At 41.1% G+C, this 72,089-nt stretch overlaps 1 protein-coding gene across 1 annotated transcript; it reads right to left on the bottom strand.

Annotated features, from left to right (window-relative positions):
* Positions 1-45,520: 45,520 nt before the first annotated feature.
* On the bottom strand, positions 45,521-48,085 carry LOC147882780 (pentatricopeptide repeat-containing protein DOT4, chloroplastic-like). The gene is made up of 3 exons (XM_087400502.1): positions 47,770-48,085; positions 47,625-47,685; positions 45,521-47,480 (listed from the first exon to the last, which is right to left on the bottom strand). Exon 3 carries the CDS (start codon positions 47,174-47,176, stop codon positions 45,521-45,523), a length of 1,656 nt encoding a protein of 551 aa, XP_087256628.1. The 5' UTR covers positions 47,177-47,480; positions 47,625-47,685; positions 47,770-48,085.
* Positions 48,086-72,089: the final 24,004 nt, after the last annotated feature.

Raw genomic sequence — 72,089 nt, 5'->3', positions numbered from 1 at the left:
TCTCTCTCTGCTTCACAAAGAACTTGAGCTATACGCAAATGTTAGACCTTGTTTGAGCATTCCCGGGTACAAGACTTGTTATGACAATGTGAATCTTGTCACAATTCATGAAAATACTGAGGTTGAATATAGTGGTTTTGAACATTAGGTTAGTTTAATATTTGAGTATTTATGACCTTTGCTCATGGGTGTCTACGTTGCCTCTATGCCGCAGAACCGAGTCATATGTGAACATGGCACAATCTCGATAGTTCACAATCCAAACAATCAACATTAAGAGAGAGGGATGAGAATACAAACCACTCGATCAAATCCGAACTGGCATCATATGATTTCTCTTCTGAGTTCTTGTGCACACAGTCCCCAAAGTTCTTTTCCAAATCTGCACAAATTGAAGTAAGACGAACAAAAGTAAGAAGACGAAAATCAATTTGAAATGGCTCGTGAATGCCATCGGCTCCCATAATTCTCTTACTGGAGGTATGGAAAGAATAATAATAAGAGTATTTTATCATTCTAGTCAAAACTTCCACCTCTACATCATTTAGGGTAAAGAAAGAGAGAAAGGATTTGAAAATGAGTACTTCAGCAAATGCTCTTCCCCTTGAAGTACACTCAAACTCCAATGTGACAAACAGGAAAGTTGTTGCCTAAGAATGTTTCTAATTTTTTGAGTCCTCATTTATTCCTTCCATCATGTTGGTTTAGATACTAGTATATGGTTTGGGGTTCAAAAATAATGAAGAGTGCAAATTAACAATTAACGATTAAGAAAGGTCATGAATTAAGAGCTTAACCGTTGAGAAAGTAGATTAGGAAAGGGTAGGGATCTGAAGAATTTGGAAGGTGCAAGGTGGGAGAAGAAGATATTGGAATAACTACCGCACAAGACTCACTACACAATATGCATAGTGCTTTTGTATTATTCAAAATATAGGATACAAACTTATATAGATTACCTATTAGTCCAAAGCATGAGTGTGTGTAGCCAAATTATGTGAGGTTCAAGGGATATATCGCATGTGGGTAACTTTCTTGATCCATAACTTATGCATTGTTGAATGGAATTCAACAAAGTTGGTGTATTAATTAATCTATTCATTCCAACTTGAATATGAGAAGAAGTAATTATGAAATTCCCTTCTCAATTTAGATCATTAACCAATTGAAAATTCTATTTACTATGATGTATCGTATTTGCATGTGAAGTGTGTTTACATTATGACAATTTACTCAAAAACATCAAAAACTTGTTCTACACATGCATGCAAGAAAGTGTTCATTCAAATTACTTTTAAGGTTATGATCTTGGTATTAACATTCATAATTTGTTTTAGCATGTTTGATACCATTATTAGATAGTTTCTTTTAAATTATGATTTGCTTTACATGTAATAATTTAACAATGTTTGTGATATTTAAATTTATTATGTGTTGTTTCTATGTAATTTATTCAGTTAAGTGTGTCACTACACTTTACTAATGCACGGTCATTTTAATTGTTGTTTTTGTATTTTGTGTATTTGATATTAGTTTTGTCTATTTTCAATTTACCATGTTTTATGTCTGATGTTATTGACATTTATATTTTTATTATTTGGATGATTTGGCAGACCAGGATCATTAAACAATCATGAGATATCTTGATTTTTATTTCTATTGACATCTTCCATTCTTCTTCTGAAGTATATGTGTTTTTCAATCTATAAATTTGATTGTTAGATTTTGTACACAGTTGGGATTTTATTTTGCTTGATTTGATACTTTTTGGAACATGTCACATTTGTATGTTGTTTGTTGATGTCAATGTTATGTTATATTAGATCTAAAGTATGTGAAACCATCGAGTTCCTTAGGAATAAGAAAAAGGTGGACATCCATTTTCAAATTGATGCAGAGAACGCACGTAGAAATAGCTCTCAATGGAATGAAACTCTGACTCTTGGGGGTTCAATGTTCAAGCTCACTATTGTGTTCATGTGATTGATCTCCATTGTGTCCATGCTCTCTTATACTATTGTGTTCTAGCATGCCCCTACCCTTGCACTTCCTACCCTTGTACTCCCTCCTCCTCCATCTCCTCCTCCCTCTTGCTCCACCCTCCTCCTCCCTCCTCCTCCACCCTCCTCCCTCCTCCTCCCTCCTCCTCCTCCACCTCCTCCTTCTCCCTCTCCTCCTCCCTCCTCCTCCCTCTTGCTCCACCCTCCTCCTCCCTCCTCCTCCACTATCCTCCTCCACCCTCCTCCTCCTTCCTCCTCCTCCCTCCTCCTCCCTCCTCCTTCTCCTCCTCCTCCTCCTCCTCCTTCTCCCTCTCCTCCTCCCTGCTCCTTCCTCCTCCCTCCTCCCTTCTCCTATCTCCTCCCTCCTCCTCCTCCCTCCTCTCTCCTCCCTCTTCCTCCTCCTTCCTTGACCCTCCTCCTCAACCCTCACCCCTCAAAATTCTATCAATGATAGTCTAAATCCCATCATTCCCTGACTTTGATCTTGGCAAATCAAAAATGAAGTCCATTGCAATACTTTCCCACAGTGCTTGAGGCACGGGAAGAGGCATAAGTAGGCCAGGTGCCTTCCGTCGATCATACTGCACTTTCTGACACATAAGGCATTCAGTAACAAACTGATGTATATCTTTCCGCAGCCCTGGCCAAAAGAAATACCTCTCTAGTGCTTGAGTTGCTGCTGTAATTCCTCTATGTCCAGCATAGGGAGGTGCATGGCATTTCTCCAAAATCTTTTTCCTCATCTCTTGGGTGATGAATAGGTAGTCATCTTTCATTAAATACCCATCTTTCAGGGAAAAGTGACTGGTGGACTGCCCCTCTTGCATTTGCTGTAAAATCTCACCAAAATCTGCATCATTAGCATATTGTTCCCTCATATCTTCCAGGTCCTTATGATAAGCAATAGTCACATTGTTGACCTGGGGTCTTCGAGACAAAGCATCTGCTACTCTGTTCCAAACTCCTGGAGTATGGACAATCTGAAAATGATACATTGATAACATATTTGCCCATTTCATATGCTCTCATAGGCCACTACATGACCATTTTGATGCAATGCAGCCCCAACACATTCCCCACAAGCATCACAATCCACATCAAATGGCTTATACAAATCTGGAACTATTAAGATTGGCTCTGTGGTCAGCCTCTCTTTGAGTGTGATGAAATGCTATCTTTTGAGGAATTCCCCATATGAAAGTTGTATTTTTCTTAGTAAGATCGTGGAGTGGAGCGGAGCGGCTATATCTGCGAAATGCTTGATAAATCTTCTGTAGTAAGAACACAGGCCTAGGAAACTTCGAACTTCATGGACAGTTTTCAGCTCTGGCCATTTTAAAGAGGAATATATCCTACTTAGCAAGTGATAGTGATTTAATAACTCTTTGAAATCAAGGAAAAACACATATAGAATTGTGGCTATATGGGAAGATATATCTAGTAGATATACAAAATTGTCAATTACACGGATTGAGCAATTTAATCTAGTTCCTCTGGGAGGAAGGGTGAGAATGGTTTGCTAGGATATTGTCAAAGGTTGATTGTTCATGGAGCAAGTATCCTTCACACCCAATACCAATCTTTGTTTAATGAAAGAGACAAAAGGATTCAATGTTAGAGGCTTGGAATCAACATTTTCTATCATCTATGCAAGTTACAAGTGTTCAAAAGTTGGTACTATTTGTTGTTCTACATTGGCTGGATCCGGTCTCGCAACCGGGCCTCACGTCCACCCCAGAAGGAGTGTCCCAAAGCTCGTAGGTGCTTAGGATGGTCTTCATCTTGAACTTCCAGAGTGGATAGTTAGAGCTGTCCAACTTTTCGCTTTCACTGAACGTTGGGATTCGCAGTCTTGCAGGCTGGGCCATCTCTCGCAATCTGCTCGCAAATAGAAACACACTACCAAATCTTCTTTCTAGAGTCCAGGCTCTGATACCATGTAATAAAATAATACAACGTCTATGCTCAACAGATAACAAGATCTCGTACGCAAGACAAAAAACAAGATAGTATGGAGAATCAAAAATTTGATTACTATAGAACTGATACAATAGATGGCACTGCCTCCCAACCGTGCACTCCTGTGAAAGAAGCTTCAATGGCATGCTGGAAATAGTAGAAGACGGAGGCTGGATGGTAAGGAATCAGGGTTGATGTAGCCAGTGATGAAATGGGCTTCACGGGCTTGCTCTTATATAGCCACCAGTCGTAGTCGGTTAGGCTCAATTGGGTAACTGACCCAGTCTGCCCAAAACGGTCGACTGGGGATCGGTCTCGAAATAGGCTATTGACCATACGATAGAACCGGTGCGCAAAATAGAGCAACTAACCTACGGTTGTCGTTCGGCCCAGAGCCATCTGGGATCATCTGAGGCTCCAAATATGCCCCGCAACCCGAGAGTGGTGGGCTTCCTCGAGAAATGCTCCGTCTACCCTCAGTTCGGTCAGTCAAGGGATGCCTTCCCGCACTTGCATATGGCCTAGTTGGCGGTGTGCCAACTCTATCTGAAGCCGTCCAGCCATCAGGCCACACATGGCCCCCATCTGGTGTCCAAACCAAGACCTACTGGATAACTGAGCTACTCAAATGCCTTCTCCTCATATGGGGGGCTTACAAGTAGAGTTAGCTGGTTCCCACGTAGTTACACGAGAGTGGAGCATTGATATCAAACACCCTCCTCTCTCTCTCCTTAGTATCTGCCTTCGAATAATTCAAAAACATAGCAGCTTGAAATTATAATCTCTCTCTCTCTCTCTCTCTCTCTCTCTCTCTCTCTCTCTCTATCCCTCCTATACTAGACATGAAACAAATGTCAAAATAATCTTATGGCTCTAAATATCATCAACCTTTATCTCCTTTCCCTCTCTACCTTTTGCAATAAACATATAGACTACTTCTAAGACAAAGAGACAACTTTCAAAGCAAAATAACTTCATTACCTTGAAACTATGTGTCCTTTCTTATAAAGTTGATTCTCTATACTCCAATAACACAAAGAAAGAGACAAAAATGATGGAACACCCTTTTTTCATACTCCTTCAAGAATGCCTCAAATAATTCAAAAACATAATAACTCGAAATTATAATCTCTCTCTCTCTCTCTCTCTCTCTCTCTCTCTCTCTCTCTCTCTCTCTCTCCCCTCTCTCCCTCTCTCTCTCTTTGTCCCTCCCTCTCTCTCTCTCTCTCTCTCTCTCTCTCTCTCTCTCCCCCCATGGTATCTGCCTTCAACTAATTCACAAACATAGCAGCTCGAAACTATAATCTCTCTCTCTCTCTCTCTCTCTCTCTCTCTCTCCCTCTCTCTCTCCCTCTTATACCAAAGAAGAAACAAATGTCAAAATAATCTTATGGCTCTAAATATTATCAACCTCTATCTCCTCTTCCTCTCTACCTTTTGCAACAAACACATTGATGACTTGTGAGATAAAAACATAATAAAGAGACAACTTTCAAAGAAAATCACTTCATTCCCTTGAAACTATGTGTCCTTTCTTCTGAAGTTGATTCTTTATACTCTAATAAGGCAGAGAAAGAGGCCAAAATGATAGAACACCCTTTTTTCGTACTCCTTCAAAGAAGAATTAGGTTGTACCTTTGGTTTCTAGGAAGAGAGTAGCAATGTATGAATGAATGTAAGTAATAATGAAATAGAAGAGAGGAGGGATGAATAGAGCTTGGGCAAAAGTTTTCTCTGAAAGATTTTTGCAGGTATAAGAAAAACATGAACAAAGAGGAGGGAAAGTGACCAATCAAGAGTAGATTGAAACAAGAAGCTTGGACAGAAGTTTTCTCTAAGAGATTTTTGCATGTGTAAGAAAAACATTCACAAAGAGGAGGAAAAATGACTAATCATGAGTAGAACAGAGATAGTTTGAAACAAGGTGCTACAAGATGACGAGAATGAATTTTTGGAGTACATGGAGGAGGTGAAACGTTTTGGAAGATAGAGAATAGTTAGAGAGTTGGTTTGGAAGTCAAAGTTTGTTGAACTAGAAGGAAAACTCAAAGTTCTAGTTGGGGTCTAGTTTGGATGGGAGAAAAACAAGGCTAGACTTGCCATGGGCAATATTTTATTATGAAGAACCAATGACATTTTTTGAGGTATTTTGAAAAAAATATGGAATTTCCCCTAGAATTGAGGAGCCTGTATTATAGATAAGTCCACATGGCATAATCTCCTTGATGGATTCCATATTCCCTTATCCAGGCCTTTAAGATTTTAATGATTCTCTAAAGGGCCCTTTTTTAGTCCAAATTTTTTGTAATGATTAGGTGTGTCCTTAGGTTAAGGAGAAGATCACATAGTGGCCTTTTGAATGATCACTTGGTTGCATGTATGTGCAAAGCAAAATTTGGATGTTAGTATTGAATAAATTATTGTATCCTATACTCTTCAGGATGCACGGTTCACATGCAACATAGAAATTGTAATGATTTAATAATCTTGTTCCAAATATTTATTCCATATTGCTTTGGTCTCATTTTCAAGATAGAATGTACTACAACTTGAAGACAAAGTTTGTCGAATTCCATTGAGCAATGCATAAGTTAAGTGTTAGGCTAGATACCTATATACATAAAATTCCTTGAACCACACCAGAAATGGTGACACCCAAGAAAAAATTGACACAGATATAGTCCCTTGATGAAAAGAAGAAGCCCATTGATGAAGGAATCTTCCCATCATCTTTTGGGAAATTTTGACGGTTTTATATAGTGCTTTTTGAGATATACATGTTTTATTTTACATAATTTTTAATGAAACCTCTCTATGAGAGTTCTTATATTTTAAAGATCTCATTGACCACTTTTTTGCACTTTTCTAGCACACTTTGATGAGTATTTATCACTTTTTAAGAACTATTTGACAACAATATGTCTATGATTTACTACATGAGCATAATTGCAACTTGTGTAGTGGTTTTAGGATTAGCTTAAACACTAATTTTAAACACATTGTTCCAACCACCAGGGATCTTAAATATTAATTCTAAACACATTTTTCCAACTATCGGGCTGGTTTTAAATATTAATTTTAAAGTATTACTTAAACTATTATTAGAGCTATATATAGCTCACCCTAACTCAGGCTAGTCCTCAACTATATATATGCCTATGATATATGAAAGGGATCACTTCCTCGAGAGAAACTCTTGTGTCCGTCTCTCAGCTCTTTCTCTTCCTCTCAACACAACTCTTGTGTTCATCTCTCTCCTCTTGCTCTTCCTCTTAACATGGTATCAGAGCCTAGCTACACTCTAGCGGGACTGTGAGAATAAAGTGACACTATTTTCATCAATATGACAATGCAATCATTCACAAAATGCTCTGTTTGATCATTTCAACTACTTGATCACTAGGTTTTGATGCATTGCAAATCAACGTTGTGATCATGATTGATGAAAATAGCCCACGATGCCTTGTTCAAAGTGTATGCACCGGTTATTTTGACTGGTTCGATCACTATATTCCAATTTTAGGTAAGAAACTTATGGTTATTGGATCACTATATTCCAATTTCATGTAAGAAACTAATGGTTATTTCTTTTTACTACATGTTGTCACTGGTAGAAGAGTGTTTGGACAGGAATATGAACACCCATGACTAGAGAGGACTTGATCTAGGACATCAGGATGGAAAAGATTCATACTTTTATAGAATTAACAATATTTGAAGCAAAAGCAAAAGCAATGAAAAAATAGGCTTAATGAGATAAGAAGCTTCCTGATATGGTGTCATCCTCCCACTTTCAGTCTCCACCAGTTGATCACACCATCTTGCACTAGTATTTGCTTTCACATTTCCACATGGAGCAATAAAAGGCTCAATCACATAAAGAAAACTTATTTAGCTTTATGACCACAAAAATTTAGATGAAGAGGAGACCCAACGCCCGCCAGTCACATCCATAAACACCAAGAGCACATGATCGTTGTTGCAAGCGTAGTCAATCTTTAAGGATGGAGATCTTATCTAATCGATGCCAAGTAGGCTCTCAATCTTATCGTTAAGAGTAAGGCAGTCCAACCTACATGTTTTTGCCATGATAATTATCTACATTGAATAGACTAGAAAGTTGATTGAGAAAATCACTTGGACAAAAGATTATCTACCATATGAAAGCAATTTTCACTTTCTATTAGGTCATCAGTGAAAACAAGAGTTTAGGGCTTCAGCACTTATGATTTCATGCTACTTTTGCAAAAGTAAAAGCCAATGATGCTTCACATCTATTAAGCTAGTTTTTATTTAGTGCATCCTTTACTGACCAACTTCTTATTTTGTAAATCACTTGCTGAGTCTTTGTGTAAGTGCTTTGCTACTCAACATTCAAAGAATGTCCTTCAACCAAAGAGCTCTGTCAATATCTATGCTCAGGTACCTCACAAAACTTGATTGCTTTTCAGCAACCACTATGACATACATCTACATGTTGGAGCTTTTCTTTGGTTGTTGGTATAGAGATAAACCAACTTTCTTTAGTCGTAGTTCAATACAATGCTTTGTTCTTGATATTCCACTTGTCAAAAGGTTATGTTATTTGTATTCCACTACATCAATATGCTTAGTGTTTTATTCGTAATGTTAATACATGTATTACTATGTTTTGCTAGCAAGTTTAGCTATAGCTTCACGTTTCCATTAATCTTGGTTAAAGATCTTTACTTGCCAAATACTCTATATCAAGATTTACTTTTAGCATGAACTGATTGATTCAAAGGAGCTTCCAAAATGTTTTGTATTGTTTTGAAGGCTAGATTTTCTTTGATCATCTTATCATTTACTTTTAATTTCCTAAATGTTTTGTGAAATTTTGAAGGTGAAATTTACTTTTGATTATTTTATGACTTTGAAAGCAGGTTATATTTCATCTTTTGTTAGTCAATCATGCCTATAGGCCATCCATTGTATTTTATCTGAAGTAGGGTAAAGATTTGATATTGAGATTTTCATTTATTGCGTCTTAGAGGTTCCTCATCCTAAGCATTTTCTTGTCATTTTGGGCTGACTTACTAATCATGTAGGTGTGCTTGATATGCAAAAGAAAGTGTCGATCTAATGTTTCTTTCTCTCTTATAAGCTTACATCTTGCTTGACTTGCTCATCATGTATTCAACACTAGCTTCACTTTCATAAGTTGGTCCATCCTATGGAAGAAAAGGACTTGCTGAATGTTTTGTGTTGTGTTGTTAACATGCTAACATGTTTTCTTTCAATGTTTCTTTTCTATTTAGCTTTGATATCATTACTTCTTGGATGTGTTACTTCACATATGCAAAGGTGCTTCTCACATGTTTCCTTATCATTTTCAAGGCACTCATTTCTTTCTAGGCCGAGCTCATATGTTCTCTTTCATCACACTCAATTGTGTCTCCAAGTACATGTAGGTTTGCACAGGTGCCTGAATACATTCCAATGGACTAAATGCACATTGCATACACATATCTCTTCAAGGGCGTTATGTGTGTTTGTTTGAAGAAATGGTTGACACTGACTTCTTTAAAATTGAACAAGCAATCTACGATGTTCGTGGATTACAAGGAAAAGATTGACAACAAGCTCGCTTCATCTATCATTGCCATCATCTTTACCATACTCATTGGGTAAAGACAATCATAGCACAGTATAATCTATAGACTCAACCATAACCCGAGGACGGGTAATCAAATCGGTCTAAGGGAGTTGTTAACCCTGTGGCAACAAGGGCCAGAAGTGTAGTCTAGGAGAATAACTATGTGAGCATTGTGTGTGTAGAGTAGCGGCAAAGCTCCCCTTGTATTATCTTGAGCCTAAAAGATGGTATGATAAATTTTAAAGGCTGAGGATAGCCAAAATCCTCTCTAGAAAAGATCCAATCATACTTGCAAAATCAAGATCTAGAGAGAGAAAGACTAAATCTAGAGAGAGAAAGACTAAAAGCCTACACTCTTTAAGGTCCCTCCACTTTGTGTAGAGACCCAAAAGGTCCGCCCCAAAAGTGGAAGGACTCCTTCCAAAAGGTCTCCTACAAAAGAGGTCCCACCACAGAGGTACCTACGGATTGTGTAGAGACCAACATGTATAAATATCTCTCAATGGAATGAAGCTCTGACTCTTTCGGGTTCAGTGTTCAAGCTTACTATTGTGTTCATGCGATTGATCTCCATTGCACCCATGCTCTCTTACACTATCGTGTTCTAGCATGCCCTTACCCTTGCACTCACTACCCTTGTACTCCTTCTTCCTCCTCCTTCCTCCCTCAACCTCCTCCTCCTTCCTCCCTCAACCTCCTCCTCCTCCCTCATCCTTCTCCTCCATCTCCTCCATCTCCTCCTCCCTCATCCTCCTCCCATCTCCTCCTCCTTCCTGCCTCCTCCTCCCTCCTCCTCCACTAACCTCTGTCTTCCTCCTCCTTCCTTGTCCCTCCTCCTTAAACCTTCCCCCTCAAATCCGTGAGGGAAACTAGCTCTCCACTCCTCAACCTTGGACTCCTCCTAAACCTTGTAACCCCCTCTGAACCCTGGAACTCCTAGTTAGCTCTCTCAACCCTATCCCCCTTTCAAACCCTGAAATCCCCTTCTAAACCCTTGAACTCACATGGAGGTGAGAGCCTCCATCAATCATTATGATCGAGCCCTCTTTCTCACCCACGCGTGCATGAGATCTACTTTCCATGCTTTAGCCTACACCTCTCACCAGAACATGACCCGAGGACCTATGCTACACTTGTGAACACCTATGCTACAAGTAACGACATGAGTGTAGGTGACCAATACCCTCAAAACTTGCACTTGGGAGTGTAGGTGACTAATACCCTCAAAACCTACACTGGGGAGAAACAGTGAAAACAATATCCCTCACACACTCCAAAACACACTCCAGAAAGAAGAGACAAGAGTTCAATATACTAATTGATTTTCTAATACCATATTGAAATAGATTATAGGATCTTTAGTGGAGAAACAAACAATACCAACAATATGTGTAATCAATACTACACTCTCAAAGTTAGAGAAAAGTGGTTACTAAGAGACCCAAAAGTGGTATAATAGCTAGGAACATAGCTCAAGGTCACAAGACAAAGTCTTTAAGAAGAAGTAGAGACAACCATACATTCTAGCACAAAGAGTATGCCACTAACACTATAAATTGTGATAAACTAAGTTGATTACTACTATTTATTGAAGATGGCTTATTTAATGGATACGGTCATGGATAAGTTTCTATAATTGTGTTGATTCTCTAAACTAAAACACTGAAAGAAATAGCAAATTATAATCAAAATTAATCCAAACAAATCCTTCAAAATAATGCACACTCACCAATGTCAAAGTGCATGCATATCCTCTATCAATGCATGACCTTTGTCCTCACCTTGCCAGTCTATAAATGCACACAATATATACATGTCTGTGTAAGGCTAGAGGCTTGAAGGTGGTTGGTTGTGAGATCAACTCATAAACCCGGCATGTGTCATTTCCTCGTCATTTCATGGTAGTACCTCATCACTTGCCACCCCTTGTATCTCATGCCCCCCCCCCCCCACACACACACATGGTTGTCAAGCTTGTGTCTAAGCCTCTCTTGTTACGTGTAGAGTTGTTTGAGCCTTCTTTTAGAGCCCTTACAATGTGCCACATACTTGATTGAACAGTTCACATTTAAAAACATTAAAAAAAGAATAAACCTACCCTATTGCCTTGTTTTCCTCCTCTCTCTCTCTCTCTCTCTTAATGCTTCCATATTTATTTTTGCGAGTAGGGTAGTATGTTTTCTAGAAAGGTCTCCAACAAATTTGCCTCCATAGAAACTCGGGGGGGTCACTCATCATATGTAACCCTATCACGTGAGTTCAAAAGAAGGATATTTTTTATTCCTAAAATTTACAGAAATAAATATACATAAGGGACTATTTAAAATAGTTTTGGAAAAAATTTACAGATTTGTATAGAAAAGGGGTACATTTTATTAATGAAAAAATTTACAGATAAGGGATTTTAAATATAGGCCTTGAACGCACGTGATATAGAGGGTTTATACATAGTGACCCCCCCGAGCATAGAAATGGGAACTTTTTAAAATTTTCCCTTCTTGAGATGGATATCCAAAAGTTTCACCTTCTAAGTTGAACATTGACTAAACGTGTTGGCTTCATAAAACAATTTCTTTGCATGTATGTAGATCATTGATCCATTGGCTCAATTTCTTTGCATGTATGTAGATCATTGACCCATTGGCTCAATATTGCAAAGACAATAATAGACTCTTCATAAGCTTTTCCAATATAGGATTCAACCTATCACATTTTCACATATAAACATAAAACCTTGATTTAGATGTGTTGTCTACACACATGATTTGTTTTATTATGATTGCTTGATTTTCCATAATTTCTACATGCAAGCACACACATATATACGTATGAACGTACGTATGTCTGTGCGCGCATATGTATGTACATTGTGTATGTGTGTGTGTATGGATTAAAAAGTCCCATCAATAATTGAGCCATACAATTAATTCCATCAATTGGATAAAAAGTAAAAAAAGGGGAACATATAAGGAAAAAACGTTTGAGACATCTAAAATGAAAAATGAAATAGCTAGAGTTTGCAAAAATTTCCACCAAAATTAAGAACAGGGTTACCTAAGACCATCCAAACAAAATAGGTGTTAGAACACCATAGTAACATTTGGGTACATAGGTAATGCATGTTTTTCCAAGCTTGCTATCGATTTGCCTAGGAATATAGAAAACCATATGTATTCCCTATGGATTCTTGGATAATTTATATATTTTTTAAAAAGTTTAAGTCAGAAGTGAAGTTTTTAGTCACAAGTGGAGTAAGGAGCAAATGAGTACTCGCATGAATTGAGAAGGGATTAGTGGGGATTAATGTGCTTGGTGTGTGGGGTGGTTAAAAAGAGAGCATAAATGGAAGATTTTACGAGGGGTACATAAAAGAATAATTCAAAATTGGGAAAGCATACGTGTGTGTGTGTAAAGAAATAAGTGTTTGTGTGTGAGATACATTTACTAATCAAAATTATTTTATGTGTGTGTGTGTGTAAAGAAATAAGTGTCTGTGTGTGAGATACATTTACTAATCAAAATTATTATGTGTGTGTGTGTGTGTGCCCCACACCCAACGCATACGGTAAGACCACATGGTGGGGAGTAAGCCCACCATGTGGAACTTACTCCCCACCTACTGATAATAAGTGAAAAAAAGTGGATCTATATGATAAGTGTCAAAATGAAAAAATGATGCCAATATTAAATACGTACAACACTTCTGCAAAATCGATATAACGGTTAGTAAAAAATACGGCAAATCATAAAATGACTACGGCTTATTCATGCTAAAGAATTATGGCCAATGGATGTGAATTAACTGTATGGCACTAGCCAGACCAAAGGCTAGTTGGAAATCAAAGTGTGTGTTTAGATTAAAAATCCCCATTAATATTTAAGCCATACAATCAATTCCATCAATCATGGATAAAAAGTAAAAAAAGGGGAACATATAAGGAAAAAATATTTGAGACATCTAAGTTGAAAAATGCAACAACTAGAGTTTGCAAAAATTTCCACCAAAATTAAGAAATTTTAATAATATTTAGTTTGACAAACACAATATTGACAAAAGATGTCGAATCCTCAGGCAGTCCAAGTTCCCAGGTCACGGTCCACTTACCTGCCACCATCCAAACAAACTAGGTGTTAGAACATCATGGTTACGTTTAGGTAGACAGATAATGCCTGTTTTCCCTGACTTGTTGTCCCTTTACCTAGGAATATAGACAACCATATAGATTCTTAGATTTTTTCTATTTATAAAAAAAAGTTTAAGTCAAAAGTATAGTTTAAGTCACAAGTGGACTAAGGAGCAAATGAGTGCATGAGTTGAGAAGGGATTAGTGGAGGTATGGGAGGATTAGTGTGCTTGGTGTGTGGGGTGGTTAAAAAGAGAGTGTGAAGGGGAGATTTCGCGAGGGTACATAAAAGAATAATTCATAGTTGGGAAAGTATACGTGTGTGTGTGTGTGTTTGGAGTTTTTTGGTTATCTGCATTCCCTAGTGACTTGTAAACATTTTCACTTTTCTAGTTTTTAGCTACCCTCCTGGCTTTTCCTAGGGGCCTACTTGTAATGTTTTTACTTTTGTACTTCATGGTGGGTTTTCACCTCTTCTGAGGTTTCCCACAGAGAAATATAAGCTTTCACTTAAAAAAAGTGTGTGTGTGTGTAAATAAGTGTCTATGTGTGTGAGATACATTTACCAATCAATTTTTTATTTTTATTTTTATTTTGTGTGTGTGTGTGTGTGTGTGTGTACATGTATACATACACACATATATATATATACATTTACACATGTGTATATATATATGTGTGTGTGTGTGTGTGTGTATGTGTGTGTGTGTGTGTGCATATATTATATGTGTTTGTATATATATATAAATACATACATATATAGATAGAGAGAGAGAGAGAAGGTTTAAAAAAGGCATAATTGTAAGGAAAGTCAAAATAAGGGGGTATTGTTTGTGTGTGTGAGAGAGAGAGAACAATAAGAAGCCAAATGTGAAGGGGCTCTATGTGAAGCTTCTCTTGCAAGGTGTGTGGGCATGAAGTTCTTTAGGTATATAAATAGGTAGATGTAACATGCCGATAAATAATTAGGAATTTAGCGGGTGTAGAGAGAAGTGGAGGGGGATAATGTCAAATGTAAAAGAATTTCTAATGTGTAACTAATTAGTGCAAATGTCTCATTAAAATGTGTGTGTGTGTGTGTGTCTGTAAAAGCATAACATGTGTGTGTGACTCTCTCTCTCTCTCTCTCTCTCTCTCTCTCTCTACACACACACACACACATATATGTATATATGTATGTATGTATGTATGTATGCATGCATGCATGTATGTATGTATGTATGTATACATACATACATACCTGTCCTTCGATTTGTTGCATTACACACACTATTTTCCCACCCATGCTCCTTTACTAAATTAGACGATTCTTACACACCCACTTGCAAAATACATACCTACTTAGCCCCCCCTAACCCCTACTTAACCAACCGTCTTTACTTACACTCTTGCTCCTTCCACTACCATGCACATCGTCCTGGCCATTATGGCACCCTCTTTATTAATCTGCTTATCTTCACTCTTCTTCACTTCATTCACAGCTCATCTTTTTGTGCTCCATGATTGGCCAAAGATGGTTGGCGTGATTCCCTTGCCTTTACAAGCTTCCAGCTTTTGTCTTGCTCTATTCGGCTGACCTCTCTTCTGAGCCATTGTTGTGTCGCCTCGCTTGGCAATGGCTACCCTTCTCGTTTAGGTGCACAAAACACTTCATCTTTCTTGACTTTGTTGCATGCCCACTCTTAGGACTCCCCTCTGTACTTCATTGGCAACTCCTCTTTGTGTCCTTTGTGTTGTTGTTCCTTGCCCATTTGACTACTCCTCTTGCTTGGGTGCTCTCGCTCATTGTCTTGCTTGTAATGACTATAGCAACCTTTGCTGCAAGCTTTTGTCCTTCCTCAATCATGTCGTCAATGCTCCTATTGGCTACTCAAGTGTCCCTTTGCACTCTAGCCTCTCCAGCTCGTTGCCCACTCCCTATTTCTTCCTCTCAGGCTATTGCTACACTCTTTTGGTGATCATGCTCTACTTTTCTTTTACAGGTACTCATGCGATTCATTTCGGGTCTTTCTATCTCACCACTTGCTAGTTTTTCTCATATCACGACCCTCTTTCTAGTTTTTCTCTTGTTACGATTGCTTAGGACGTGCCTCTCTAGATCGTGGGCTCTTCGTCAACTCCCACTTTGTCTACTCTACAACTTTCTTTCTCTACAAGCTTGATCACCACCTCAAAGGCTCTACTTATTTGCTCAACACTTCGTTCCTAGCTTTGCTTTTTGGCTCATGGCCACCATTCTCTCTCATTGATTGCCACCTCACATGTTCCATTTATTGCGATGCCTTACGTTCTTATCACAAGAACACTTCACGCTCAAATGCTCCTTGCATTGGTTGCCTAAAGATTCACTAAAGTTTATGCCTCCCTTTTGCTTACTTTTGATGTACCTCTTCTCCTTCCCTACGTTCCCCTCCCCTTGTGTTTGTCGACTGTCGGGCTCAAGTGCTCAGTGTTTCATCCCTTCACGTGAGAGAGAGAGGGAGAGAGAGAGAGAGAGAGAGGCGCTAAAAATGTGGAGGATTTCTAGAAGCAAAATAGCAAGTGGATCAATAAAAAATCACGATTTTTTGGTGGATCAATAAAAAATCAAGAATTTTTGGAAATAAAAAATGTCGATGTTCGCTTCTTATGGATCGCCTTCATGTAGACCTACCTATGGAAGGCCAAAAATGTCTACTAGAGCCATTGGTTCTCTAGACATTTCTTGTATACCCGAATTGGCCGAGGAAGGACTTTTTGGGAAGGAAAGTGTCCAAAATTTTTTAGGCTACTAGCAGTATTTCGAGCACTTTTCGACTTGGAAAGTCGCACCATGCCCCATTCCCTCACACGAAGGGCCAAAGGGAAGGGTTAAATGGTTAACCTTAGCTCAAAAACTTGATTGTGGGCAGTGACTTAAGAGGTCATGTGTCACTTCAATTAATTGTGGGCATGATCAACCCTGGACCTTTGCAATTATTATCAGACTCCACGAGCACTTAGGACGGTTCTCACCTCCCTAGTGCGCGTAGCCTCTACATAAAGGTCTAGGCTTGGCTAAGATTAGACCTCAACTGTTTGATCGTGCCATTTTCAAAATGGGAATCTCCCCCATTCGTATCAAATGCCCCATTTGAAGCGTCGTCCTAGCCTCCATGCAATTCGAAACCCACTAGTCCTATTGCGCCATGTGGTAATTATTTGCGCCGCATCATCAATGTTGTGCCATGTCGTCTACTGCTTGCCGTGCTCCGACCCCCCACGTGGGGAGTTGGTTCCGGGCTGGAAAGGGAATCCGACGAGCGATCATAGGAAATGGGCATTGAGCAAGCATTCCCACAATTGGAGGGAATTTGGTGTCAAGATCCCTGGAATCAGACTTGTGAGATACGATTCCGAGCTGGCAAGTGGCCGGATCTCGAAGAGCGAAGAAGTATCGGACGAGCGACTTGGGGCAAGCTCGTTGGATTTTGAGCCGCTTGTTAGATACCGGGCACTTATCGGCCAGTGGTCAGATTCCAGGCCACTCGCTAAGTGCAGGGCACGCAAACCGGATTACAAACAGGAATCCCATCTAGCGAGCTCGGAATTCCGTCCCGAAATGCCCCACCCGGCATTCCGTCCCGAGAACATTCCGAGTAGGCCAATTCGATGTGTGTGAAATCAATTCCTTGTGGGAATGGTTGCCCTGGCGTCCTTTTCCTAGTTACGCAAGCTGATAGAAGTAGCAAACCTTCAGAAGCAGAGCTGCGTCAATCTCTCGACGATGCTTGCTATCATCTCGCCTGCTCTTGTCTCCATTCTACTGAGAACAGGAATCCGAGCATTTTTCCGCCTCCAACCTTTGGTCTGCTTCACATCATTCCACATGAGGATCATTCGGCTCCTCCTCTTCGAATTACTTCAAACGGTATGCTGCACGGACCTCATAGCATCCTTCTTTCATTGTGTTCCTGCTTGCATATATGGAGCCAAGATTATCTTCAGAGCGCATCTGCTCAGCGTTCTCACATGCGGGCAAGTCAGGCAACACATCTGGTCCTATGCACAGCAATATGTAAATCCTCCCATGGGGAAAAAGCGGGCACGTTCCATTCACGAGTCCAGGGCCAGCTGTAGCCCTGCAGTACGTGCAGATGCTACAGGGCAATAGTTGGGAGATGCTGACCTTAGAGAAGACGCTGATTATTTTCGACCGGATCGCTGAGCTGCCTTGCGTTGAGAACTTTCTTTGCATCTTGCAGAGATGCAGAAAAGAGAAAAAACTAGCCTATTCCAAGCGCGTGCATGCACACATTTGCAATAATGGGCTGGAATCTCATAGCGTTGTTGGAAATTATATTGTGCCACTGCTTGTGGATTGTGGAAGTGTGTCCGACGCTCAACTGGTTTTCAACAGGTTGGTTTATCAGAATGAGCATTCGTGGACTTCCCTCATCTCAGGGTATCTACAATCTCAGCAAACGCACCGTGCTCTCAAGGTATACAAGAAAATGCAATGTGACAATGTACATGCTAGCAGGTATACGCTCATGGCCCTACTGAAAGCTTTTGCTAGACGAAAAGACTTGGAAAGAGGCCGACAGATTCATATGGAGATCGCACAACAGAAACTTGAAGGAGATCTTCTTGTCGTGAACACTTTGGTCGACATGTATGCCAAGTGTGGCTCCCTTTTAGAGGCTCGGGAAGTCTTTTGCAAGCTGCCAGTTCCAGATGTTGTGTCATGGACTGCACTAATTGCAGGATATGCTGAACATGGATCCGGTCAAGAAGCGCTGAAATGTTTTGAACAGATGCAACTGGAGGGTGTCTCTCCAAATACTGTCACGTTTGTTTGTGCCCTGAAAGCCTGTAGCAACTTAGGCTCCACATGTAAGGGTCGAAAAGTACATTTGGAGATCATAGATAAGGGATGCGAAAGAGATCTTGTTGTTGGAAACTCTTTGGTATACATGTATGCCAAATGTGGCTCACTTCCAGAGGCACAGGAAGTCTTTGACCAGATGCCAGTTCGAGATGTTGTGTCATGGGCTGCCCTAATTGGAGGATATGCTGAACACGGACCTTGTCAAGAAGCCCTAAGATGTTTTGGCGAGATGCAACTGCAGGGCGTCACTCCAGATGCTGTTACATTTGTTTGCCTCTTAAAAGCTTGTGGCAGCATGGGAGCTGTGGACAAGGGACGAGAAATACACAGAGAGATAATGCAAAAAAGATTTGAAGATAACCTTATTGTTGGCAGCACTTTGGTTAATATGTATACGAAGTGTGGTTCACTCTCAGAAGCACGGGAAATCTTTGACAAGCTGCCAGTTCGAGATGTTCTGTTGTGGACTGTACTAGTTGCAGGATATGCTGAACATGGACCTATTCAGGAAGCACTAAAATCTTTTGAACAGATGCAAGTGCAGGGCGTCTGTCCAAATGCTGTAACTTTTGTTTTTGTCTTGAAAGCTTGTGGCAGCATAAGAGCCCTAGGAAATGGGAGAGAGATGCATATTGAGATTGCACAAAAGGGACTTGAAAGAGATCTTGTTGTTGGCAACAGTTTGGTTGACATGTATGCCAAATGTGGCTCACTTCCAGATGCACAGGGAGTCTTTGACAATCTGGCAGTTCGAAACAATGTGTCATGGTCCGCACTAATTGCTGGGTATGCCGAGCATGGACATGGTCATGAGGCCCTGAATTGTTATGAGCAGATGCAGTTGGAAGGTGTCGCTCCAGATGCTGCTTCATGTATTTTCACCTTGAAAGCATGTGGGAGCATAGGAGCAATAGAGAAGGGGCGAGACTTACATGCGGAGATCACACAAAAGGTATTTGAAACAGATCAGCTTATCTGCAGCACTTTGGTTGACATGTATGCCAAATGTGGCTCACTTTCAGATGCATGGAAAGTCTTTGATAACTTACCCCTACGAGATGTTGTTTCATGGACGGCACTTATTGCAGGATATGTTGAACATGGACTTGGACAGAAAGCAGTAAAATGTCTTGAGCAAATGCAATCAGAGGGCCTTTCACCAGATCCTGTCACGTTTGTTTTTGCCTTAAAAGCTTGTGGCAGCATAGGAGCCCTTGCCAAGGGCCGAGAAATACATGCTGAGATTGTACAAAAGAGATTTGAAAGTGATCTTTTTGTGGGCAATAGTTTGCTCGACCTGTATGCCAAATGTGGCTCACTTCCAGAGGCAAGGGGAGTCTTTGAGAACATGTCTGTTCGAGATGATGTGTCATGGTCCACACTAATTGCAGGATATGCTGAACATGGACCTTTTCAGGAAGTGCTAAAATGTCTTGAACGGATGCGAGCTGATGGTATCTCTCCAAGTGCTGCTGCATTTGTTTCTGTCTTAAAATCTTGTAGCAGCATCAGAGCCCTAGACAAGGGCCGAGAAATACATGCCAAGATTGTACAAAAGGGACTCGAAACAGATGTTTTTATTGGCAACATGTTGGTTGGCATGTATGCCAAATGTGGCTTACTTTCAGAGGCATGGGGAGTCTTTGACAAGATGCCAGTTCAAGATGATGTGTCATGGACTACACTAATTGCAGGATATGCTGAATGTGGACTTGCTGGCGAGGCCCTGGAGTGCTTTCAACATATGGAACAACGTGGCATCTCTTTAAGTGATGCCATGCTTGTGTCTGTCTTGAAAGCTTGTGGTAGCCTAGGAGCCATTGGCAAGGGGAGAGAAATACATGCTGAAATAATACGAAAGCGTTTTGAAAGAGATATTTCTGTTGGCAACAGTTTGATTGATATGTATGCTAAATGTGGTGCGATTTCAGAGGCGCGGGATGTCTTTGACAAGTTACTAGTTCGAGATGTTTTCTCCTGGACTGTGCTAATTGCAGGATATGCTGAACATGGCCCTGGCCAGGAAGCGCTGGAATGTTTTGAACAGATGCAGCTGGAAGGCGTCTCCCCAGATGCTGTCACTTTCATTTGTATCTTGAAAGCTTGTGGCAGCTTAGGAGCCCTCGAGAAGGGGCGAAAATTGCATACTGAGATCACACTAAAGGGACTTGAAAGCGATTATATTGGCAGCACTTTGATTGACATGTACGCCAAGTGTGGCTTTCTCTCAGAAGCACAGGAACTGTTAGATAAGCTGCCAATTCGAGACGTTGTGTGCTGGACCGCACTAATTGCAGGATATGCTGATCATGGATGTAGTGAGGAAGCCTTGAGATGTTTTTCACAGATGCAACTGGAGGGCGTCTCGCCGTGTGACATAACATTTGCTTGTGTCTTACAAGCATGTAGCAGGATAGGTGACTTAGCTAAGGGACAAAAAATACATTCTGAGATTGCACAAAAGGGATTTGAAAGAGATCCTTTTGTTGGCAATAGTCTGGTTGACATGTATGCCAAAAGTGGCTCATTTTCAGAGGCATGGGAAGTATTTGACAGGCTGGCAGTTCAAGATGTTGTGTCCTGGGCTGCCCTAATTGCTGGATATGTTGAACATGGACCCAGTCAGCAAGCCCTGAAATGTTTTGAACAGATGCAACTAGAGGGCATATCCCCAGATGCTGCCACATTTGTTCTTGTTTTGAAAGCTTGTGGCAGCTTAAGAAACATACACAAGGGGCGAGAACTACACATGGATATCACACAGAACGGGTTTGAAAGAGGACTTCTTGTTGGCAGCAGTTTGGTTGACATGTATGCCAAATGTGGCTCACTTCCAGAGGCAGGGGAAGTCTTTGACAAACTGACAGGTCGAGATGTTGTGGCATGGAACTCTCTTATTGCAGGACATGCTGAACATGGACATGGTCAGATAGTTTCGAGATGTTTCAAACTGATGCAGCAGGAGGGCATTTCCCCAGATGCTGCTACATTTATTGGTATTTTGAAAGCTTGTGGCATTGTAGGAGCTGCAGGCCAGGGCCGAGAAATACATGCTGATATTGCACGAAAGGGATTTGAAAGAGATCTTTTGATCGGCAATACACTGGTTGACATGTATGCTAAATGTGGCTCACTTCCAAAGGCACGGGAAGTCTTTGACAAGATGCCAATTCGAGATGTTGTGTCATGGAGTGCAATGATAGAAGGCTATGGGATAAACCATGACGGTGGCCTGGCTGTACAATGTTTTGACGACATGCAGAAAGAGGGTGTGATACCCAATGCAATAACATTCACGTGTCTACTTACTGCTTGCAGCCATACAAATCTTGTATACAAGGGTCAGGAGTATTTCAAGGTGATGAGAGAACAATATGGCATTGCACCAGCAATAGATCACTATGCTTGCATGGTTGATCTTCTTGCACGATCAGGACATCTTTATGAGGCTGAGAAATTCCTTGAAACCATGCAGTGTTCTCCATCCGAAGAAACATGGACAGCTTTGCTTAGTGCATGCAAGGCTTATGGAAAAGAAGACCTAGGATGGAGATGCTTTCATCAGCTTGTCAATGTGAATTCAGAATCTGCTGCTTCGTATGTACTCATGGCAAACATCTATGCAAATGATGGCAGGTGGGATGATGCATATAAAGTTGAGGAGATGAGGAAACACGCAGGAGCAAAGAAAAAGCCTGCTACTGCCTTGATAGAGGTAAACAAGAACTTGCGTGAGTTTTTCGTGGGTGACAACCAAAATAGGGAAATATCAGTTATGCTAGTAGTGTTAACTTCACGCATGAAAGGGAAAGGGCACGTTCCAATTTTAGATCTAGTTTTGAGACCCAAGTCTTATGGGAAGGAAGCTGTAGTAACTGCACAAAACTGGTGATCGGTTTTGGACTCATACACCACAGAGAAGAGTGGAGCCATGCTTCTTGTCATGCTAGAGGGCCTGACTAAAGTCTAAGGATGTGCAATGAGTGTCACAGTTCAAACAAGTTCTTATACTTGCTCCTCTGTCTCTGTTGGTAATGTGGTGTTATATCCATAGGTGTGTACATTAGTAAGATACGCAGAGATTAGTTCCCACACAAAGCTCCTGTTGCTATTGCTTTGGTACTCTTTCTCCCTCTCCTCCCCAAAACACCTGCCTTCTCTCGTCGCATGATAAATCTCTCTCAACATTTGCCTCAGCTGTGTTTTGTGGCTTTTTGTTTACTTCGTGCCGAGATCTTCATCTAAAATCTCTGTGCTGCTACTGCCTCTCAGAATTCTGCTTTATTTAATGGGTGTTACTGTAGCTGTAATATTGGGTTATACTTTATTTGACATATACCGGTATTTCTTTATTGCAGTTGCCACGTTTATCTGAATTTTTGCACGTGCTCCTAATTTGTGTGAAGGTTTCCTTTTTTGGCAGGGCTTTCCACAAATGTGGTAAAGTATAAGGATGTGGAACCTTGTTTACCCTTCTTGTATTCTGTTCTCTTGTAAATTCTATTCTTCTTTATGGTTTGGTTTATATGATGCACGTCCATGATATTTGCTGTAATGCTATTATAGGAAACTATTTTTTGGCTTGCCGTAGGTAGCCTTAGTGAAGGTTGTGGTTTTGAGATGGGAAAATTATTATCATTGTTATTATTTGTGCTCTCTTAAGTGTTAATTTGTGGTTGGTGCACTTGTAGAGTATTGATCATTTGGGATCCCCTTTTATGACTTTTGGGCCATTCTCATTTACTCCTCTTTGCGCATACTTAATCTCCTTCCCTTGGGCCTCTAATTTTAGGTGCTCTCTTGGGCATTGCACCCATACACAGGCAGGCCTAATGAATGATAGATATATCATTCACCTTGTTGAAATACTAACTTAATTTTGTTGTAATGCTATTATGGGGAACTATTTTTTGAAATACTAACTTAAGAGTGTTAGTAACATGGTAGCTATACGGAATGCTATTAACCTCTCAGATAGGTATCAGAGTCATGTTTCTATGCTCTTGTTATTCATAGCTGGTTTTGAATTTAACTCTTGGTTGACTCCATAGATTTCCACCTCTACTATGTTTATGTTCCTCAACATTTGTATTGAGCATCGTTTGTTTGTTTGAACCTTGTGTGATTTCTGTTGGAAAGCCTGCAAATGCCGCCACTTGGTAGCCAAGGAATGCACCGAGTGTAGGGGAATCCCAATTCCCCCGCTTCCTAGTCGTGCAAGAGCCTCCCCATTGTCCAAAAGGTCGACAGGACAATGGACAGGGTTTTCACCACCTAAAATATCCAAGGATTACTGCACACCACAATTGCATGTAGGATGATTCAATCTTTCATTTGACCACGTGTTATCTGCGCACCAAGGGACCTCAATACCCCTCCAATATCCACATTACCCATATTTGTTCCAAGGTGCCACGAAGGGGTTAGGACCACACCAAGGCCGTAGGCCCATTTTTTCAACAATTGGCTACATACAACCAAATGATATGACCAAGCGGTGTTGATCTAATTTGAAAACAAGGAGAAGGAGCCCTTTAGGACGACATTGAAAGTCAAGTATTATGACCAAATGTTGAAATATAGACTGACTTATAATTGCACTTATAATTGAGTGATACAAACCAGTGCAAAAAGATAAGCACCATACATAAATGTATGGCCCAAAAAATAACTCATATTATATGACAAATCAAGCAATCGACGTATTATGCCAAAAGGACAAACATGACTCTACATCAATGTCTCATAACCATCTATTATCAAGAAATAAAAAGTTGAGATTTTTCCTTTTTTTAGAGAGAGTGACATATTTTATAGAAATGCGATGCTATACCAAACATAATTGGAAACAAAAAAAGGAAAAAAGAAACATAATCAACCGATCGATAGTAATATTGAGGGGGATAATGTGCCACAAGATGAGAGATTAAGCAGACAAAGAAAAGTTATTGTATTTTCACCTCCATTATAGTTTCAAATTTGTGCTACCAACCAATCACAAAGTTGAGAAAAAGTCTCTCCTCAATGGCTAGCAATTGCAAATAGTAGCTAGTGCATTCAAATATGGCAACATCTCTATGCCTCATGGGACTTCATCCACGTGGAATAATGGCTACATAGGGGAGCACATAAAGGGCAAGTACAGAGACTCAAACACAATGAAGATTCTTGCAAATTCAAAATGAAACACTCTTTTCCTAGAAGCAAGTAGATGAGCAGAGATGTGCATGCTCAAATCTTCATTGCATTCTTACCATCCAATTAGCATTGCATGATCAAAGGCCAGTATTCTATATGTCACCACAAGATTAGGATAGAAAGGCATCTTCTTCACAATCTCTATACCTTGTCTCATCGAAATGCACACCCCAAGGAGATCCATCATGACAATGTGGCACTCAATAGTCGGAGTGATCCCACAGTCTCTACTCATGGCCCAAACGTAATATTGGCCCTTATATCCACTTGACCCATATGAGTGCATACAAAAAGAATAGTAGATAGTGTGAGCTCATTTGGCTTTATCCTTTCTTGTCTCATTCTCTCAAGCATATGGGAACAAACTTCATGTTCTCCATGCTGGGCATATCCTGTGATGAGGGTAGTCCATGAGACCTCATTTGGAACTGGAAACACTTTCCATGCTCCAGAAACAAACCTACATTTGACTTGGCATTTCTAGGCCCTATCTAGCTATCTCAACATGCATTTCCTTGACCTTTTTCATGCCTTCCTATGTTGTCACAAGCATTTAAGTTGGAAACAAGTTTGATAGCATCTAAAGAGAGACCCTCTAGTTGCATCTGTTTGAGACAATTCATCACTAACTTACCAACCCTTGCTCAACATATCCTACAATCAGTGCATTCCATGAGAATATGTCTCGAACTCATACTTACCCGTGCTTCTACAAGCAAGCCATATTTGGCATACATATCCACCTAAGTGTAGCCAACAAGTGATCACTTTCCAGCCCCTTCCTAGCATATCCTGCAATCAGTGAATTCCATGAGATTAGTTTGATAGTAAATTCCATGAGATTAGGTCTGAAAGTGATACTTATCCACGATTTTTCAAAGCAAGCCACATTTGGCATACATATCCACCTAAGTGTTGCCAACAAGTGATCACTTTCTAGCCCCTTCTTGGCTACCTCGGTGTGCATTTCTTAGCCTTTGTGTATTGCTCCTATGCTGCCACAAGTTTTCAAGCGAGATGGGAGGAATCGAGGAGTGGTATTTAGACCAAAGCATGCGGCAAAGCGGACAGCAGGAACAGGAGAAGACGAGAGAGGACAGCCATCAAGGGAGGAGGAGCTCTGAGAGGAGGGGTGGGGAGGAAGCAAGGCAAGGACGCAGAACAAGAGGAGGATATCTTAGAGAGGGGCGAGGAGGATATGAGACGGAAATTTGAAGAATAGAGGTCAGCTAGAGCATTTCCCATCTATTCTCCAAGCCAAAGCGTTTCCCATCCCTGAAAGGATGAAGCTATGCAAATCAATTCCCAAAGCAACCAGTCCCACGTCCTTTCTTCTGAAAGGATGAAGCTATGCAAATCAATTCCCAAAGCAACCACTCCCACGCCCTTTCTTCTGACATAATCATTGCCCAGTAGCACAAAGCCAAATCCCTTGGTGCCCTTTCTTTTGGATTCTAGAAGCAATCGTTTCCTAGCATCTCAAATCCCAACGCCATTGACCTAGTCATGCCTTGCTTCCACCTCCGAATCTTGGTATATTGATCCTTTTTGGCCTTGATTGGGGAGCATATGGAGAGTTACGCAATTCCTTTAATGTAGAAGGATATTAGTGGAACTCTCAAAGCTCTGCCATAAAGGGTTAGCAAAGCTGTCATCCAAGACCAGATTCTCAGGTTTGCTATCACCACGTCCTTCTGTTGGATGGTGCCAATGCTCTAGATCTGAGTTGGGTTGAGAGACACGTTCAAAGGGGGTCACCGATGGCGGTAAGATTGAAAGAAACCTTGTGGGAGATTGTTTTGTATTTTTCGGCGAGCCTAATGGTGGTTGGATCAAGAAGGCATCATTTGAACGAGCATGGGAAGGGAAGAGCGCTGATTACGGAGGGTGCGCCAATGGAGAAAGAAGGATACCAAGGGCTGGTTGGCAAGAAGGAAAGTGAAGCAAGCATGCAGAGAGGCAAGATAGTAATGAGAGGGGAAGGTAGCATAATTTCTTCAATTTAGGGGGGGCTTGTTTAACTTATCTTAATTCTCGGTTCATGGAGGCGACTCTAATTAACTGATTTTAGATTTTCTAACAATTTTACTATGATGTCAATGGACTCAGATAGGTCTCTTGTGCTTCTAATATTCCTTTAAGGTGTGGCCCATGGAGAAGGATATCAATGGGACTCTCAAAGCAAAGTTGTCATCCACCAAGACCAAATTCTCAGAGTCTATGAGGTCTGCTCTCACCATGTCCTTCTATTGGATGGTGCCAATGCTCTGGATTTGAGTTGGGTTGAGAGACATGTCCAAAGGAGGTGGTCACCGGTGGTCGTAAGATTGAGAGAAGCTTTGTGGGAGATTGGTTTGTCTATGTTGGTGGAGAGCCAAACGCTGGTTGGATCAAGGAGTCATTTGAATGAGCATGGGAAGAGTGTTGATTAGGGAGTGTGCGCCAATGGAGAAAGAAGGATACCAAGGGCTGGTTGGGAAGAAGGAAAGTGAATTGAGCATTCAGAGAAGTAAGGTAGGAATGAGAGGAGGTGGGGAGGTAGGCAAATTGGCGCGGGGTAGGAAGGAAATCCAAAGCAGGGAAGTGAGGTTAGGAAGGCAAGGCAGCATGATAGTGGTGAGGGGGCAGTGGGCGGGAAGGTAGCATAATTTTTGCAATTTAGGGGGGGCAGGTTTAATGTACCTTAATTCTTAGTTCATGGTGGATGCAAAGGAGTCTAATTAATTGATTTTAGCCTTTTCTGACAATTTTACCATGACGTCAATGGACTCAGATAAGTTTCTTGTGCTTCTAATTGTGTGGCTTCATGCTTTATTTCTTCGGTTCATACTTGTACTTCTCATTTCCTTTTTCTTCCTAACATCGATAAGTGGAACATATTGGGTACATAATGTGTTCTACATAGGTTTTCTAGTGTAAAGAATAAATATGGAGCTACAAATTCTCTTTCTTAATTAGCCTACCCAAACACTCATCTCCTTCAAGACGTGATATTGCACATTATAAAGGGGAGTGATGTAAATCCCTCATAATGCTCAACGCATATCTATAAAGCTACAAAGCATCTCTTGATAGCACCTTCCTTCCCAATAACTTTTCCAAATGAGGGGCAGAGTTAGGGCATCACCTGGCCCTAAATGTGTTTGTTGTGCGATCATAGCCGAGTTATGTGTTTTAGCAAGATAACATGAAACCAACATGTCCATTCTACGAGCAAAAGGAATTACCTTGGGATTTTAAGGAAGGCAACCATAATGAGCAAACTACGACGAATGGAATCGGGATTGTTTCTTATATGATTTGACAAAATGCTTAGCCTACAATTGTTATATCTTATCTGAGTTGAGAACTAGAAGGAGGCACTCTCTAAGGCCTAGTACCATGCCATAGAAGAATCAATGGGGAAAGCCTCATCCTTCAACTCAGGTGCTCAAGACAAGCATGAAAATGGTCAAAGCAAAGCCTTGTATATGTGCTATTGTAGCGATGGCACGCCTTGCTGAGTTGCCATTGTTTGTAGGCGGCATGTCCTATAAACTTGCCCCAATCGCCTTCCAAGGCGGCTCTCGAAGGTGATTGCTCCTACATCTGTTCAGTCATGCAGCTCCTTGCATACAGTGGCCATCTTACTGATGCTATTGGGAGGTAGCCTTGTGTGAATGTTCTTCGTAGCTAGCTGCATTTTGGCAAGTCCAAAATGGAGCATATTTGAGCATCCTCGACATAGTTTGAGTAGCAAGGAGCAACATCATCTTGGAGGAATCCGAGGAGATAATTGAAGACTCCGGACTCCGAAGGAAAACAAACAACTCATGGAATAGTTATGCATGAAGCCTCCAAAATAGAGAAAAAAGTGTTGAGAATTAAAAAAAAGCAAAGGCTCTACATCCCTTGGATCGTAAGAAATCTAAGGGTTTTAGCATGGAAATGTGTCTGAATGAGAGGCCATGTTTTCATTTAATGAACTAGGCTGATCATGTAAAGAGATGATTATTTGATCAATCTTTTTAGTACAATCCAATAGTTTTTCACAATTTCAATTACTAACATGGGCTTAATGCAGTGGCTTTTGGTCCGAATCCAATGTTTGCCCAACTAATGTGGACCTAAAGCAATATCATTCAGAAAAGGAATAAACCCTAGTTAGCAATAACAATTAAATGTCACTTAAGCCATTGTAATTAAAAACTTTTGGCTTAAGGGAAACTCATATATAAAGAATGTCATCCTGAGCCAATTGCGTGTTCAAAAAAGTGTGAGGTCTTGCCATTATATAGACCTCATCACAAAATTTCTCATTTATATCCACCAAATGTACCACTAATGTGCACGTGGCTAGTTGGAGTTGCATGAGATACTAAGTTATAAAGCCCCAATTACTAGCTTAGAAACATCCTTACATTAAGGGGGGAAACATATTCCCATATCCTACTACATTTGCCTGTAGGTCATAACTCCTAGATAATTTTAATTAGCACCATTTCTCTGTCATAATTTTAATTTTCTTGCTAATAAATTTTTTCTAAAACATAAACACAAGTTTGTCCTTTAAAAAATACAAATTTTCTAAGAGTGCCTTTATTCTCATACATATACCTATTAGTCCATGCATGTGTGTCCATTAGAGTGAACTATTCGCACTGTATGTGTCTGCAAACAAAAGTGTGTGTGTGTGTGTGGAATAGGATCACTTCTTCTAGTTGCATTCCAAATTTTTGCAACCTATACATGTGGGGCTTAGATGTGAACAATATATTCTCCAAAACTTCTAACATCAATAGATCTTAAAATTGGGATAAGCTTGAAAAGCCATGAGACACTCTTGATTCAAGCAACAAGATTTATTTTAAGGGAGGAAACCTTTCAAATTTTCTTTCTTAAAAATCCTATTTAACTCTCCAATCACTCATAGGAAAGCTATGATGTAATAAGAAAATCTACGAGTTTACGAATATAGAAGCAGTTAGCCAATTGCACTTTAAAGATAAAAAGAAGGCACCAAGACCAATATTACAAATGGACTCAAGAATATCATAATACAAAGTCCAATGGTGCTCATCAAGATTAGAGATCAATGTAAGGAAAAAAGCATAGTGTCTAGTTGCAAAGGCCAAAGAGAGAAATAGAGCGAACAACATCTAGAATTTAAGAAAATACAAGAAGAGTGCATACTCATTGTAAAATGAAAATTCCAATAATAGCATTCTAAAATGTCCCATGACATAAAGCCCTCTACCCAAAAGTCCATATTGCATGTTGGGAGCTTTGAGGGAGCTTCTAGAACTTTTTAAATATAAAAACCCCTTTTGTATATTAACTTTTAACTCTTTATTTATTCCCTTATGTATATATAAATCTATAAGTAATGGAATTAATAAAAACCCATCTGTTGAACTCACGTGATAGACCAATGTTGAGTGACCCCCTTGTAGATGAATGCCTTGGGTTCCAAGGTTGCTTTTAAAAAAATCACCATCGAAGGTTGCTGAGTGCTTTTATGGCACTTAGTGACATCAATATAGTAGCTTAGTTACTTTGTCAATTTAGAAAATTGTCGAGAACTACACGATTGAAGGTTGTGCGACTTTCATAAAAGTAAAAAAAGTCATTTAGTGACATCAACATGGTAGCTTAGTGATTGTCAGTTTTCTAGAGCTATAGCAATCCAAAAATTCACTTTGTCAATCAATACATAAGTAACCCCATCCACTAAATTACTCACTTTTAACAAGTTACTAAGAGACCCCTCTAAAAGTTAAACATAGTTGCTAAGAAACTTGAATGTTGAGTATTTTTACCATGATTGAAAGGTCATTGTACGATTGTTGCTGAAAAGGATCCCTATGGGCTCTTCCTATTGTACGAAAAGTAAATGTGTGAGATGCTAACTTTGGATGAGGAGGAGGATTTTTGTGGTTTCATGGAAGGCTATGGGGGGGAACCTAGAGAGACACAAAAACAATGATTTTTCCTCGACCCTATTTGAACTTCATTTGAACATATACAAGGACTCTTTTGATAGTGTCTTTCTCACTGACTCACTCACAGTGGCAATCTTGAACTTACCTTTTTCACAAGCACATACCTTTTCTTGTCCCCAGACAATTCACAAGCACATACCTTTTCTTGTCCTTGCACAACAAAATCTCATGAAAACGAGCTCATGGTATAGTCCCCACGTGCATCAAACCATCACTTCTACCTCATGCATAACCTCTCTTGATTAGTCCCATTCCCCATATCTCCCCTCCATAGTTAGAGAACTTATCAAGAAATAAATCTTCAAGCTTTGCATATTGTCTCTTATAATGGGTAGTTTCTTGGACTATGTGATGTCACAGTGGCCCATTCTTTGCACACTATCACTGCGTTGTGTTGATCAAGATCCTTAATGGAAGATGCCAAAGCTATAGAGTTTAATGTTTCATGCAATAAACTCTTTCCTATGTCTTGTAGAAAGCAAAGCTGTAAGGGGAATCCCCTAGTTGGTGAGGACATACTGTGTGGAGGGAAATAGACCTCAATGCAAGAGATTCATGAGACTAAATGGAAGTGTGTTTAGGGAGGAGAGACAACATTTTTGGTAGGTCGATGTAAAGTTGAGTTTGATGGGGGGAGGAGCAAAGAAGTCATGAGAATTTACCAAAAATCAAATGGCAAGCTGCGGGAGCACTGCGAGCCATATGATTTTTGGAAAATTCCTCCCTTGGGCATTTCCCAAAAGTCAAGTCCTAGGGATCACAGGGATAGCAATGGATGGAGCATGTTCCAGGTTACAACTTATAAACTTGGCATTCCTCCCCTGGGCATTTCCCAAAAGTCAAGGTCTTGAGGATCACAGGGATAGTAATGGATGGAGCATTTTCCAGGTTACAACTTATAAACTTGGCATTCTGGGTCCATCTTCTAGCTGTGATGGCAACTCTCCATACCTGGAAGATAAATGTTAGGAGTTCTCATATTGCGATCGGGCTTCTGTATCAGAAAATTGTTTGATCAAATGGTTGAAATTGAATTCCAGCCACCCCAGGCCTTTACGAAATGATGTGAACAAATGGGCAATCATCTTTGCTAAGACCTCTATGTGAGTATATATCACAACTCACATATAATGACTAGCTTGAGGTTATAATTTCCTCCATCACAAACCATTTCTTGTCCCTTAATCTAAGTGTATGCTTGTAGTTGTACTCTCGCCTGGCACCCATGATCTCTTCTTGGACCATCGTGTTCACAAAAGATCCGAGTTTAGTGCCAGAATTGAAGGGAAAAGTTTTAAGCAAAAATTTTTGGAGGTTACCAAAATCTGTATTTTTTTGCAAATATAGTTAAATTGTGTGAAACCTCACTGGTTTTGAATTTGTCTTTTTTGTGAAATGTTACTCTTGTTGTGCACTACTTTAAGCTCTGAATTACCAACTACAAGCATAGAAGATCTAAGGAGAGAAAGAAGGTAGGCTTGGTTGCCAACTACAAAGCTTGTCCTCAACATAAAAAACGAACACCACTTGCTAAAACAAAGAAGGTTGTTTTCCCGGCAGATTAGCTTGCTTAGCTCTGAGCTGGATTGCAAATGTGCTTGATTATTTTAAAAGACCGCAAGCCATCCCCTTCATTCTCACATTCTAATATTCAAGCAGATTCAGATTCAATATCTTGCAACAATATGGAACATCACCCTAATAGCTCTCTCGCTCCCAGGTTCTGCTGCTGCTCCCTTCATGTTCCTTATGGTCATCAACACCCTTGTGCCCACACCCACAACCACCCAAGCACCCCCATCCCCCCTATTTCTCTTGGCACTACGCCACTGCAAGGAGATGTCTCCATCATCAAAGGCAAGGATTATTATCAACATTTTCAGATGGCAGTAGCCCCAACGACGACGGTTGGCCTCGACCTGCTCAGTTACACTTCCGTGGTGGTAGATGTGTTCACGGAGGTAGCCATTATCATAGGTTTCTGCTAAACGCAGTTTTGCCGCTTGGTTGTTGTTCTATGATAATTGTTTCTTACCGGCATGTGTGCATGTAGGTATCCTCGTTGAGCTCTTTTTAGGAACCATTGTCTAGTTGGCAATAGCAAGGCCTCCCTAGGACTATTATTTTAGACTTGATAATTACAAAGTTAGATATAGGGATGAAACAACATTCTTTGTAAGAATTGTCCCCCACAATCTATTGATAATAAAGACATGATGTCTGGGGTCCATCTTTTTGTCCCAAATATTGGAGATTGATATTCTATAGTTGCTTTGATCCTTAGTGCTTCAACAACGCATTTGACCATGGGGAACTATTTGATGTATCGACAAAAAATACAAAGCAATGTTTCATTTATTATTAATAATGTATTTAATCATTAGCACCTCTAGATTTATGGCTGTCTATGGTATGAAAGACAAATGGATAAATCTTTATAATGTTAAATTTGTGCAGATATGTGTGTACTTGTATTATGTGTGTGTGTGTGTGTGTGTGTGAGAGAGAGAGAGAGAGAGAGAGAGAGAGAGAGAGAGAGAGAGGTGTCTAATAGTTTAGAGTTTTTATTTTTTAAAAGAAATTTTTTCTTTTAAAGTTTTTTTATTTTATTACAACCTTTTTAAAAAAATTCAACCAGAATACCCCCTTTATAAAGTATACTACCACTAGTCATTTTCACATTGCCTTGTTCACACTCCTAGGTAACCATGCTTTCCCATGGCCTTGTCTTTTGGCTTCCCTAGTATCCATCCACACTCATGGATTTCCCTAGTGAAGACTTTGACCATTGGATTTGATATGCTGATTTCCATGCCTCAACAGACTAGATTTACCCTAACTTTTGCAAGCCAATCCATCTCAAATCAAACTTGAGATGTTTCCTTCCTATTGATGATCCCTCTCTTGTTTTTTTGATAGACTTGTATATGGGAAATATATTATGATTTCTAATTCCCCTCAACAATGGGTCCCATTGGATACTCATAGCTCTCTCAAATACAGCAAAAATTGCAAGAAGAATCTCAATAGGGAAATGGGTAATGTCCCTATCACTCTCTATGAGTGTATGCTATTCCCTCTGAGGACACTCTACCTTCCCCCCTTCATTTGATAGAGAGGTTTGCAATCGTTGCTATTGTTATTGCAACTAGGAAAGGTTGATGATGATGTCAAACAATAGCCCTAGGAAAGGTTGATGATGATGTCAAACAATAGCCCAAGGGTCCTTTTGCATCCACAAGTGGTGAAGTGGGTCTATCTACATCCATAAGTGGTGGAGTAGACAAGATAAACATATGCATAAAAGTTGAGGAACATGTTATAAACCTATCCAAAGAGCAAGCCGAGTCAAAGTAGTCCTATTGGAATATATTAACCATGCAAGCCCATCCACCAACTATGATCTAGACAACGTAGCAATGAGGCTCTTGAATTTTCTTCTCTACGCTAGTATACCATGTTTCTTTTGCAGCCATCTGAACACTTGTAACTTGCATAGATGATAGAAAATGTTGATTCCAAGCCTCTAACATTGAATCCTTTTGTCTCTTTCATTAAACAAAGATTGGTATTGGGTGTGAAGGATACTTGCTCCATGAACAATCAACCTTTGACAATATCCTAGCAAACCATTCTCACCCTTCCTCCCACAGGAACTATATTAAATTGGTCAATCCGTGTAATCGACAATTTTGTATATCTACTAGATATATCTTCCCATATAGCCACAATTCTATATGTGTTTTTCCTTGATTTCCAAGAGTTGTTAAATCAATATCACTTGCTAAGTAGGATATATTCCTCTTTAGAAATGGTGCGTTCTCTGCATCAATTTGAAAATGGATGTCCACCTTTTTCTTATTCCTAAGGAACTCGATGGTTTCATATACTTTACATCTAATATAACATAACATTGACATCAACAAACAACATACAAATGTGACATGTTCCAAAAAGTATCAAATCAAGCAAAATAAAATCCCAACTGTGTACAAAATCTAACAATCAAATTTATAGATTAAAAAACACATATACTTCAGAACAAGAATGGAAGGTGTCAATAGAAATAAAAATCAAGATATCTCATGATTGTTTAATGATCCTGGTCTGCCAAATTATCCATATAATAAAAATATAAATGTCAATAACATCAGACATAAAACATGGTAAATTGAAAATAGACAAAACTAATATCAAATACACAAAATACAAAAACAACAATTAAAATGACTGTGCATTAGTAAAGTGTAGTGACACACTTAACTGAATAAATTACATAGAAATAACACATAATAAATTTAAATATCACAAACATTGTTAAATTATTACATGTAAAGCAAATCATAATTTAAAAGAAACTATCTAATAATGGTATCAAACATGCTAAAACAAATTATGAATGTTAATACCAAGATCATAACCTTAAAAGTTATTTGAATGAACACTTTCTTGCATGCATGTGTAGAACAAGTTTTTGATGTTTTTGAGTAAATTGTCATAACGTAAACACACTTCACATGCAAATACGATACACACATCATAGTAAATAGAATTTGCAATTGGTTAATGATCTAAATTGAGAAGGAAATTTCATAATTACTTCTTCTCATATTCAAGTTGGAATGAATAGATTAATTAATACACCAACTTTGTTGAATTCCATTCAACAATGCATAAGTTATAAATCAAGAAAGTTACCCACATGCGATATATCCCTTGAACCTCACATAATTTGGCTACACACACTCATGCTTTGGACTAATAGGTAATCTATATAACTTTGTATCTTATATTTTGAATAATACAAAAGCGCTATGCATATTGTGTAGTGAGTCTTGTGCAGTAGTTATTCCAATATCTTCTTCTCCCACCTTGCACCTTCCAAATTCTTCAGATCCCTACCCTTTCCTAATCTACTTTCTCGATGGTTAAGCTCTTAATCCATGACCTTTCTTAATCGTTAATTGTTAATTTGCACTCTTCATTATTTTTGAACCCCAAACCATATACTAGTATCTAAACCAACATGATGGAAGGAATAAATGAGGACTCAAACAAATTAGAAACATTCTTAGGCAACAACTTTCCTGTTTGTCACATTGGAGTTTGAGTGTACTTCAAGGGGAAGAGCATTTGCTGAAGTACTCATTTTCAAACCCTTTCTCTCTTTCTTTACCCTAAATGATGTAGAGGTGGAAGTTTTGACTAGAATGATAAAATACTCTTATTATTATTCTTTGCATACCTCCAGTAAGAGAATTATGGGAGCCGATGCCGTTCACGAGCCATTTCAAATTGATTTTCGTCTTCTTACTTCTGTTCGTCTTACTTCAATTTGTGCAGATTTGGAAAAGAACTTTGGGGATTGTGTGCACAAGAACTCAGAAGAGAAATCGTATGATGCCAGTTCAGATTTGATCGAGTCGTTTGTATTCTCATCCCTCTCTCTTAATGTTGATTGTTTGGATTGTGAACTATCGAGATTGTGCCATGTTCACAGATGACTCGGTTCTGCGGCACAGAGGCAACGTAGACACCCATAGGCAAAGGTCATAAATACTCAAATATTAAACTAACCGGATGTTCAAAACCACTATATTCAACCTCAGTATTTTCATGAATTGTGACAAGATTCACATTGTCATAACAAGTCTTGTACCCGGGAATGCTCAAACAAGGTCTAACATTTGCGTATAGCTCAAGTTCTTTGCGAAGCAGAGAGAGAGGGAAGGTGCGTCACTGATTCTCCCATTGTGTGCTTCAATATACTTTTGTTTTTGTGTCTGTACCAATGATTTCAAGAAACATACACCCATTTCTTTCCTCAGCCTCATTGAAGACATTTCCCTTTTGTATCAGAAGAAAATAAGACGGGGCAATTTTGTTTGAAAGAAGAGAGTAGCCAGCCTACTCTTCATCCCACACCTACTCTTATATCCTCTCCATCCTTATGTACGTGCATTTTCGTGATCAGCTGGCTACATTCCCCAACTCCCAGCAGCGGGTTGTTGTATGGATGGCCAATCGTTGAATCAACGAATTGTTCGGTTGAAATTTGTCCAGCATGATTAGTAGCCTTTGTATCAATTCCGTTCATATCTTTGTTTGCCAGCACGAATGAGGAAGCATTCATGCGTATAGTGTTTGTCTAGCAAGCTTATCTTACCACCATGTCCACTTTGCATGCACTATATTTCCCCTCAATAGAAAAAGACTCAAGTCCCTATGCTACATGTGGAACCACCTTGCATGGTAGGCTTGAAAATCATTGGCATAACGATGACATAAAAGGGACAACAAGCTAGTACTAGCTATTTTCAAAGATCTTGAAGAAGCTTGGGAGATTGGCCTTTGAAAGTAATGGATCAATGGGTTGATTAATGGTGATTGAGCATTGGAGGTGATGATTGAAGAGCATGCCACAAGATGAGTGCTTTGGCACTTCTTACTCCATAAAATGGGAAAATAAATTTTATTTATTTTTCTCTCATATGACATCACCTATTACTCTTGATATTGAGAATCTCAAGGCTTCAATGACAAGGATTTCTCTACCCATCCTCTTCAAGGTTATGTATCCTTTGTAAAACGAATCAAAAATTTCCCCTCCTGTTCAAGGTTATGTATCCTTTGTAAAATGAATCAAATTTTTCCACTTGCCTTACTCTATCATTATATAGAGATTTTATTAGCATATTCCACCAAGATTCCATAATCAAGATCCTCAGAGGCTCTCTCCTTCTATTTTCTCGCTCTTGATGACAAGATTATTAAAATATCTCCCTATTCACCAGTACATATTCATGCAATGGGAGGAGATAACTATAATACTTCCCTAGCTTACTGTTGGAACGTGGGGGAGAATAGATGCATTGTGGCAAGAGGAGTGAGAACACAAAAGATGTAGCAATGGGTGTTCTATTGATTTGAGAGGGAAGTCCCTCCTGTATAGAATGGGAGAGAGGGTGGCCTAAATCAATGGCACCTCTCCTACATCAAAGGAGGTAGCTCCTAAATCATAGGAACTCCACAATCATAGGCACCACCCCATGTGGGGGCCTTTGCATTACATCATCACCTGTGTCATGGTCTATGGCACTAAGTGTGCCTCTTCTAAACACACACACACACACACACACACACACAAGCATATGACTGCTAGTGGATGCACACATGCGCCTAGCAAGCCCTTGATCACACATATCCCAACATACCCCCTCTCAAGAGTTTGCCTCTTGCTATGTCAAGGATTCATCTAGTCACATAGTTTCTCATGCCATCTCATGGTGGTCAAGGATAAATCTATGGCTAGGATCTCATGCTAGCAAAGCTGCCGAAGGGTCAAGGTTTACAAAAATGGGATAAAGCCCCCCAAATGGTTATCTCTCTTGCATGTACAAGGATTAATCATAGGCCTTTGTGTGGACCTAGTTTCTCATGTTTGCAAGAGGTACCATGGGAGCAAACACACATCACATGGCCTACATCATATGGTGACCAGAGGTGATTTACAAAGACTATATGGACTAAAGCAAAACCATAACATTCTTTTTGCAGTACTAATCCAGGGAGAGAACCTCAAAATTGACTACATGACCAAGTGATGACCAAAGTTTAAAATATTGGACTCTAGAAAACCAAACCGCATCTACCACAAAATTTGATTCTTCATTTGTTGATGGAGTTCTTCCTTCAGCAAGATTTGCTTTGTTGTTGATGTATCTCTTCTTCACATAATATGCTTCATTCTCTTTGGAGATGTAGTGGGAGTTATTTCTCACCTCTTCTTGGGCTTATCTCTTGGAGAGCAACTATAGAGAAAATCTTTTTAGGTGGCAATACTACATAGTATTATTGGGTACTCCACAGAAGGCACATATCTTTTTCTTGGTGTTCACCTTGATGAAATATTCACCATTATAGGGCTTTACTTTGTTAGATATGCTCAATGCCCCACCCTCTTGGTAACCACTAGTAGTCTAAGGTGCTCAAGTTGTAAGGCCCCCATATGAGGAGAAGCCATGTGTGAGCCCGGAACACTGGATGGATCCTGACTTGCATGTCAGATGAGGTCTATCAATGAGACCGTTGATGGTAGAAAGGTGATTGTGTGGGAGCCCCTTATTCTTGCTGGGGCTTAGGAGCCAGCTAGCCCCCTGGTAGGGGTTCGGGGGCAGGAGCCCCCAAGGCAACGGTATAGGAAATATTCCTTGAATATTCCATGGACGACTAGTCGGTTCCACCGACTAGGTTGACCGGTTAGCTCCATCGACTAGGTCAACTGGTCGACTCCACCGACGATGTTGCTCCGACTATCGCCCTCATAGCTCTAAAGAGGCGACCTCCCCAATCCATTGTATCAGATCAGATCTTCCAGCTAGTAGCTCTTCACCTAGTATTTGTCTAGATTGCCATCTAAGCTCCACTATGGGAGCGCACGAGTAGACGAAGCCATCATCTGTACTACATCAGTATTGAAGGAAAAGTTTGTTCCTCTCCAGTTTACTGTGTACTCTCTATTCTTTATTCAGCTTCTGTTCCGCTGTGCCGTGTAATTTAACATGGTATCAGAGCCCAGGCGGCTCTAAGGATCAAAGAATAGAAGAGAGGCGAGGGCTTCAACAGCATACGGAGTGATGGCAACAGGAAGCGGCTCAACAGGAAGCAGCTCAACAGGAAGCAGCTCGAGTTCAGCAGCTACTACTACACCAACAATCCAAGCGTTGAGGATTCGCCCACTAGCCTTCATTGAAGGCAAGCTAGATGGTGTGAACTACACTCTGTGGAAGTTTAAAATTACTGCTATTATGGATTCATATGAGCTTCTGGAGACACACCTGGGGACTGACCCAAAACCACAAGAAACCCCCGACCTAGTAAATTCGGGGAGTACGATACCTCCTAATGTCGACCTTCTTCGAGCTTGGAAATGCAGGAACACAGATGCTCTGTGTGCCCTGGTTACAAGTACTACTAATAGTGTTTTGACCTTGATTCAACATACATCTAAGGCAACTGTGGCCTGGAACATATTGAAGAGTCAGTATGAGATGCGGAATTAGACAAGGATCCAAAACCTGGAGAATCAGCTCGTAGCTCAAAAGTTTAATGAAGGAGAGACAGTGGAGGCATTCATAACTTGAATCAAAAATCTGCGTGACCAGATGGCTAGTGCTGTGACACAAAAGACTAGCGAAGAGCTAGCTTGGCGGTGTCTCCGGATATGTCCACCAAGGTTTGATGGACTTGTAACAGCGCTTAACAATTCTCCTCCCTTCTCTCTCCCTCTCTTCTCTTTGAGGAGTCCTCTACTAGTGGCGACAAAAAGAAGGGTGGCAAGAAGTGTATGTTCCACAAATCAAGAGAAATTTGCTATCAGTTACTTCCATACCTGACCTTGACCATAAAAGAGTCGGCCACATCAGATTTGCAGTGCTGAAGGAGATGCAAAAGCAATGTATGGTTGCTCACTTACCTACAGTCGTAGAAATCAAAGAACCATGTGAAACTTGCATGATGGGCAAACAACAAAGAAAGGCATTTCCACAAGAAAGCAAGAATAGAGCAAACGCTCCTCTAGAGTTGGTGCATGTTGACTTGTGCGGTGAGATGCCTACACAGGCCTTGGGGGGATCTTCCTATTTTTTATTGATTGTTGACGACTGTAGTAGGAAGATGTGTGTGTACTTTCTTCGTGAAAAGGCTCAAGCTTTTGGTAAATTTAAAGAATGGCTACAGCTTGTTGAAAATGAAACAGGGAGAAAAGCGAAGAAAATCAAATCGAATGGTGGTGGTGAGTTTGTTTCTATAGAGTTTGGAGATTTTTGTAAGAGCAAAGGGATCAAGCAACAAACGACGACACCACATACACCTCAACAAAATTCCATTGTTGAACACAGAATGCGGACCACGGTGGAGATGGGGAGGTGTATGTTGAAAGGTGCTGAACTGCCAAACCACTTTTGGGCTCAGGTTGTCAATACTGTAGTTTACATCCTTAATCATAGCTATACAAAGGCACTCAAAGGTAAAACACCACATGAGGCTTACAACAGTAAGAAGCCATCTGTCTCCCACTTGAGAACGTTTGGGTGTGAATGCTATGTGCATGTACCAGACAAAGAGAGAAATAAGCTACAACCAAAAAGCACTAAAATGTTTTCTCTTAGGCTATTGTGATGAGAAGAAAGCCTATAAGTTGTATGACCAAGAGGCAGAGAAGATCATAGCGAGTTGCGATGTGGTGTTCAGGGAGCAGCCACATGCAGTGGAGGCAGAGAAGAGCTCTTCCACTTTATCATCAAGCGAAGAGGTAATTCACTATGGACCTGTCCCAAGAGCTATAAAGGAGGAGGAAATATTAGATGATGAAGGTAAAAGTCACCAATTTATTGTTACACCACCGGAAAAGCCATTGCCGTGATGATTAAGGAACCTCTACGACCATGATAATCAGATGCCTATGTCTATTGAGCAGCATGCAAATGGACCAAGGCGGTCTCAGAGAATCAAGGAGCAAAGGAGGTCTTCTGCTCACATAGTCAATATGGCCTTGATGGCTGAGATTATTGCAGAAGTAAAGGAGCCTCCGAGTTTGGAGGAAGCACTTGCAGACCGAGATTGGAAAAATGCTCTGCAAGTAGAATATGACATCATCATGAAGAATGAAACTTGGGAGCTGGTAGATCGACCACCTAACAGAAAGGTTATTGGCAACAAGTGGGTTTGGAAGGTAAAGTACAAGGCCGATGGAACTTTGGAAAAGTACAAAGCCAGATTGGTTGCACAAGGATTTTTGCAGGTTGAAGGGTTTGATTTTCAAGAATCTTTCGCTCCGACTGCCAGAATGACCACTATTTGCATAGTACTATCGGTGGCTGCTCATAAAAAGTTGCCAGTTTATTAAATGGATGTTTAATCAGCATTCTTGAATGGTGACCTCAAGGAGGAGGTGTACGTGGCTCAGCCACCTGGGTTTGAGGCCCCCCATTTTGAGAACAAGGTATGTAAACAGAAGAAGGCTTTGTATGGGCTGAAACAAGCCCCAAGAGCATGGTACCAATGGATAGACAAATTCTTTCATAAATTAAAGTTCAAAAGATGTGCCTCAGATGCTAACTTGTATGTGTACAAGAAAGGTGGAAAAACTGCTATTATTGTTCTATATGTTGATGATCTCCTTATTACAGGTGACTATGAAGACATGATCCAACAGACTAGAAAGGCGTTGAGCATAGAGTTTGAGATGACAGACTTAGGCTTGATGCACTACTGTTTGGGGATTGAAGTTTGGCAAGAGCCAGGCAAGATCTTCATCTCTCAGCAAAAATATGCAAGGGAGATCTTGAAGGCATTTGGTATGTCCGAGTGCAAGGAGATAGCTACACCTATGAAGGTAAATGCAAGGTTGTCTATGGAGGATGCCTCACCACCAACAGACATTGGGAGGTACAAGAAGTTGGTCGGTAGTCTAATCTATCTGTGCGCAACATCAGACCGGACATCAGTTTTGCTGTTGGCGTTTTGAGCAGGTTCTCCAATAAGCCCCGAGAGAATCATTGGAATGCAGGGACGCGGGTGCTCAGGTATGTGAAGGGCACTCTTGATTATGGCATCACCTATGGTACGGGCACTTCCTTGGCTGGTCATTATGACTCAGATTGGGGGCTCGAGATGTTGATTCCAGGAAATATATTGTTTCTCTTTAGGTTCAGGTATCTTCTCTTGGATCAGTACGAAATAACCAACAATGGCATTGTTTTCTACCGAGGCTATGTACAAGGCAGTATGTTTTGCTGCATGTGAATCAGTGTGGCTGAGGAGGATCTTATGGCACATGGGAGTGCAAGAGGATGAGGCAACTGTGCTAAGGTGCAACAATCAAAGTTGCATGGCCATTGCTAAAAATCCAGTGTTTCATGCGCTCACAAAACATATAGAGATTCAGTATCACTATGTGCATGATTTGACGGGATAGTGGAATCGGTCTACTATCCAACAGAGCAAAATGGAGCAGATATCTTCACCAAGGTACTCGAGAAGGATCAGCTTCAAGGTCATCTTCAGAGACTCGGCATTGGGCCAAGAAGGTAGTTCACCTATGGGGGACATTGAGGGGGGGTGTTAGATATGCTCAATGCCCCACCATCTTGGTAACCACTAGTGGTCCAAGGTGCTCAAGTTGTAAGGCCCCCATATGAGGAGAAGCCATGTGTCAGCCCGGGACACTAGATGGATCCTGACTTGCATGTCAGATGAGGTCTATCAATGAGACTGTTGATGGTAGAAAGGTGATTGTGTGGGAGCCCCTTATTCTTGTTGGGGCCTGGGGCCCGGGGGCCAGCTGGCCTCCTGGTGGGGGTTCGAGGGCGGGAGCCCCCGAGGCAATAGTATAGAGAATATTCCTTGAATATTCCATGGATGACTAGTCGGTTCCACCGACTAGGTTGGCAGGTTGGCTCCACCGACTAGGTCGACTGGTTGACTCCAGCGACTACGTTGATCCGACTACCGCCCTCATAGCTATAAAGAGGCGACCTCCTCAGTCCATTGTATTAGATTAGTTCAGATCAGATCAGATCTTCTAGCTAGTAGCTCTTCACCTAGTATCTGTCTAGATTGCCATCTAAGCTTCACTATGGAGCGCACAGGTGGACGGAGCCATCATCTATACTACATCAGTATTGAAGGAAAAGTTTGTTCCTCTCCAGTTTGCTGTGTCCTCTCTATTCTTTATTCAGTTTCTGTTTTGCTGTGCCGTGTAATTTAACATACTCTCATTTTAGGCTTCTTTAAGAATGCTTTGCTCTGAGATACATAATCAATGTTAGAGGAACAATATGATGAAGGCATATTGGGAAGGTCTTACCACTAATGTGGCAGTGTCTAGTCCCTTACAAAGAAGTCTCCTTGTCCACAAGTATAATTTGCTGGAGAGATAATTAGATACCCCAAACTCTTAGCATAAAGGAAATACAATGTCTATTGCTTCAAAAAATAGCTTTCAAGCATATTCAATTCAAAATATATCGTAAATGCATTATGAGCATTTACCAAAACTGTCAAACTGCAGGACAATGCTCCAAAGATAAGACTAAAAAATGGCTCAGATCACTTCCAATGGTCAAACATCCAAAAGACCACAGATAACTGAGATAATAATGAAACTTTCTAGCACTTAACCATATTCAATGGTTCATATCAGAAGCAGATATCACTGTTACCCCCAAATTGAACAGTCTAAAGTTGGAGGGTTTAATTGAAGCTGAAGATAGCCAGCAGAGAGGAATGGCAAAAATTTTACGTTGTGTCACCGTGGAGAGATGCACCTATTTCGACTGGTTTTTTGACGTTTTCTCCTTATTCCAACAAGGATTGGTGCTCAAATTTCACCAGCAGAAAGCTCATAGTGTCGCCCCACTATGAATAAGAGGGTTTTGCAAAATTGCCTCCCAACAGGCGGAATTTTGAGCTACATTGGCGAGCAAAGAATAAAGCGGCACGACTGTGAGTCCGTCAATCCCAACATTGAAAAGGTGTGCCCTAGCGTGGGAAAGCTGGAGCTAGAAGCATTTTGAAAGTTAACAGTTCGATCTAGAGAAATTGATGCTGCAAGATTTGGGGACAATTGGAAAAAATGGGAGAGATATGGAAGAAGGTTGAAGAAGATGATGAGGTGGCGGCCTAGGAGTCTAAAAGCTCAAGGAAGATCATCGCTCTGATACCAAATGTTGGAACATGGGGGAGAATAGATGCATTGTGGTAAGAGGAGTGAGAACACAAAAGATGTAGCAATGGGTGTTCTCTTGATTTGAGAGGGAAGTTCGTCTTTTATGGAATGGGAGAGAGGGTGGCCTAAATCAATGGCACCTCTCCTACATGAAAGGAGGTAGCTCCTAAATCATAGGAACTCCACAATCATAGGCACCACCCCATGTGGGGGCCTTTGCATTACATCATCACCTATGTCATGGTCTATGGCACTAAGTGTGCCTCTTCTACACACACACACACACACACAACACCATATGACTGCTAGTGGATGCACACATGCACCTAGCAAGCCCTTGATCACACATATCCCAACACTTATATCTTACAACTAATTGATTTTGTAATTGAAGAATATGAATGGAGTTAATGCCCTCTAGTTTTTCCATTGCATATGTTATGTACAACTTCATTCGTACAAAACTCATGTAAGTGTCAAATTAACACATACATGGACTTTGATGATTAAATTATTTTTTCCAAATTCTAGTGACCATAATTTCTTTGAATATGATGGAAACTTTCCTTTTAGTAAAGTTATTGGGAAAATGAGTTTCGGCTGTGTTAGGCAAAGAATCATCTTACCTCATGAAGCATCAACCAAGTTTGACTACAACTATTCAGCACTACTAATCTAAGGATGCTTTGCCCAATGCACTTGTATTCATGCAGGTCTCTCTCTCTCTCTCTCTCTCTCTCCGGCCGCTCTCTCCCCCTCCCCCCTTGCTCCCGACTTGAGGGCATGTCTGTGAGTTTCTCTTCCCAGTTTGGAGAACCTTGGGGATGAAGACACCACAGTCGGACCAGTGGGTGCAAGTCTTAACAAAGATCAATGCTAGTGGATGATATGAAGCCGGTGTTACACCCTTGCATGTCCTCAAAACATTGCACAGCCATGCTACCCTCTTCATTCAGGCCATATCCTTTTATCATTGCACTCCATGACACCACACGGTGAACTGGTAGCTTGTCAAAGACTTCCTGTGCCTCTGAAAGTGAGCCACATTTGGCATACATGTCAATCAGAGAGCTACCAACAGAAGATCTCTTTCAAAGCCCTTTTGTGAAATCTCTGAATGAATTTCTCGGCCCTTGCCTATGGCTCCTATGCTGCCACAAACTTTCAAGACACAGAGAAACACAACATCGCTTGGAGAGACACCTTGTGCTTGCATTTGCTCAAATATTTTCAGTGCTTCCTGTTGAGGTCCATGTTCAGCATATCCTGCAATTAGTGAGGCCCAAATCACAACATCTCGGACCGGAAGCTTGCAGAATACTTTCCGTGCCTCCAAAAATGAGCCACATTTGCAATACATGTCAACCAAAGAGCTGCCAATAAGGAGGTCTTCATCAAAGCCTTTCTGTGTGATCTCAGAATGTATTTGTTGCCCCTTGTCCATGGCCACTAGGCTGCCACAAGCTTTCAAGATGCAGACAAATGTAACAGCATCAAGAGAAACACCTTCTAGTTGCATTAGTTCAAACCACTTCAGTGCCTCCTGGCCAGTTCCATGTTCAGCGTATCCTGCGATTAGTGCAGCCCAAGCTACAACATCTCGAACTCGGAGCTTGTTAAAGACTTCTTGTGCCTCTAAAAGTGATCCACATTTGGCATACATGTTGACCAAAGCATTGCCCACGAGATCGCATTCAAATCCCTTTCGTATGATCTCTGGGTGTATTTCTCGGCCTTTATCTATGGCTCCTAGGCTGCCACAAGCTTTCAAGATGCAAACAAAAGTGAGAGCATCCGAAGAAATACCCTCTAATTGCATCTGTTCAAAACATCTCAGTGCTTCTTGACAAGGTCCATGTTCAGCATAACCTGCAATTAGTGAAGTCCAGGACACCAAATCTCGAATCGGCAGCTTGTCAAAAACTTCCTGTGCCTCAGTGAGCGAGCCACATTTGGCGTACATGTCGACCAATGTGTTGCCCACAAGAAGATCCCTTTCGGATACCTTCCCTGAGATCTCCATGTGTACTTCTCGACCTTTGTCTAACGCCCCTATGTTGCCACAAGCTTTCAGGATGCAAACAAATGTGACAGCATCTGGAGAGAAGCCCTCAAGTTGCATCTGTTCAAAGCATATCAATGCCTCTTCACAAGGTCCATGTTCAGCATATCCTGCAATTAGGGCGGTCCATGAGACGACATGTCGTATTGGTAGCTTGTCAAAGACTTCTTGTGCCTCTGCAAGCAAGCCACATTTTGCATACATATCAACTAACGTACTTCCAACAAAAAGATTCTCCTCAAAGCCCTTCTGCATGATCTCAACGTGAATGACTCTGCCTCTTTCAACGTCTTTCATCCTGGCAGAGGCTTTTAATAGAGCTATTAGAGTATACCTGCTGGGAAGTACACTATTCTCCTGCATTTTGTGGTATAGGATAAGAGCATGCTGCGTTTGTCCACATTGGACATTTCCTACAACGAGAGAAGTCCATGAATGTTCATTCCGATCAACTAACATGTTGAAAGCCTTCTGGGCGTCCGACACACTACCACAATCCACCAACATTGGCACAATATGGTTCCCAATAGATCTATGAGCTTGCAGCCCATTGTTGCAAATGTGTGCATGCAAACGCTTTGCATATGCCAGATCTTTCATTCTCCTGCAATTCTGCATGATGCAGATAACGTCTTGAACCGAAGGGAGCGCAGCCATCTGTCCAACTACTGTGTCTCCTCTAAGCTCAGCAATTTCCAAACACTAGCCCTTTGGGGTGGGTGTGCATCCACGTGTACGCCAGGGCTTCAAGATACGGACGGACCATGCTAACTCCCCCGTCAACCCAGGGTCTCCAAGGTTTGAGCACGGTCTCTTTGTATGCCATGTACCCCCATTAATTTCCCTGATGTCTCTCATTTGAGCCTCCATTTTGGCCACCATCTCTTCCAACCAACCGGGGTGGTACAAGTCCTCTTTCCACAGCAACTGCTTGGTAGCTCTATGCCTAAAATCTGCAGGCCTTTGGGTGTATTTATTAGAACTCATCGCAGACTCGTTAAACTAACTGAACAACACAAAATGTTAGTTTACGACCCATGATCTTCCAATAATTCTACAGCCCTTTCGTTGAAAAACATTGTGTTCACATCGATTGGCTACTTACAATATTATTTATGTTGTCCAATCGGTAAGATAGCTCTGGAAGTCCCCCTGCCATGAGCGCTCTGCACGAAATTTTCTTCACATAATGAAAACTGATAACCAGTTACTATGGAAAAGAACAAGACATTTGCTGCAAACTAGCAAACCTGACTCGAAAAAGGTGAGCCTTCACTGCCAATTGACTCTTTTGCAGCTGAGAATTACTCCAGTTCCTGTTTGCAACAGGATTCAGCTCTATCAAAGAGACCGGTGGCAGCGAATATGAAGGTGGAGGAGAGGAAAAGGCGAGCCAGTATGCTGACGGGCTCATCATGATAGCTTGGCTGAACCCGAGGCCAATAGAGCAGGAAGGAGACAAGTGTGCCCAACCCTGCAAATGGGGTCCGATGGGCACGTTTTAAGCTTGTAACTCCCTAGGGAGGAAAGTGCGTGCTAAGAACTCCAAGAAAATCCGGTAGCTGTTAAACGGTGCCAGAGCGTAGGAACTAGGACGTCGGTAGCCGAGTCTCGGGAGGAAACCCGGAAATCTCGCAATTGGCCAAACGGGAGGAAACGCGGAAATCTCACATTTGGCCAAATGCCCAAAGTCGGTTTCACTCGTTTCTACTTAGTAACCGGCATCCAGCGCTCATTTTCGGGCGTCGATGGATGTGGGAGGCGGTGACACATGGTGTAAATCCAATGGCCCTTCACTCCGTCATCGCCGGTTTCTCCGATCTATAGCTGGGGGAGTTGGTGACACGTGGTGTAAATCTAACAGCTCTCAAGGTGCTACATGCCACCCATTGATATGTTGCAGATCGGACGGTTGTCCATCTTGCAAGCTGCCATTATGCCACATGTCATCGCGCCATTAGTTTAATCTCGAGTGACTTTTAAGGGGCTCATGAGAACACTTAGATGGGAATGAGGTGCTCTCTTGGATGAAACTTCATGATTCTTGTGCTTGTCAGAGTGGAATATCGTGCAGATCTTGATTTGATGATGGTTGTAATGTTCCATTAGTTGGGTCATTTTACCAAGATGTGGTAATGCACCTCATCAAACTTTTTCCATTATGGAAGGATCTCGGTTGGACGGTTGGGATCGTGATTCTGCCGACCCTAGCCATTGGCAGAGCAGCAAAAGGGCGGCAAGAAGCAAAAACCGAGAGGAAAGTGGTGCAACAGGCAACCCAATCGAAATTAGCAGTGGGAGGCGGCTCTCGAGAGGAAATTGGTGAAACTGGCAAACTAACCAATAAGCCAAAAGCCGGTTTCTAGTTTTTGACCCATTGCCAGTGATTGCTATTGTTGTTGATTTTCGGCCATCGACAACTACAGGAATGAGATCAGACACGTGGCGAGCAAGCACTGGTGGTTTTTGCATGTAGAGCTAGCATGTGACGTATGTGGATCTCATTGTGGTGGAGATTCGACACATGTGCCACACGTGTAGGAGTTCAATTGTGCGAGTGGGACACGTGGTGTGAGTCTGGTGAGTCTATGAAGCGGACGGTCAAGATGAAGATTACCATAGCCGTTGATGGTGCAAGGAAAGGACATGAGCCATTTTGCTTTTATACCAATTGATGTAAACAGAGAATTCACATAGTGGAACTTAACATGTACATTCCTTGGAGGCATATTCACCTTTTCAAGAAGAATTTAAGGAACCCGCCAACACCTTACTGCCTTTATGACTTATCATTTTTAAGCATTGCCTCAGTATATATCAAAGGGGGGCATGCACAATCACTTGTTTGAGTCAACAACTAACCACCTCATTTGTTTTGGATCGATAACCACCCACCTTTGGTGAACTGTCAATGACCTCATCAGTTTGGATCAACAATCATCCATTACCATGTTTGCATCATCAGCCACCCCCTACAATGGTTTAAATCTACACACCAAAGCCCCATTATTTCAGTCCAAACTCAGCCTCTTATGAACCTTTTTCTAGCCACCAAAGCATGTACCAAAATGAACACTCATGCATGTTTTAGAAGCTACTTACCATAACAAGCCTAAATTGCAAAAATGTGCATAATTCACCCAAAACACTTCCAAATGGCATTAAGCTCACTCAACTTGTTGGTCTATATGTGAACCAATGCTCACCAAGCCATTTCTCAAACAGAGCTTGCATGACAAAGTTGTCATTGCTTTAGTATGTCAAGTTGCCTAGAATCTGCCCTTCAGTTCTCTTCATTGGAGCATCAAATGGAGCTCTAGCTCTAGTTGGAACCTTGCCTTGCCTTCAAGGATACTTTTTTGAAAGGTATGATGAGATCAATCACTCATTGGAAGCACTGATAAACCCCTCCATTGCAATATGTGTGATTGTGACAACTTCACATTGCTCAAATGTTCAAGCTTCCTCTCAAGCAATCTTCCTCTGCTCAACATCACGTGCACACATCCATTGACAAACACAAGGGTAAACACTCTCTCTCACTCTCTCTCTCACACTCACATAATACTGTAGCACTCAACGTAGGGGACATCAAAGAGCCGACAAAGTGGAAATTGTAAAAGTTTGTAGATTGTATTCACAATTGCATTGGGATGGAAGAAAGAGGATATTTCACTCAACTATATACAATTTTATCTCATAATGTCCTTACTTAAGGAAGTCTGCAGAATGAAGGTGAGGATATACGTCTCTCGAGTTAATTCCCTAATACGTCCACCTTTTTCCTACTTTACAACTAGGATGCCAAATGTGCTTGCCTCTTCATTGATTTGTGGCTTGATTAATCTATACAACCAAGCACAATTGCAATTGCTTTGTGCTTACTCAAACTCCCCTTGTCTAAGAGATTCCAATCTCCTAATTGGAGATTGAGTGCTACAAACAAGCTAGGTGGTTTCTTTCAACCTAGCTACTTCTTTTCTTCTTTGATATTTCTCTTATAGCAAATGATATAGATATCCAAGTGCATTCACACATGTCTTTATTTGTCCATTGATCGTTCATTGATGTTGAGGGCCATTCATCTTTCTAAAGAACCATTGTGGTCATCTTCTTTATCTCCTTGACCAATTTGTTTGCCCCTACCAGGTTCATTGTCCTACCTATTGGTAGCTCTACCTTGTAGACACTGGGACGACGATCTCCTTCATGACTTTACATGCTTCAATTTTGCTTCTCTTCAGCTTGTTGCATCTGCATGGGATAGCTTTCCTTGCTAGAATACAACCATATAAGATTGCCATGCTGAAACTAATTGTCCTATCGATGTTATGGAAGGCCTCTTATGCTTGAGTTTCACTCCTCAAGCTTTTGATGTCTTGCTTGGTTTCTATGAATTGGTCAGCTATTGTACTTTTCTTTTCACCACTCATCCCATATAAGGTACCTACTAGGGTGTTTCTGGTACACTATAAAATGGTGACAACCTTATAGGTCTACTCTAGCTAGTATTGTAAAAAACCTCTACTTGTGCTAAATAGGTGTTCCAAAACTTGGGATGCTTTCGTACAGTACACCACAACATATTGCCTTGACTTTTGTTCACTACCGCATTTTGATCATCTGTCTGTATCTAAGGTGATATCAGCTCACCAACAACCCATGGCATCTCACCACTACGGTATAAAATGGTTTAGTAGTAATTGGAGCATTAGTAGTCTCCTTACAACCAATCATATGGGCCATGTTGTTGTATCCATCCATGAAAATCATGATGGTATTTCTGTCCAGTATCCTTAGCAATCTCAAGATGAAGTCCATCCTCACGTCTTCCCATGGTTTCTATGGCATGGATAGGGGATGATCTAGTTTGGTATTGGACTTTTCTTTTTCCATTCTTGGCATTGAGTGCATCTCTTTATGAACTTGAGAAAGCCATTCCTAGCAAAAAATTTGGGCGTTCACCACCCTCTTAGTCTTCAAATTCCATAATGATTGGCATCCCCTTTGAAATAATCCCATGGACAATTATGCCATAGTGACCATACGTGGACATGAGTGTATTCCAACCTATGCTAGCACATGTATAAAAATTAGATGGGCTAAATAGAGTCCAAAAAAGTGAGATGGCATGTCAACATGCATGTGAAGTGCGAAACCCACCCTATGTATGCACATGATAGACACTTTGTCTTAGTCATGTCTAACTAATTTCTTACAAAATTCCAAACTAGAGACATGATCATCAATGTTCCAGTTTTAACAACCATAATATGACCCACAATGATAAAACTCAATTGTCATCTTTCACAAATCACAAAATCTACTATCTTGGGATAATAAATTTGTGATGTATAGAAATAATCAATATATGTGTTGTATAGAGATGATGGTCACCAATTGTGTGTCTTATTAACATTTTAAAAAATGGAGTATGCGAATGGCACTATGGTACCAGTTCATGATCATGTCTCCAATACAGATTTTAGTAGAGAAGAGTTATATGACAAAGTTAAGGTGACTAGATTTTGCATACATTGGGTGGGTTGCTTAGATCATAGGCCATTTCACTTTATTGGACTTTGCATAACCCAGCTCCTGTACATGTGCCAACATAGGTTGGGGTGCACTCATGCGTACTTATGGACACCATGGTATCAATTTTTATGTGATATCAGATGTAGGATTCTAGTGATTATTAAATTTGAGAGTAAGAAGGTGGTGAAGGTAGAGAGAGAGAGAGAGAGAGAGAGAGAGAGAGAGAGAGAGAGAGAGAGACATGGGTTAACAGAGTCACAGTGGTTAACAACAAAGTCACATTGGTTAACAAAGGCACCATTTTCAAGGCATGCAATTACAAGACTGCTATCAAAGTTCAAAGCTTGGGGGCACATTATACCATGGTTTTTCCACCAAGGATCATGTAAGGGTGGGTAGTTTTGAAACAATTGCTTGAGTTTTCAAAATAGCTGCCCACATCTTTGAAACAGTTGCCTAGGTCAGGATAACACAAGTGCCATTTGCAACACTTGTTCAAGACAAGTATCTTGGGAGCTTGAGCCTTCTACAAGAACGTATAAGATGGCATACTGCCATGAATACCTCGATCGGTCATAATTGGATAACATAAGCTCCATTTACAAAGCATAGGGAAGCAACAATGAAAGCGAAGCCATAAGAAGTTGAGACAAAGAAAGGGAGTAGCACCATGACTTAGACCTAGATGGGCCTAAACTAGTAGGATGAAAAGCATTAGCCCTCCCTTCAATGCTTGCATGTGCCACGAATGCATTGAATGTAGTGCCACTCACGGTATCCCTTTGGACAATGACAAAATATGAAGAGGGGAGAGGAGAAGAGTGGAGATGAGGAGAGAGGGCACATCTAGAGAGCACACCACAAATAACTAACTGTACACTAGATTTAGTTTAAAAAATAGAATATATACAAACCCTTTTAGGGTTAGGGTTAGGGAATCTAACCCTTTCCTTTATAGCACTCTATAAGGTTAGTGCTATGCATATATGATCACGTGATGGTGTTATGCACACATGATCACATGATGTTGAGCGTAAACTCTCAACACCTTCCCTCAATATCAACATCATGAAGTAGGCCTTCCCTCAAGATGATGATTCTGGGGAGTCGAAGAAGACTGAGCATTACATTCCATCACACCCCTTTAATGGGAATGTCCTTCCTCTGCATCAAACCAAGAGCTAATCGGTGTTTCTCGAATAGCTCTTTACCGAGTGGTTTGGTAAAGATGTCTACAACATTTTCATGAGTGTAAATTGTGCCGAAATGTATGCATGATGTGACGAGTGCGAAGAGCATGAAAAAACGAGCGACTTTCCTCTTTGGAGCGCCCTCAAATTCTTCCTGGATCAAGAGATACGACTTGATCTAAGTGGAGGGGCAAAAGGAGTGCAAATGTGGTCAATGATGATGTATCACTGTGAGTCACATGCAGTGATGATGTGGCATTGTGCCTAGCAAGAGGTGTGCTTGTGAAGCCCTATGTTGAGGTGACAACTGTGTGCATAGTGTGCCTGACAAGGGACTGTGCCTGCAGAGGGTCAGTGCTAACTGGACAACTGAGGTGGCACAAATGATGATGTCAGTAAGGTGATGTGGCAATGATGATGTGGCACTAATGACATGGCTTGACGATGTGGCGAAATGACATGGCTTGCTTACGTGGCATTGAAGATGTGGCAGTTGAGTTGGGCTACTGATGTGGTAGTTGGAGATAAGCTGATGACATGTCCAGTGGATAAGATAACGTGGCAATCGATTGCCACGTGTCACAATGTTCACCACGTGGTGACTCAGCCAGGGGTTAACTTGACCCAGAGTTAACTTGACCTGGGGTTGCATTGACCAACCCTATCTTCAGTGAACCTTACCATGGTTACAAGTGTGGTTTGTGTTAAGGTCCACATGTCAGTTGATTGACTACACCTCTATGTGGTGACCCTTGTGATAGGGTGAGTGGCTTGTGCCATGTGTCGCTCAATGGAGAGTCAAAATCTTTAAGATTCTGACTAAGATGACGATTCCGTCCTCCTGGGATTTCGTCGGTGTCGTGTAGAGGCTGTCGTCAGCAGAGGTCACCTGGGAGAGCTATTTGGAGCTGAAGGTGCTAGAGACACTGGAGCTCACTGGAAAAGCTAGGATCTTTTCTGTGAAACTGATGGCGGCAGTTGGAGCTTGCTGTAATCATTGTAGCTATCGGCCGTCGGTGGAGAAGGTCTCGTAAGAAAGAGGTCTGGAGACACGATGTTTGTTGGAGGCCATTGTTCGTTGGAGGTCTCGGAACACTGCTAGTCGAGGTGAGGCGCTGGAGTGTGGGCTGCTCGTCATTGGAGAGGTTTCGATGCTAGGCTGCAAACTGGCGCTGTGGAGGCTATGGAGGTCGGCCATTGATCTCCTTGTTGGAGGCGCAGTCTGGTAGAGCTTCCTACCTTGGAGTCGGGGCTGTGCCACATAGTGGTGCATTTGAAGGAGCAGCCACACTACAGATCTTGGGCCAGACGGTGCTGTTCAGTATGCTATGGACCAAGCTGAGATCCACAAGATGGTGATGTCTCGATACTTCATAGATCGCTTGTTGATGGTAGAGGCAAGAAGCTCGATGCTACTAGCTATCAAGAGCTGCTGGAGATCTACGGTTTAGGAGATCTAGAAGCCGTTGATGGATGGGCTGTCTTTGCTTGGAGCTTAGGACTACTGCTTCCTTTAGTCGCTGCTGCAGAGGAGCATAGTTGAAGGCATAGGCTTGTAGGAGTCTCCCGGTGAGCTGCAAGGTGGAGCTTTATTGAATCGAGCAGAAGCCTTGTTGCTTCTAATGCCTTGCAGTTGGAGCCTTCAAAGATTGCACTTGGCGAGAAGCTTGGATAGTCGAGGCTCATTAAGCAGAACTGAAATCAAATAAAGAAGGAAGAACTGAAATATCTCATTTCTCACTTTGAAATCTCTAAAGGGATTGCTCAACAGAATCTCTCAAGGAGAAGAAGAGGATACTCTCTCTCACATACACAATATCTCTCTCAAGAACAATGACAGAAATTTCTTTCAATGGACGGAATTCTTTCATCAAAGAAGAAGTTCTCTCAACGGAAGAGAACACTCGATCTCTCAATCTCTCAATCACTCTCACAAGAAGGATGGTGCCTCAGTGGAAGGCAAGGGAGCTCTGATACCATGATAAAATATGAAGAGGGGAGAGGAGAAGAGTGGAGATGAGGAGAGAGGGCATAGCTAGAGAGCACACCACAAATGACTAACTGTACACTAGATTTAGTTGAAAAAATAGAATATATACAAACCCTTTTAGGGTTAAGGTTAGGGGATCTAAACCTTTCCTTTATAGCACTCTATAAGGTTAGTGCTTTGCACATATGATCACGTGATGGTGCTATGCACACGTGATCACATGATGTTAAGTGTGAACTCTCAACAGACAAACCATTGGCACCCACAGAGGTCTTAGGCTTAAAAAGCTCTCCCTTGCAACACATGATGAGGATCCAGGTGACCTACAGACTACGCATTCATCGTCGCTGAGACATGGGCATCGATCCCCATGGAGCAATGCTCCAACATGACCAGATATAACGTTACTCATAGCTTGTTGGGCCAAGTCAGAGGCTATGTGTGTTTTGCAACAACAAACGTTTTTGCCTTTGAGTTTCCTAACATACCAGGGCTTACAATTCTCAAAGCTCGTCTGCCCAATTGAAATGTCAAGATTCTAATCCATAAACTTGAGATATAGGTCTGTCTAGTGACCCAAGATGTGGGAACAACAGTACATTGAGCCCCCTTTTTGCAGTACCATGAGGAAAACAAAACAAAACACAATATGTGCAAAGATGTGGTCAATTTCACGGGTTGGTTCAATACAGTCATATAATGAATCTAATAATTAAACTAATCAAGCTACTAGCAAAACAAAACAATTTCAACCACCGCGCTCGTTTAGGACAATCACAATTTCAACCACAAGTAGGGTTTAGGATAGTCACAATTTCAACCACTAAGCTAGTTTAGGACACGATCACAATTTCAACCACTAGGGTAGTTTACGACAGTCATAATTTCAACTACCTGGTTGGTTCATCTTGACGGCCACTCTCAGGTTGTGGGGCCTATTTGGAGCCTCAGATGATCCCAGATGGCTCTGGGCCGAACGGCAACCGTAGGTTAGTTGCTCTATTTTGCGCACCGGTTCTATCGTATGATCAGTAGCCTATTTCAAGACCGATCCCCAGTCGACCGTTTTGGGTAGACTGGGTCGGTTACCCAATTGAGCCTAACCGACTACGACTGGTGGCTATATAAGAGCAAGCCCTGAAGCCCATTTCATCACTGGCTACATCAACCCTGACTCCTTACCATCCAGCCTCCGTCTTCTACTATTTCCAACATGCCATTGAAACTGCTTTCACAGGAATGCACGGTTGGGAGGCAGTGCCATCTATTGTATCAGTTCTACAGTAATCAAATTTTTGATTCTCCATACTATCTTGTTTTTTATCTTGCATACGAGATCTTGTTATTTGTTGAGCACAGACGTTGTATTATTTTCTTACATGGTATCAGATCCTAGAATCTAGAAAGAAGATTTGGTAGTGTGTTTCTATTTGCGAGCAGATTGCGAGAGATGGCCCAGCCTGCAAGACTGCGAATCCCAACGTTCAGTGAACGCGAAAAGTTGGACGGCTCTAACTATCCACTCTGGAAGTTCAAGATGAAGACCATCCTAAGCACCTATGAGCTTTGGGACACTCCTTCTGGGGTGGACGTGAGGCCCGGTTGCGAGACCGGATCCAGCCAATGTAGAACAACAGATAGTACCAACTGTGGATGAGATTCTCATGTGGACAAGAAGAAATGCAGATGCACTGTGTTCTATTGTCTGCAGTGTTAGTGATTCCATCATGGCATTAATTCAACATGTCACCACATCAAAGGAGGCATGGACGGTCTTGAAAAATCAGTACGAGCATGAATCAGATGTGGATTCAGAATCTGGAGACTCAACTCGTGAATGAGAAGTTGTCTGAGTCTGAAGCGATAGAGAAGTTCATCACCGGGGTAAAGAATCTACACGATCAGATGATTGCGATTGGCATCACCATCACCAGTGAGAATCTAGCATGAAGGTGCATACGGATTCTCCCACCAAAGTACGATAGTCTTGTTGCAGTGCTCAATATGCCGAACAAAAATCCGCCCCTCAACTTTGAGGATTTCAGCGCGATGCTTCTGGAGGAGGAGATGCGTCAAAAGATGAGGATTGGAGAAGATTCGGCTTTCTACGTTGGATCAAAGAAAGCTAAGGGTAAGAACTCTGGTAACCCATCTTCTTCTGATGATAAAAAGAGAAAGAAGAAGACCAAGTGCTTCTATTGCAACAAGGCAGGGCACGAGCAGAATGAGTGCTGAAAGAAGATTGCAGATGAGAAGAACGGAGTAAAGAAAGAGTCCAGCAATAGCAATTGCAGTACCAATAAAGCTATTCATTGCAATTGACGAGATTTGCACAGAGACAATTCATGTACCTGCGGATGAACCGTGGATCATTGACAGTGGTGCATCATGCCACATGACCAATTAGAAGGATTGGTATACCTCTCTACAGCCGGTAGGGAATGTGGTAGCAGTCACCAATGATGCAAAATGTCCAGCAAAAGGAAAAGGTATGATTGCTCTCAAGTCAGATGGAGTTGTAAAACAATTGTCAGATGTTCTTTATGTGCCAGATATCAAGAGGAACTTGTTGTCCGTTTCTGCGATCATGGATCGGGACCTCAAAGTTCAATTCGATAAGAATGGTGCATAGATTCTGGATCTTCAAGGGAAGGTTGTTGATAAAGGTGCACGATGCATTCCATCTAGGGTATTTATACAAGTTGGAGAGCTTCTCTCTCTACATGTAGGAATTGTAAGACATTCTCTCTCTACATGTAGAACTTGCATATAGAAGTTGCATGTAGGAGTTGCATGTGGAACTCGCATGTAGGAATTGCATGTAGAAGTTGCATGTAGGAATTGTATGTAGAACTTGCATGTGGAAGTCGCATGTAGGAGTTGCACGTAGAACTCAAATGTAGGAGTTGCATGTAGAACTCGCATGTAGGAGTTGCATGTAGAACTCACATACATGTAGAACTCACATGTTGGAGTTGCATGTAGAACTCGCATGTAGAACTTGCATGTAGAACTCACATGTAGAACTCGCATATAGGAGTTAAATGTAGGAATTGTATGTGGAACTTGCATGTAGAGCATGCAAGTTGGATTTCTACGAGGGATTATACTCCCGGATCCATTTTATCACCTGTCCTCGAGTTATGGCTTATTTTGATTTCAGAGTTGGGATGCCATGTGCGTAACCCAGTGGTAGTTGAGCTTGTGGCATGCGAGTCATTCTTGCTGTAATGCTTTTGCACCATACAATTTATGATCTGTAGTTAGGAAGCTTATCTCTTCTTGAGGAGGGGTAGATGGTTGTGAATTTCAGAGGGGATCTCGTTGTTGAGGCTACGGACTCTGACATCGAATCTTCTTGGGAAGAGGTTTGTTGGTGGGGGTCTTGTTGTTGAGGCTGGCATTTGTTGCTATCTTGCATACATGTTGGATGCGATTGCACCTGTATCATTGAGCTTGTAGATAAGTTTGTATGCAAGTCTGATATGTTTGCATTTAGGAGATGGCTTCAGATATTTGGCGGGGGTCTTGTTGCTAAGGCTGTAGACTCTTTTGCCAATTCATCTTGAGTTTTGGCATAGCTTCTTGTCTTGCTTGTGAATTCATTGCATGCTTTGAGAGTATGGAATGAAAGTGTGTGATACTAGTATTGATGCAATCTATCATATGCCTATGCAAAATCATGTGAATGCATGTGATGTGTCGATTAGGTAGGGACTAACTATATGCTTATTTGTGGGATTTAATAGGGAAACTAAGACTCAATCATCCCTAATAAAAAATTGATTAGGTCTTCCTAAATGTGCAAAAATGTGCATATGCTAGTGAGTGTGTGTGTAACAATCTAGTGCAAACTATATGTGCAAAAACGTGCATATGCTAGTGAGTGCACGTGTAACAATCTAGTCCAAACTATTGAAGACTTGGGGTTCCCAAAACTTCATTATTGTCGGGGATGGCTTGCATGATGATGTTGTATCGCTTCAATCAGCTCCCGTTTATGGTTGTGTTGAATTGGACTTCGTCCAATGTTTCTAGCGGCACAGTTTGAACTTCAAATTCTTTTAGTGGTCTTGGCATTGCTATGGGGACACTGCCACTTGTGTTATTCTTGAAGTACTCCAGCACTTCTTGAAGATCAGCCTTTGATGGTGTTGAACTAGCCTCACATGTGCCATGTGTACAGGGTGGCATAGTATTATAACCAATTTGTTTGGCTCTTGGAGACCCTTTTTTTTCCTTTTTTTTTGGGGTGAATTCTCTTGTTCGATCTTCATACGCACATGTGGCTTATACTTCTGAAACTTCTTATGTTGGGAACTATGGGGTAACTTTTCCACTGGTAAAGTGTTTCCAAGTAAGGATTCATTTGCTGCGCATACTCCTTCTAGTCCATCAGGAGACCATTCAAGAGGTGGTGGTTTTGATTTTGAGGGAGCTGGTTTTGCAAGATATAATTCGACGATCCTTGTTTGGACTCGTTTGAATTCATTGAAGTGTTTGGCCTTGGCTTTTCTGTGATTTCCTCCTTCAACTTCCTTGCGGGATCTTCTACTGTTATTCAACTTTGGAGGTTCAACTTTTGGGAGCTTTGCCATTAGGGCATGCAAATTGGCTAAGTCATTATCAAAGATTTGATCTTCAATTTCAGCATTCTCAGCCTCTGTTTCAAGGTCCCAAGGAAAATGTGAGTCATCATTGGTATGGGTATATTCTTCAGGTTCATTATCCCACTCGAGGTCAGCCATAAAGAATGGCATCTCTCTAAGATCTATTGGTTCTTCATGTGTCGATGGAGGATCTACTTATAGTGCCTTAGCATATATTTGTGAGAAGATGGGGTCTAATGAATGGTAGTTGTCGATGGTTGCCAATGTTTGTATCCAGTTATTGACATTGCTTTGTGAGTTACCCGCTATGGCATGCCGTTGCAAGGGAGATGATTTGCTTGAGATTGTCATGGAAGATGTGTCATCCAATGCTCTAGGCACAATTCGTTTTATAGCTCCTATTCCCACATTCACCCTGACTGCGGTGTCACGATTCTGGATTGTTAGTCTATTAGTTCCCCAGTCATGGACCTGATGCTTCCCATAACCAAGGACATCCCAGTAAGATTCGATAGGATTTTTTGGAAAGATCCAAGATTGTGAATTGAAGGGAAAAGCAAACTCCTGCGACCTTTGTGGACATGCCATTTACTATTCCCAAGGGTTTAGCCCGTGAATCATCGGCAAGGCATATGTTGAAATTAGCCTTTTGCATTGGTGGGAGACCCCATTCTTTGTAGAGCTCCTTTGATAGGACATTTACACCTGTTCCACCATCCACTATGGCTTGGACTTCATTATATGCCTTGTGGATCAAAGGCATAATAATGTTGCATATGTCATCTCTCTCATCCATCTGCATAGGGATATCTTCGATCTTGTTCATAGATGGAAGAGGATTTGTGACTTCAATCCATCCTTTGAAACTCTCCCAGAGATTGGAATAATTCTGTAGGACGATTCTGATGGGAGATGATGCGAGGGGAGGTGATGCAAGGGAGAGGGAATTGCGAGGTGGAGGAGGGTGGCGAAGGGGCAGGCAAAGGGGCATGTGAAGGGGTGGTGAAGGGACTGGTGAAGGGGTAGTGAAGGGGTGGGCAGGTGCCATCATTGGCGACTCCATCGTTGGTGGGGTGGGCATTGCGCTGCCTTGGGTGGCTCTGCGAGCACCGTCGCAAGCCATCGGGCTACCCTGTAGCAAGGTCCAAGGTTCAAGGGCCTTAAGCCCTTGTCAATTAGAGGAGGAGAGGGAGGAGGAGAGAGGAGGAGGAGGAGGAGGAGGGAGGAGGAGGAGGACGAGGGAGGAGGAGAAGGGAGGAGGAGGACGAGGAGAGGGAGAGGATGCGTTGCAAGGTTGGAGGAGAGGGGAGGAGGAGTTGCAAGATTAGCACATGCTTTTGGACGTGGAGTGCAAGGAAGCATGGACACTTGAGACAATTGCTTGGAATACCAAAGTAGAACTCAACAAAATGCCCCAAAAGTGTGGGATTCATTCCATTATGGGGTATTTATACAAGTTGGAAAGCTTCTCTCTCTGCATGTATGAATTGTAAGACATTCTCTCTCTACATGTAGAACTTGCATGTAGGAGTTACATGTAGAACTCGCATGTAGGAGCTACATGTAGAAGTTGCATGTAGGAATCGTATGTAGAACTTGCATGTAGAACTCGCATGTAGGAGTTGCACATAGGAGTTGCATGTAGAACTCGCATGTAGGAGTTGCATGTAGGAGTTGCATGTAGAACTTGCATGTAGAACTCGCATATCAGAGTTGCATGTAGAACTCGCATGTAGGAGTTGCATGTAGGAATTGCATGTATAACTCGCATGTAGAACTTGCATGTAGAACTCGCATGTAGAACTCACATGCAGGAGTTGCAGGTAGGAATCATATGTAGAACTTGCATGTAGAACATGCAAGTTGGATTTCTAAGAGGGATTATTTCTAGCCTTATGCAAGTACAAGCGGAGCTTTGCTGCTAGTCTACACACACATTCTATTCTACCTAAGTCCACTTTGGCATAGAGACAACAAAAACAAAGAACAAGCTCAAACTACATTTTTGAGCAAATGTACTGAAGCCTACTCTAATCAATCAGTTTGGACTCTACCATCCTCCTAAACTGTACAATGCAGATGAGATTGCTTAGAAAAACAACTCATAGAGTGCCTTTGAGAGAAAGCTATGGAATGGTCATTTCACCTTACTAATAGGAAAAACCAGTGACTTGTGACAGATTGCTTATGTGGGCTTGTGTGTATAGTTGGAGCTAGAGTTGGGGAGGTGTGAGATGGACCTAGGGAGGTTGTGGCTGGAGTTGCAGTGGATGGTGGAGCTAGTGAGGGAGGTTGGAGTTGGAGTTGCAGTGGGACTTTGTGATGGAGGTGCTGAGGTTGGAGCTGGAGCTGGTGAGGTAGTGAGGTTGGAGCTGGAGGTGGTGAGGTTAGAGGCAACTGAAACTAGAGATAGGGATAAAATGAAGGGTAGCTCTACGTAGAGGGGGTTTTGTCTCAAAATCTGTGCAAATAATGATGAGGAAATAAATGCACAGGAACCTAGAAGACCATTTTCCACACGTGTGGTTGACAAGACAGATGTGACATGCATTGGAAACTGTGCCCTTTTCTCTTATCTACACTCTCTCCATCTCTCTACTAGTTCTAATCTACACTTTCCTCCATCCCTCTAGCAGCTCTGATCTGCATCACTCCTATCATCATCCCCCCCCCACCCTCCCAATCATCATCGCCCCCCCTTACTGCACCTGTGCAAGAGCCACAGACAAGTCACCAGGGCCAATCATGGATAGAAAAAATCCAGGTACTCATTCTACCACTTAGGAATCTGCTATATTTGTTTGCAATAGTGTTTTCTTGATTGGTGATTGTATAGACCTCATCTTTTCTTATGTGCCAGTTCTTGGTCCATAGAGGATAACATTTTTTTCTAGAAAATGCGATTTGAGGCTCTTTTCCATAAAAACACCCTATATTGTGTTATTAGAAAACATGCTAGGTGTGCACAAGCTTGTAGGGAGGACAAAATGAATGATACTCTAAAAAACCTAGTCCAAAAATAGGTGCATGCAATCACTAGATACTCTAAATTTAGTACCTTAAAGACCAGTTTTGGCATGTGTTTTCTCCCATCATTATCCCCACCTACTTATACTTGTGCAAAAGCCATAGTCTTGATCTATTTAATTCTACTGCATCAGTAGCTATTAGGCATTTACCTGAACTTGTATGGACATGATGTTTTTGCATCAAGAGGAAGGACTTTTTGCTAGAAAATGCGATATGGAAGAGAAAAACAAAGAAAGAGCTCAAATCATGTTTTTGAGCAAATTTTGCTTCTCGGGGGGGTCACTATGTATAAACCCTCTATATCACGTGCGTTCAAGGCCTATATTTCAAATCCCTTATCTGTAAAAGATTTTGTTAATAAAACATACCCCTTTTCTATACAAATCTGTAAATTTTTCCTAAAACTATTTTAAATAGTCCCTTATGTATATTTATTTCTGTAAATTTTAGAAATAAAAAAAATCCTTATGTTGAACTCACGTGATAGGGTTACATATGATGAGTGACCCCCCCGAGTTTTGCTTAAGCCCAATCTAATCAATCAGTTGTACTCCACCATCCTCCTAAATGCTAGATTACAGATGAGATGTGCTCAAAAAAACATTCAGGGAGTATTTTTGAGAGAAAGCTATGGAATGGTCATTTCACCTTAACAACAGGATAAACCAATGACAAGTGACAGATTGCTTATCTAGGCTTTGTGTAGAGCTAGAGGTAGAGCAAGAGCTGGAGAGGTGTGAGATGGAGATGAAGTGGTTGTGGCTGGAGCTGCAGTGGGCAGTGGAGCTAGTGAGGTTGGAGTTGGAGCTGCAATGGGACTCTATGATGCAGGTGGTGAGGTTGGAGTAGGAGTTGGTGAGGTAGTGAGGTTGGAGCTGCTGGAGGTGGTTGGACCTGGAAATGGTGAGGTTGGAGGCAATGGAAACTGAGATAGGGATGAAATGAAGGGTAACTCTACTTAGAGGTGGTTTTGTCTCAAAATCTGTGCAAGCAATCATGAGGAAATAAATGCACAGGTACCTAGAAGACCATTTTCCACACGTGTGGCTGACAAGACAGATGTGTCATACATTGAAAGCTATGCCCTTTCCCCTTATCTACACTTTTCTCCATCCCTCTAGCAGTTTTGGTCTACAATTTCCTCCATCTCTACACCACATCCTTATTTGCATCATTGATTAGGTTATAATATTGTAATCCTTTGAAGCTATTTGTAGCTTATTTGTAGCTAGCATGAACTTATCCATATATACAAAAGACGACATGATTAAAATGATGCATAAGTCTCATTCTTAAACAAAAAAAGAACATTATCTTATATTTCAAATGTGTGAATAACCTCAGATGATGGGCGTGCTTGTCCATTATAGTACTCTCCTCCAAAAGAATTGGAATCCCCAATAAACTATACCAAAGAATTAAATTCTATAAATAAGAAGTCACACTTATTAAATTTAAAACTAATGAAATAAATAAATGCTGTAAATCAATAAGAGAACCATTAAAAGGAGTCATACCTTCTCTAGAATTGGATCATTGACGGACTCATCCATAGAAGGAATGTATGGTTCAAGCTCCATGGTTCTCTCTACAAAGTATCAATTAGATAGTAAAATTTAAGTATTTAACTATTAAATATAATTTTAATGTCCAAAAGAATGAGAAATATTTTTTACTTACTTGTGTGAGATAACATCATCTAAATTAGCTTCTTTAGAAGTAGTGCTGACCTCCTCAATAGATTAGCTCATCATTTGAGATTTACTTAAAGGCTCCTATGGAACACAATAGCATATAATGATTAGCTCATACCTATGCTATGATTTTAAGTATGAAAGTTTTACAAAAAATATCAAACAATTAAAATGTCAACTTTGTTTGTAACACTCCTTTTCTTGGTATACTTTCTACTTGATTGCTTCAAAGAGATCCACCATCTATAAATGTCTTTGTCTCTGCAATTGTACTCTACTCCACTAAACTTCAAAGGCACGATTTCATGATGATGTGGATGAATGATGCCTTTGATGGTTTCTTGTTGGTCCTTTTTGTGTCATAGATCATTACCAATCTCTACTCCTCCAAACCACCTCCATACATGATGGTAGTTATCTAGCAATAGTGAGTGTTGGTCCTTAAAGTACTTTTCCAAGAGCTCCTTCCCATAGCATTTATCTTATCTCTGCCACTCATCTTAGGTGTCCTAAAGACGTCATCATAACTAGGTGTTGAAATTGCACCCAAGACTAGAATGGGATAATTGGAAATTATATTAGAACTTAAAGAATAAAACAATTTGAAAAGTGAGATTACAAGTAGGAATAGACTTATACCGTGTGAGTAGCCACCTCAGCCCAATTGACCGCCACTTCCAGTGCCTCCTACTCAATAAACCACTACTTTGTTCCTGTGCAGAACCTACATCTCACATCCCTACATCTGTGGGAATGTGAACCATTGCAGCTTGTTGTGGGCCCAATTTACGAGAGTTAGCTAAAATGCATGCAATATACACATGATAAATAAAAAAGAACAATAAATTAAATGAGAAGAAGTGGACTTAGCACGGTTGCCTCGAATGCCAACCATCTGCCTACACCAAAGTGCAAAGTACCTATGGAGTCCAGTCGTCTCTCCTCGTAGCCCTCCTCTGTCGAATAGTTTGAGATGGTCCTTGTACTACTTCTTAAAAAACTTCCAGTCAGCTTTGTTTGCCCAGCTGGGTAAAGCCTTCCCCTTTGCGATGGAAGACCTACGATGCTTCAAGACACCACCCATGCACTCTCTCATGTAATCCGAATTGAGCTCCCAATTTGGGGGGGTAGGGTATTGTCTTTTCAATTCATCGATGACTACCTGCTTCTTTTGGTCATCCTGGTACTGCCAGTCAGTAGCTATGCTGCTTTTGAAGTGGTGGCTCATCAATTGCCTCATCCTGTGGCCATCACCACTGAGCCCTTTTTATTTTCTATTATCTTTCCAGCAGCTATGATTTCATAGGATAGGGCCTTGCTTCGGTAAGGAGGACTCATGGTAGTGGCAGAGCCAGAGCGAGTGGTGTTATTGCGAGCACTTATGTGCGGGCCAATGCAAATAATGGAAATAACAAAAGGAAAAAAGAAGAAGCACTTTCTTACTTGAAAAAGTTCGCTCGATGTTTCGTGGACTGGCCCTACAAAAGAGAGGAAACATACAATTTTTTAGATAACTAGTTAGAGGAAGGAGGAGTTTGGAGAAGCAACTTTTCAAAGGGATTGGATTGAGGAGACAAGTATAAGCCTACAAACAAGGAGAAAGCGAAGGAAGAGAAATACAAAAAAGAGAAGAGGTGAGTCTTTTTTCTTTCACCAAATCTTGTTTTTTGTCCTTAACCTCTGAAAATCAAGCATGAAAATTAGCACATAGGCTTAGCAATACAAGGAGAAACATGCTTCAACACTCACAAAACGAAATCTCACAAAAGTGAACCTACATTGCTTAAAGAGACACACCTTCTTGAAAAACTTCCTTTCACACAAGCGAGAGGGAGAAGGGTGGAGAGGGAACACAAGTGTTGGGAGAGGGTCTAGGTAGGCATGAGAAGTGTGGGGAATAGAGAGGAGGAAAGCAAGGTCGTCGAATATAAGGTGGGAGGATTGATTTTTGCTTTTCCCGCAATAGAGATGTGAAAGATGCCATCGTGCCGAGTTTTAGGTTTTAGCCCCCAGGGTCATTATATAGGGACACTGGTTAGTTGCTATATAGCGACGATTATATCCTAAAGCGTCACTATATAGTGATGTAATAGGGCAAAGTGTCTCTATATAGTGACAGTTCAGAGCACTTATTATTAGAAGAGAGGAAAGGATCTCATGGGTGGCATTTTTTGGATCTTAATAGATTTCTTTGTAGCTCATGTTATGATTTTAGAGGTGTGCAAATGGAAGGGACAAGTGGAAGCTCATCAGATGATGTGCCAATGCCCAGGAATGCAAAGTGGCTTACAGAGAGGTTGTATTGTCATTGCACTCATTGCAAGTGAGAAGTACGACATCAACATCGTATTGCCATGCATCACTTGCTGATGTATGGGAAAGAGCCTGAACTAATACCCACTATTGGTGTTGCGCATGGTGATGGATCATCGATAAGTCAATGCTATTTGAGTTCGTGATGAATATTCCATACGTACATGACACGAAACCTTGAGACAAGGTCTTATATTTACACAAAATCTTGAGACAAGGATGAGGAGGGTGGCAAGGGTGTGCATATATCTTCACACTTTGAGCAAGGCTATAGTCTCTTGGATGTGCCAGATGATGGATTCATTTTTTAGGGGCACTACATCACATGTACATGTGATGTCTGAGTCTGAGGTCATTATGCGAGAGTTGCAATCAACACAGTTGTACGAAGGTGCTAAGATGTCTAAATTATGGCCTTGTCTCAATCTTGAATATGCAAGCAAAGTATGGGTGGTCGGATACAAGTGTCTTGGCCTTAATGAGGTTAGCTCTCGCATTAATTTGACTCATTATTTGGATATTGTTTGTTTTGAGAATCATCATGTATGTTGGAGAATCATCATTATTCGAAGCCTATGTATGTTTGAATTGCGATAGGTTGCTCCAAAAGATGTTGCTTGCACCAAATACCATGCCCGCATCAAGAGATGAAATGAAGAAGATGCTAACAATGGTGGGTATGGATTATGATACCATGCATGCTTGCTGTAATGATTGTATTCTCTTTTGCCAGTGAGCATGGAGATTTGGCTAGTTGTCAGTGTGGGGAACAACGATACTTAGATGACTTGCAGTGTGAGAAGATATCGATGAAGGTCTTGAGACACTTTGCCATCATTGCAAGAATACAACATACGTTCCGATGCAAATCCATAGCAGAGTTGATGACTTAGCATGCATCTCATCGGTCCAGTGATGACACATTGAGGATTCCCATAGATTGTGTAGCTTGGAAGCACATAGACAATTAGCAGGGACTTTGTGAGGGAGCCACGCAACTTATATCTTGGGCTCACCATGGACAACGTGAACCCTTTTTTCGGGTTACGCTCAACATCTTGGTCGACATGGCCCGTACAATATCCCATCATGGCTAACAATAAAGAAGGGACACCTCATGCTTGCGCTACTTGTGCCAGGTAAGTACAATGCCAAAAATATGGATGTGTACATGGCACCTTTGAAAGAGAAGTTATAGATCTTATAGAGAGGAGTGTGGGTCTTTGATATTTCCAGAGCTGCTAGACATACCAATGATATTTTGGTCAGGGGTATCTTGATGTGCACAAAGATCAATGCTAGTGGATGATATGAAGCCAAATCTATGTGAAAGCTTGCAAGGGTTGAAAGATAAGTCGACTATTAGAGAAATTTAAGCGATTTTAGGCATGTAGTAACAAGACTTTTATGGCAACAAGTTTGAAAATTGAGTTACATTTTTTTACCATGAGGACCATTGGCATGCTTTTCAATGTCTATACAAACTGAGACTGCAACACACAACTCTCTTGAGAGAGATGAGTGCCAGCCTCAGATAAAAAAACAATCATTTATATAAAAATTGAAATTGCAACACACAACTCTCGTAGGAGAGATGAGTGCCAGTGTCAAGCATAAAATAAAAACAAACATTAAAAAGACCAATACAAAAAAAACATTAATTAACAAAAACAGGCTGCAGCACTCAACTCTCGCAAGAGAGATCAGCCCACCTAGATTACCTTCACCAAGCATCTCAAAATTTATAGATTCAAATGGGTAGACATACAAAATAACACCCTCTGCAATGCTCTTGGTTTTTTGCTCATCCCATATTAAGACTTTCTTGTCCTTCCATGATTCTCGAATGGAAAACTCATCATATTCACATAGAGGTTCAACGTCAATGGTATCTAATGTTATATCATTCATTGGTACAATAGCTCCATCGACATTATCCACACAACTCATTGATCGTGCTTTCCAATGAACAACACTACCCAAAGCCTCATAGACTAAGAATGCATCCATTGTAGGAAATGGAAGAAGTGCACTTTCATCCATACAAATATCGATCGCCACCGATACATTGTTTTCTCCCAAGGGCACACCTTGGCACATGTCATCATGTGATGTAGAGAATATTGTCCCAATGGCAACAATCTTTCCACTAACAAGCAAGTTAACTTTAACCCCCACTTTCAATGTGGCACCTGCATAGTACATAGCATTTGTTATAGTTCAATATTGATATCTGATGGTGTGACTTAGGATGAAAATGCTTTACAAGATTTCATTGCAAGACCAAATCTTCCTAAACCTTGGTGCTTTAAATTTTATGCAGCGAAATTTGGCTACATGGCCAAATCTTCACAGACCATGGTGCTTTGAAAGGGAGATAGCAAGATTTGTCCACACAACCAAATCTCCTGAGATGCTGGTGCTTTCAAGAAGCCATCAAGATTTATGCACACATCCAAATCTACTTAGACCTTGGTGCTTTGAAAGAAGCCCACAAGATTTGGCCACATGGTCAAATCTCCCTAGACCCTGGTGCTTTCAAAGGAGCCAACAAGATTTGGCCACATGGCCAAATCTCCTAAGACACTAGTGCTTTGAAAGAAGCAATAAGATCTGGCCACATGGCCAAATCTGGTCAAACCTTGGTGCTTTCAAAGAAGCTAGCAAGATTTCGATGCACGGCCAAATCCTTCGAGACCTCGGTGACTTCTTTCAAAGCACTGAGAAGATTTGGTTGTGGCGTTCTTTCAAACTTGGGGAGATTTGGTCATGTGGCCAAATCTTGTAGGCTTCTTTCAAAGCACTAGGGTATGGAGAGTTTTGGCTGTGCAACCTCCTCTTGCATGCTTCTTTCAAATCACCAGGTTCTGGGAGATTTGACAGTGTGGCCAAATCTTTCAAAGCATTAGGGTTTGGGAATATTTTGCCGTGCTGCCAAATGTTGCTAGCTTCTTTCAAATCACTAGGAAGATTTGGCCACATGGCCAAATCTTCTTTCAAATCACTAGGAAGATTTGGCCACATGGACAAATCTTCAAACGTTAAATTTAAAAGTTGAAGATCCAGATTTTAAAATTTAAAATTTAAAGTTTGAAATTCAAAATTCAAAATTTAAAATAAAAAATTCAAATTTCAAGTTTCAAGTTTCAAATTTTGAAATCTAAATGTAGAGATCCTACTGCTTTTCTGAATCTTTAGTAAGTTTCAAACTCCGTTCCATGGGAGTGGCTGCAATCTTGCAATCTGCCATATGAAACTTCTTCAGGAGACTGTCAACATACTTGAGCTGACTCATGAATGTGCTATCTGAATCTCTCCAGAACTCAATTCCAAGACAATAGTGCATGAGTCCAAGATCTTTCATGTCGAACTCTGTAGATAAGTCTTGTTTTAGTTTTCTGATGAAGCTATCCTTGCTTCCTGTCACAATCAGATCATCTACATACAAAAGTGCAATAGTAATGTCGTCCCCTTGAACTTTGTAGTAGAGAGTATGATCTGCATTGGACTTCATGTATCCCAGATCAGCAAAATACTTGTCAATTCTGCTGTACCAACTTCTAGGTGCTTGCTTTAAGCCGTAGAGACTTTTCTTGAGATGGCAAACCTTGTTCTCCTTTCCTGGTTCAACATAACCTGCGGGTTGTTGCATGTAGACTTACTCGTCTAGATAACCATTGAGAAATGCATTCTTGACATCGAGCTGATACACATTCCATTTGCTGAGTGTCACTAGTGATATCAAGAACTGTATGGAATCCATCTTTGCTACTGGAGCATAAGTCTCATCATAATCTTGGCCATATTGTTGTGCAAATCCTTTTGCAACTAATCTGGCTTTGTATCTCTGAATACTGCCATCTGGATTGTACTTCACTTTGTATACCCATTTGTTGGCTATGGCCTTCTTTCCTGGTGGAAGGTCGCATAATTCCCAAGTGTTATTTTTATACAAAGCATCCATTTCTTCATTCATAGCAGTTTGCCATTCGGGCTTGTCTACTGCGTCTTCAAAGTACACTGGCTCTTCTGTAGCCATGATGGTAGTCATAAGAGCATAGTTGGTGGTTTCCACCTGAATTGCTTTGCCTTTTTGAGCATATGTCAATCTGGCTGGTGGTCTGCTTTCCCTATAGACCGTCTGAGCTGCTGTGGCGCTGCTTGGGGTGTTGCTGGCAATTCTTGCTCTTCTTCATCAACCTGTTTTATAGATGACTGTGAAGTCGATGCTTCTATCTCCTATGTAGGTGAGGTTTTCCATTCTGATTCCTCATCGAAGATTACATCTCTGGAGATAATGACTTTGCGGTTGATGGGATCATACAATTTGTATGCTTTGCTTTCTTCACTGTAGCCAACCATGATGCATTTGCGTGACTTCACATCCAATTTCCTGCGATGATCATCATGTATGTGGGCATATGCTATGCAACCAAATATGCGGAGATGCCCAATGCGTGGCTTGTGTCCAGGGAATGCTTCATAAGGAGTCATACCTTGTATCGGTTCGGTAGGAAGCCGATTAAGCAAATAGTTAGCTGTAGCTATTGCTTCTGCCCAATGCTGATTCGGAAGATGCTTTTCACTAAGCATTGCTCTAGCACTGTCTGCTAGTCTGCTAAAGTCCCATTCTTCCTTTCAGCTCTTGCATTTTGCTGAGGAGTATCTGCACATGTGAATTGTCTTCGAATGCTGTGATTTTTGCAAAAGTTCATGAATGCTGAAGACATGTATTCGCCTCCTCTGTCTGATCTCATGACCTTGATCTTTCTGCCTGTTTGGTTTTCTACCATGGCTTTGAATTCTTGAAATTTGGCAAACACTTCAGATTTCTCTTTCAGAAAGTAGACCCAACAATATCTACTGTAGTCGTCGATGAAGGTCAAGTAATAAAATGAACCATTGATGCTGCGGGTCTGGGCATAACCCCATACATTTGTATGAATCAAATGAAGAATACCTCGTGCATGAGAGGTACTTCTGACAAAGTTGGTTCGCTTTTGTTTGCCGAAGCAACATGCTTCACAAACTTTTCCAAGAAACTGTAGCTTCGGAATCCCAATTGCCATATTTTGATTCTAGAGATCTAACAAGTACTTGAAGTTGACATGACCATATCTTTTGTGCCATTTTGCAGATAGTGGCATCTGTTGCATTTGAGCTGACATGGCATGCTTATCTGGTATTGTAGCTAGCATCCTGTAT

The sequence above is a fragment of the Dipteris shenzhenensis genome, chromosome 29 (assembly GCF_047967505.1).
Source record: "Dipteris shenzhenensis isolate YYH24624 ecotype China chromosome 29, Dip_SZ_1.0, whole genome shotgun sequence".
Lineage (NCBI taxonomy): Eukaryota > Viridiplantae > Streptophyta > Polypodiopsida > Gleicheniales > Dipteridaceae > Dipteris > Dipteris shenzhenensis.
This window is presented reverse-complemented; position numbering and strand designations above follow the sequence as displayed.

Bases quoted from the DNA above. Each gene is read 5' to 3' on its own strand.
- LOC147882780 (XM_087400502.1), bottom strand. From the start codon at position 47,176: ATGGCTGCGCTCCCTTCGGTTCAAGACGTTATCTGCATCATGCAGAAT.